Source organism: Hemicordylus capensis, chromosome 2 (assembly GCF_027244095.1).
Source record: "Hemicordylus capensis ecotype Gifberg chromosome 2, rHemCap1.1.pri, whole genome shotgun sequence".
In the NCBI taxonomy this organism is placed as follows: domain Eukaryota; kingdom Metazoa; phylum Chordata; class Lepidosauria; order Squamata; family Cordylidae; genus Hemicordylus; species Hemicordylus capensis.
The window spans coordinates 238668117-238739261 of NC_069658.1; the positions used below are offsets into that span (position 1 = coordinate 238668117).

Here is a 71145-nt window from a genome sequence, read left to right on the forward strand (position 1 = left end):
ACCTCTAGGCTTGACTACTGTAATGCACACTACATGGGGCTGCCTTTGTACATAGTTCGGAAACTACAATTGGTAAAGAATGTGGTAGTCAAACCAGTCTCTGGGTTTATCTGAAGGGACAACATAACATCGATTCTAAAAGAACTGCACTGGCTGCGATATGTTTCCGAATGAAACACAAAGTGCTGGTTATTAGGGATGTGCGAAACATTTCAGGTACAGAACGATCTGTACCCGAATCAGGCCATTTCTGGCGATTTGTACACAAAACAAATCACACAATTGCACGTTCAGAAAGTTTTGTTGACAAAACAAATAGCCCAAATTTCGGCTCCAAAAATTTTGTTGTTTTGGACCTCCATTTTGTGGCGATCTCGTTGTAGTCTCCATTTTGTGTTTGACGTCTATTTGAATTCCGTGTCTTCAGATCAGTGAATGAAAGTATGGGCTGATCTGCTGACAATTGTCTCCTTGTCCCCGATTGGCTGTTTTGGCTCTTGCCACTCCTGACTGACCCCACATTGGCCAGGGGAAGGGTCAAAGAAAGGACAGGGTGGGAGGGAGTTCAAGGAGGGATTTTTTATTCAATCAAATTTAAAGAGGCAGCAGCCACCATTCTGCCTTGTTCTGTCTCATAGGAGAAGGGGGAGAGAGGTTTGCTTTGCCTTGCCACAGAGGCGTAACTAGGGAAAACGGAGCCCGGGGCAAGCACTGAAATTGCGCCCCCCCATACTGTGCATACATAACACGTTTGCCCACCATAAGCAGATTCCTACATCAGATGCCAACATGCAGTATATACTTCTATGTTGTGGGGGAGGAGAGCTGGTCTTGTGGTAGCAAGCATGACTGGTCCCCTTAGCTAAGCAGGGTCCACCCTGGTTTGCATTTGAATGGGAGACTAGAAGTGTGAGCACTGGAAGATATTCCCCTCAGGAGATGGAGCCACTCTGGGAAGAGCATCTAGGTCCCAAGTTCCCTCCATGGCAGCATCTCCAAGATAGGGCTGCAAGAGACTCCTGCCTGCAACCTTGGAGAAGCCGCTGCCAGACTGGGTAGACAATACTGAGCTAGATAGACCAATGGTCTGACTCAGTATATGGCAGCTTCCTATGTTCCTAAATACTACTGCAGCACACACACAAGACACCTGTCCCATCCTGACACTCAGCCAACTTCCATAATCAAGATCCTACACACACACACACACACCCAGAGGCGTAACTAGGGAAAATGGCACCTAGGACAAGCACTGAAATTGCACCCCCCACCCCACCCCACCCCACCCCACCCCACCCAAACATCTGACACGCATCTTTCAGAAAACTTGTCTTTTACCATAATATTACCTCACACTGCCAGAACATTTAAAACTAGCTTTCATTTCTGAACAATAATGCATTTCCCCATAGAAACCTCAAATATACACTTGCATAGGTGAAAAATCAAGAGAAAATCAAGTTGAAAGCCTTACCAGTACAAATGAACTAAAAGGAGTGGAGTGAGTTTTCCACTGCTTCTGAATCCTCATTGAGTTCAGAGGGCAGAACACTTACTTTGGTAGCAAGACAGTAAGGTCTTAGGACAAAACGCTGCACAGGACTCAAAGCTGCCTAAAAGCTATACTGGCTGACTAGGAAGTCCTTCCACTGAGAACAACGACACTTAATTTAAGGTAATTTTAAGTTAAATGTATGAGGTGCTGATTTTGTGTGTTGGGATGGAGTGTCTACCAGTTCTGAATTTTATGAGCCCTTCAGTGTCCTGGTAGGTATGGGGAAGTAAGAATTTTGGAATATAGGAGACCAAGCCACAAACTCACACAGCTACTATTACAGCGAATATTTATATACAATTGTTCAATCAACATTCTCAAAATGGTTTACATAGAAAAACAAATACTAGATAAACAGATGATTCTCTGTCTTCAAAGGGCTCACACTCTAAAAAGAAACGTGGTAGACACCAGCAACAGCCACTAGACAGATACTATGCTGGCGCTGGATAGGGTCAGATGCACTCCCCATGCTAAATATATAGAGAATCACAACTTTTAAGGATGCTCAGTTAGTGGGGTCTCTTAGAATGTATATATTCAGGATTTTGTATACTATTGGATAGCAGTCTCATACAAATTTAGAAGAAAAAAATGGAGTAAGCCTGCAGGAACAAGCAAACATATTTACCTGAATCTAAAAATAGTTTTTTTCCAAGTCTGCTGTTAGAAATTGGGGGGTTGTCTTAACTTTAGAACCATCTTTTATATGAATCAATATGACAATGTGATTTTTTTGTGGGGAAAGTGTTTTCAGATTTCTGCATACATGAAGTAGGAAGGTGATAGAGTAAAGGAGGACTTTATTAGAAAATTATCTCTCCATTGGAAAAAACAAAGTAAACACATATACCAGAAGCAGCACTCACTGTATGGGAAGCCAGAAAAGTTTAACCCTGCCCCACCCCCAATAAAGTTTACTTTTTCCAGGAATCTTTCAGCCATACCCCAAGAGCAATTTAATGCTTCAAATGAAGAACAGGGAGGACATTTGCTTTGCAAATGGGACAATGCATGCTTGCTACTACAGTAACAAGACCAGCAACTTATCAAAAACTAAAGCCATTACAGTCAAGTCAAGACAAGAGGATTTTTAAAAACACACAGACCACCAGATTAGAGCTATAAGTAGCCTATAAGCAGCCTTCAAAGTAAACTCAACACACCAGCAAGTACATCATACACACACAAACGGAGTCTTCAACAAGTATATGTGTGGTGGCAGATCTCTCTCTCTCTCACACACACACAACAGTTAGGTGTTTTGTTCTATTTTTTTACGTTTCTTGAAGATGAAGCAAGGGAGACTTCAGCTAGTTTGCAAGACATTTCCATTCAGCTCCGCTCCTGGCGTTATTCAAATGCAGAGTGACCAGGAACTCAAGAATGCAGCAGGGGACCAATTAGGCTCCTTCTCCTGCTTGGAGGGCATGTCTGGCAGCAAAATCGTAGATGCTTCCCCCACCACCAAGCAGAGACTAGTTAACCCTTTTCTTATTCTGAGAGCTTCTGAGGCAGAGGGAAGCTCCAAGCAACGCAAAGTTAAGCAGCAGCAGGAAAGGAGGCGAGGCTGGCGGCGGCAAATAAAGGGTGGGGGAAAGAAGGAAAAAAGATCAGCAGCAGCAGCAAAAGCCATTGCTCTGGTCTGCGAGTCTTCATTTCCTTTTTCCCGCCCAGCAGCAGAGAGAAAGGCAGAGGCGAGGGTGGTGGAGAGCACGTGCGAGCAGCCCGCTTGAGCTAGGGAGCAAATTCTTCCAGCTCTTCTTTTGTGTCGTCTGTCGTGGTTCAGAAGGGGGGAAAGCCAGGGGGCAAGAGCTAGCCAGGCAGGCAGCAAGCGAGGCAGGCAGGGGGAAGGGGAAGGGAAAGGAACTTGTTGCAGGCTGGGCGCGCGGGACACACACGGCGATGAGATATCAGGGCAGCAGCAGTCAGTTTACTTACAGTTACTTACTTTGACTCACTGGGATTCAATCAAGACGAATGCAACAGCCAGCACAGGGCAGGCAGTGTAGTGGTGGTGGGCAAAAGCAGCACGAAGCACCAAACAGCACACGACGACGCGAAGGCCCAGCTGCAGTTGCTGCTAGTAGTCATGTGGTCATGGTGCAGGCATGCGCAGCTGCCTGCCACCCGTCCGGACGCAGAGATCTTGCAACGAGTGCGCTGGCTTGCCCTGCGTCTGTGTGAGTGAGGTGGTGGTGTGGGCGCCGCCTGCTCCGGTCCTGCGCGGCAGTGGTGAGCAGCGGGCCCGCCTGGTGGTGCCCCACCGCTGATGGAATGGGGAGGGGGGGTAATTTAAAAAAAAATTAAAAAATTTTTATTTTATTTTTTACAAAAAAAAATTTGGGGGGGGGTGGGGCAGGCATTTTGGCGCCCCCTTCAGGTGGCGCCTGGGGCACGTGCCCCCCCTGCCCCCCTATCGTTACGCCCCTGCCTTGCCACCATGCCATTGCCTATCGCCTATCGCCTTCTGCCTTGCCAGCCTGAGCCCAGCCTGCTTTGCCACCCAGCTTACCTGCCCCTGCTAGTGCCTACTGCATGCCAGTGGCTACTGCTAGTGGCTAGTGGCTACTGCATGCCAGCCTGGGAATGGATTGTCTCTGCTGGATTATTTTTTTGTTCCTGAGAAGAAGAACTCTTTTTTCAGCCACTTGAGAGAATCACTGCCTGTCTGTGCCAGCAGCCACCAGCCCCAGCCCCAGCCCCTGTGGCCACTGGCCACCTGGCCAGCAACCCCCTTTCCCCCCAGATTTTCCAGGCTTTAATAATAATAATAATAATAATAATAATAATAATATAATTCAATTTCTTATACTGCCTTTCCAAAAATGGCTCAGGGCAGTTTACAGTTTATATTGTTATATATAATATAATATAATATAATATAATATAATATAATATAATATAATATAATATAATATAATATAATATAATATATTATTATATCATTCATATATTATTATAAATAAATAAGATGGCTCCCTGTCCCCAAAGGGCTTACAATCTAAAAGAAACATGACACCAGCAACAGTCACTGGAGGTACTGTGCTGGGGGTGGATAGGGCCAGTTACTCTCCAAGTCAGCAGGGGTTTTGCCCCTGCCCCCCCCCCCCAGCCCCTCAAAATCTGAAGATTGAAGAAGGAGAAGTCAAGAAGATTGAAGAAGAAAGAGTAGACTCAGAGACCAGTCCACAGAAGTGGACAACTGGACACACAATGTGGGTAAAGCCCTAGACTGAGTGAGTGTACCCCATTTTCACATACACACCCCTTTGGAATAATGTATTCTTGGGGTTTTTTCCCGTTTGGAGGGAGTTTGGGGTTGCAATTGAATTTGTGTGTTGTTTCATTTAGAAAAAGTTTAAACAGGGGTTCTGTGTGGCAGGGATCCACGTTATGGATGTGCAGATTGATCGGGTACAAATCGATTTGTACCCGAATCTAGCTGATTCAGGTGATTCGGAGAAAGAACAAATCACCCCTGTGGTCCATTGGCTAGATTTGGGTACAAATGAAATCGCCCCTGATTCAAGTCGAATCGATTCAAGTTTTGGATCCCTCCTATTAATTCCCCCAGATTCCCAGCTTTCATTAAAAAAGAAGAAGAAAAAGCTAAGCTCTAGACCTTATAGAAGTGGAGTTATGGAGCAAAATGTGTGGTCACTATTTTTCAAGTGTTTAGATTCTTTGGTGTATAATAACTTTCACTCAATGAATCCTTATGAGGATTCCTTACACACCTTCATTTCTTTTATTCATTTTGACTTGTCTTTTTGACAGCACCAACTGTCAACCGCCATGTGCCAACTACACCCCACTCTCACCCGCAAGGCAGTGGGGTACTACTCAGTTTAAGTTAAGTAGCTAATGGGTAGAGGCTACCACCCAAATTGCAAAGGAATTGGGCAAAGGGCTGATTTTTGGTGAAGCTTTAGTGTCTCTGATAGCAAATGAGAGTGGATTCATGGTTTGTATTGAAAATCTCATTTGCTAACATAGAATCTACACTCAGAACACCTCAGAAAGACAACAGAACCCTGTACCCCATGGTTTAGAAACCCATGGGAGTGGCTGGCACCCACTACACTACCACTTGCTCTGTGCCACCCCAGCGCCCCCCAAGTGCACTTATGGGGCTGCTGAAACCTACATGATTGCCTATGGAGAAAAACCTTAAAGATGCGTAAACTTCAACAAATCACAAAAAATCAGCCCTCTTCCCAAATCCTTTGAAAAAATTCTGGTATCTCCCTTGCCCCCCATGGGCACTACCACCAACCCCACACCCCTTTCCCTCTGATGTGAAGTGATACACCTCCATTATACCTTATGGGGGGCAACCTTAAAGATGCGTAAACTTCAACAATTCACCAAAAATCATCCCTTTGCCCAATCCCTCTGCAATTTGGGTGGTAGCCTCCACCCATTAGGCACTACCACCCCACCCCACTCTTCTGCCCCAGATCCCACTTTATGCCCCACATCTGCCCCAAAGACACTAAAGCTTCAACAATTCACCAAAAATCAGCCCTTTGCCCAATTCCTCTGCAATTTGGGTGGTAGCCTCCACCCATTAGGCACTACCACCCCACCACATTCTTTTGGTGCTGGGATCCATTTTTTGATCCAAATCAATTCAGATTCAGATTAATTCGGATCCGAATTGAATCTGGGTTGATTCGGATGGGTCAGATTCGGACCCAAAAACAAATCAGGGGTGTTTTGATTCAGATCCAAATCGAAACACCAAAAATCCAAATTGCACACCCCTAACCCATGTTAGCTAGTACTAGTAGGTGGTTAGAAGGGTAGCATAGCCTCGTGGTTTAAAAAAACAATTTTGTCTTTTTTCCCATTCCAAAGATTTTTTCCCCATTTTTTAAAAAAAAAACAGAAGTCTGCCCTCCAGCCCTCTGTGCCCATGATAATATATCAGTATTAATGTTCTCTGCCCAGCAGCCTACAGGGACTGAGTGGGCAGGAAGTAACAGACTCTAGCCTCGTCCCTGTGCCCATTTATCCCACCCCCACCCCCAACTGCAACATTCCGAGGCCATGGCAAAAATTAGCCCTAAACCCACTAACCCTTTCACAGAGAACACACGCACAGGTGTACTATGCTTCCCCGCCCCCACATAATCTCAAGTTTAGCAGTATATATATTATGCAATTCAAATGCCTTGGGTGGTTTGTTGTTGTGCCTGTATTTTGGGGGCCTCATGGATGGGCACAGGACAGGTTCGTTCTCTCTCTCTCTCTCTCTCTCTCTCTCTCTCTCTCTCCTTTGCAATGAAGATTGGGTCATATTGTGACTTCTAGCATCATCATCATTTTTATTCAAACTAGATTGCTCGCATCTACAAAAGGTTGTGCTGCTGCCACAGGCTCCGATCTGTTGCAGAAATGTCAAAAAATGTGCCAAAAACTGTGTGCCATTGTTGTCATCATCACTCTTTTACTTGTGTAGGTGGGAAGGGGGCCAAACCTCGCTGTTCCACTGGCAGAATGTTGTTTTGCACCCTTCCTTACTTAACCTGATTTTATGGCAGGATGCCACAGATGTAGCTGTGTCTGTTGCTTGTTGATGAAATGCTTGGAGGAGGGAGGGCAGGGTACATTTATGCTGTTGTTGGCCCTAGTCTGCTACCCTAGTCTGCTGCATCTGTGATATCACGCTTGCTTGCTTGCTTGCTGCTGGCTGCTCCTGTTACCTTGCATTGGGAGGGGGTGCATGGGGCAGTGCATTTCATTGTTGTTGTTTCACATTGTTGTGTGTAGATCAATTGCATTTTGGGGGGAGTGGGACACAATGGATGTGGTGAGTGACACAGTGGATGTGCATGACTTTTAGAAACCTTGTTCTTTGCAAAGCTCTGTTGTTGTTGATGATTATGTGTGCTGCATCCACCCTATAAGACAATGGGGACAGACAGTGCCCATTTCTTCCTGTGAGTGCCTCCTAGGAGTGCCACAGTGGGTCGGGCTACCACCCAGATTTGAAAGGAATTGGGCAAAGGGTTGATTTTTAAAGAATTCCTGAAGTTTGCACGTCTTTGAGGCAGATTCAGGACAGAAAAGGGGCTACAGGGACAGAAGATTGGGTTGGGTGGTAGTGCCCCAATAGGTGCCTGCTACCCCCCAGATTCCAAAGGAATTTGGCAAAGGGCTGCTTTTTAAAGAATTTTTGAAGTTTGCGCATCTTTAAGCTTTTCCCCCATAGGGAATAATGAGGGTTTCAGCAGCCCCATAACTCCACTTGGAGGGCACTGGGTGGCCCAGAGCAAGTGGTGGTGTAGTGCACATAGGTGCCAACCACCCCATACCCACAAACCCATGGGGTACGGTGTATTGTTTCTGAGGTATTCTGAGTGTAGATTCTCTGGTAGCAAATGAGAGTGGATTCATTGTTTGTCATTGAAATTGACAATGAAAAAAAAGGCTTTGAAAATGGAGATGACACAAAGATAACAGATGACTGAAAAGTTACAAGGTCATGAGTACGAGCTCTGGTCTTTCAAGATGGAGATGCTCCTCAAGAAACATGTACTTGGCAGTGTTCTGCATACCCAGGGTCCAGCAGATTCAGGAAAGGAGCAAAAGGAATGGGACAAAGCAGATGAAAAGGCATCAGGAATTATTTGCTTGTTGGTGAGTGACCCAATCTTAGTGCATCTAAGAGACAAAGAACATGCAAAAGATATATGGGAAACTCTGAAGGGATTATATAAAAATACGTCTGTGGTTTCCAAAGTGCATCTAGTAAGAAAACTGAGCAATAAAAGACTTAACGGAGAAAGTCTGTCCAAGCACATAAATGTTAGAAATGTCTCAGCAACTGTAAGCTCAAGGAGTAATAATGTCAGGTGCTGTTTTGATAGGATTGCTGTTGAATAGTTTGCCACATTACTTTGATAATGTGACTAGTGCCTTGGAAGTCAAGGAGGATGCAGACTTACAATTTGTAATTAACTGTCTAGAGACTATGATTTGTGCAGAAGGGATAGTAGGCAACCAAAAGAACGTGAAGAAAATGCATTTAGAAACTTGCAAAGAAATAAGAAATGCTTCATTAGTGGAAGCACCAAACATTTGCAGAACAAGTATCCCAAGAATAAAGACTTTGCAGACAAAAGGCAAACAAAACTAAGTTGCAAAGAGAGCAAGTCATCTGGGAACACAGAGTACAAAACTTGCAAGCAATCAGGGACTAAAGCTAATAAGCAAAGGGTATACCTTGCAAGGACAGATAAAGCTTTGAAAACTAAGTTTGAGAAATGCAGCAGTGGCATTTGCATTGATTCATGTGCTACCTGATTTGAGAAAGGGAGAGATTTATAGATCTAGATTCAAGTTGCAGAATCCCTATATACTTGGCAGATGGAAAACCGATGTATGCAGAAGGGAAAGGATCTGCACAGTTGTTCTGCAAGAAGAAACCATTGGATTAACAATTGAAGAAGCTTTGTATGTGCCTGCTTGAGAAACAAGTCTGATGTTATGCTACAGAAAGGGGCTATGAAGTAAAATTTAAAGGAAGCCACTGTTTCATTACTCATAAACAGCAATTGCTTATGAAAGCAGTTTTACAAGAGAATGGACTGTTTGAAGTAGAATGTGTGACTGAAAAGGCCAAAACTGTGAAAGAATGCACACACAAAGGATGTCTGAATTTGTGACACAGGAGGTTAGGCCACAGAGATGCCAAAATGATACAAGCTGAAAAGTTGGATTTGGTAATGGGTCTAAAAATAGCCCCCTGCAGCACTGAATCAGTGTAGATGCTGTGTAAGAGCAAAGGCAACACGGCCTGCTTTTCTTGCGTGCAAAGAAAGAGAAACACAGCATCCTTTGGATCTGATTCATAGTGATGTTTGTAGACCTATGCGAGTTAATACATCAGGAGGGAATAAACATGTTCTTACTTTCATTGATGACTATTCTAGGTACATATATACCTGTTACCGTATTTTACGGATTATAAGACGCATTTTTTCACTCAAAAAATAGCCACCAAAATTCAGGTGCGTCTTTTACTCGCAAGCCTGCCTGGGGGGGGGGTATCCCCCAGCAAACAATGCTAAACGATGCTATTAACTCTGTGCAGCCTGGGAACTGCCGCTCCAGCTCACCCTCCGCCGCTAGGGCTGTGGACTCCCCGATCGTGCAATTACATCACCACCAGCAACACCATTGTTTTCAGCTTTCTGTTTTACTTTCTGCAAGCATATTCAGCTGAAGAAAGTGTAAAGAATTAAGAAAGCCGAAGTGGTAGCTGCTCCCTCCTCTGGTATGTGCATACTGATGAGAAGCAGAGCGCTGGAAAATGAAAGAGGGTGGTTGTTGTTGTTTTTTAATAGAGTCAGAAGCAGGTTGAAGAGAAAACAAGGAGTGGAGTACCAATAATTGAAAGAGGACTTATAATTGAGGCGAGGAGAATAATAATTGAGGCGAGGAGAACAAACTGAAGCAAGGCTGAAAGTCCTTTCCTGGAGCTAGCAGGAGTGAAGAAAGTGAAAAGAATTAAGAAAGCAGAGCTCCCTCATCTGGTATGTGCATACTGGTGAGGAGCGGAGAGCTGGGAAATGAAAGAGGTGTTGTTGTTTTTTAATAGAGTCAGAAGCAGGTTGAAGAGAAAACAAGGAGTGGAGTAGCAGCAATTGAAAGAGGACTTATCTGAGGCAAGAAGAAAGGAGAACAAATTGAAGCAAGGCTGAGAGTCCTTTCCTGGAGCTACCGGTAGCAGGACTTTTCGGTACAGTTTTGATAACAGTTTAATATGTTAAAACCCTGAAAAACTGGATTAAAATTAAGGTGCGTCCTATAGTCTGTAGCGTCTTATAGTCCGTAAAATACGGTAAGTGAAAAGGGACAAGTACTAGAAAGACTAAAAGAACATATTGCAAGAGTGAGCAACAAGTTTGAGAGAAAGCAACAGATTCTCCGTACTGACAGTGGTAGTGAGCATACTGGGAATGATGTCATAAGATTCCTAAAGGAGGAGGTCATTGAACACCAAAAGATGGCACCTTATACTCTGTAGCAAAATGGAGTGGCAGAAAGAAAGAAGCATTATTTTATAGAAATGATGAGATGCATGCTTGTAGATGCTGGTTTGGCTACTAATTTTGGGAGGAGAGGCAATGATGACTGCTACTTACCTTCAAAACAGATTGCCAACAAAGGCCACAGCAACAATGCCACATGAATTATGGCATGACAACAAGCCCATTTTGAGTCATATAAGAGTGTTTGGGTCTAAAGCATACGCCTATATACTAAAAGCCAAAACAACAAAACTGAACTGTAGATCTGTGGAAGGAATATTTGTTGGCTATTCCTAGGATTCAAAGGGTTTTAGATTTTAGATCTAGATTTTAGATCTTGCCACAGAAACAATTAAAATATGCAAAGTAGCATACTTCAATCAATGAAAATGAAAAACCAACCACTAGTGAATTGCCAAACTTCAAGCCCAATATTCAATTTGTGAAAGAATCAAGGCAGCATGACCAAAAGGAAGGATCTACTGTAAGTTTTACACCTGGCAGTAATTCAGCAGAAGAGGATGCTGATGATGAACAAAAGGTGTGGCGTTCAATACAACAAAATAAAGGAGTTCCACCTAAGAAACCTTCCTAAATTACAAAGGGAGAAAGGTCTCAAGAACAAAGTATGTGGAAAGAAATCAATAATGTACCTGCAACTGAAACACAAAACTGGAAGGAAGTTGCAAAAGAAGAAATTTTCCCTCTCACACAACACTAGAACCAGGGGTCACTCCATGAAATTGATTGCCAGGAGGTCTAGGACCAACAAACAGAAGAACTTTTTCACACAACGCATGATCCACTTGTGGAACTCTCTGCCACAGGATGTGGTGACGGCCAACAACCTGGATGGCTTTAAGAGGGGTTTGGATGACTTCATGGAGGAGAGGTCTATCAATGGCTACTAGTCAGAGGGCTGTGGGCCACCTCCAGCCTCAAGGGTGTGCCTCTGAGTACCAGTTGCAGGGGAGCAATGGCAGGAGAGAGGGCACGCCCTCAACTCCTGCCTGTGGCTTCCAGCGGCATCTGGTGGGCCACTGTGCGAAACAGGATGCTGGACTAGATGGGCCTTGAGCCTGATCCAGCAGGGCTGTTCTTGTGTTCTTATGTTCTTAAATTGAATCATTGCACAAAAGTAACATATGGACACTCATAGAGCTACCTGAGGGAAGAAAGACCATGGGATTCAAGTGGATTTTTAAAATGAAACAAAATGCAGAAGGAGATGTCCAGTGTTACAAAGCAAGATTGGTAGTGAAGGAATACTTGCAAATATATGGGGGAGATTATAACGAGACATTTGCTCCCATTGTAAAACACACCTCAGTAAGGACACTCTTAAGCACTGCAACAGCAAAGAAAATGCAAGTGGATCACATAGATGTGAAAACTGCATTTCTTCATGGAGACATCAAAGAAGATATTTACATGGAGCAGCCTTCAGGATTTGTAGAACCTAGTAAAGAAAAACTTGTATGTAGGCTGCAGAAAAGTATTTATGGACTAAAGCAGGCTGCAGGAGCCTGGAATGTCAGATTAAACCAGTTGCTATTCAATGAGGGATTTACCCAAGGAAAGGCTGACCCCTGCCTGTATTCAAGGCTCAAAGACAACAGATGGACCTATATACTTACTTTCAATGATGATCTGATAATCTGTTTTGAAAATAGAGAGGACAGCCTTGGAAATAATAAAGCATCTGAATAATGAGATGCAAGTAAAAGAACGTGGACCTATTTCACACTATCTTGGGATACACATAGAGAGACAAGAGGATGGAAGCTATTTACTTAACCAAAAACAAAAAATAAATGATTTACTAGCGTATTTGGGACTTATAGACAGCAGCACGAGCCGATGAGAAGGAGTGTTGGAACTGGGAGTCTGGGACACTAGCAGCATCTGCTCTCAGCTGCAACATCTCATAGTGACCACTGGGGACTTTGGTGTCCTTGATGGAAAGTGCAGGACTCCTCCCCTCTTTGTTCTCCCAGAGTTTGTCTCCATTTTGTCTTTCCAGACTGTCTGTTGTTAGTCTCTCTCTCTCTCTTCACCCATGAACTCAGCTAGAAAAAGCTGCAGGCTTTCCCATTTTATTTGTAACTTCTGAATAAATCCTTGTTGTTCTTCAAACTGAAAATTGTCTCTTGCTTGGGTGAATTCTCCCCAAACTGTCTTTGTTCTGCTAATAGGAGTTGAACTGCCATTCTTCTCCTACAATAACCAGCACCTTGTATTTTGCTCGGAAACCTATCGGCAGCCTTACAGTGTAACCATGTAGCGCAACTTTGTACATGTTCCAAAAAAGGTCTTCCCCTAGTGGTTGCACCACAATTTCGTACAGCTCCACTGCATTCTTGTGCAAGCACAAGTTTTGTCCATTGTGCAAGCACACCTTTAGGATGTCAGCCAGTGTCCTTTATTAGGGACACCCATATTTAATCAGATGTACAAGGAAACGCAGCTTGGTCTTTAATTCTTTCTCAGGGGAGAATGGTGAGGTCCACCAAGCCTGGTAAGTGCCTAAGCAAAATGAGTATGTGCTCAAATACAGTTCAGAAAAATCTTTTGCAATATTTAATGGTCAAAAGATCTGCCAGTTTAAGACCAGAGTTAAAGCTATCTTATTTTGGCTGAAATTCCACATAGCCGGAATACTGGAACCTAAGGCCATGCCTTAACAAACGTGCCACATGATCTGTAATGATGTTGTGCAATGTCACAAACAGTGCTCGCTTGCAACTTGCCCTTTATGCACCCACACTTTTCCTTAACCTTTAAGGCCCAAATCAAGATGGGAAGGATGGATTACCTGGGACTCGAAAAGATGTTGTGTGTTTCTGTTTGTGTTTCATGTCTTTGTGCCTGTAGACGTTGTATACAACTTTATGCTGCATGTGTTTGTGTTGGGTGTATGTGTGCACATGTTTCTGTGCATAATTACAGCTTCTGGCAAGGAACTGGATGATCCTAAATGTAGCAACTGTGGTGATGAAGGAATTTGAGATTTGGGCTATTGTTGGAAGAGACCTGAGTTCTAATCCACATTTGTCCATGATGCCCCTCAGACATTTCCTTCTGCTCAACCTAAACAGGGGCAAGGGGGTTAACATGATCAGGTCATGTTATTTATGCCATTGAAAGTTGGGAGGCATAGGTGTGTGCACTCCCATGAAAGTCAATAAAGTGCTCATGCTCTGGCTCCAGTATCATCTGGGCCAGGGGTGTAACTACTATTAGGCAAGGGGAGGTGGCTGCCTGGGGCCCCCCACACTTCAAGGGGCCCCCCAGAGGCAAGTCACATGTGAAGAGTGTGTGTGTGTGTGTGTGTGTGTGTGTGTGTGTGTGTGTGTGTGTATCAGCGAGGGGCCCATTTTAAAATTTTGTCTCTGGGCCCACTCCAGCCTTGTTACGCCCCGATCTGGGCACTGCACTCAGATATTCAGCCATGATTCACAATCTAAGAACCAATCTATGGTGTTGAGCATGCAGGGTATTGTACTCAGCTAACACTGGGGCTGGCACATGGTTATTTTACTGGTTTTCACAGGAGCATGCATGCCTCCACCTCCTGATTTCTGATGGTATCATTCACTTCCTCCAATTGTCTGAACCCGCTCAAAGTTACTATGAGCCTGAAGTACAATAACCACATGTACACAACACTGAGGACCTTGGCGGAAGCATGACATTCAAATGTAGTGCATTCGTATTGCTTTGTATTCTTGACTCAAATTCCCCTTTGAAACATCTGGGGTTCAGTTCATCTGCCACTCCATTGCTATTGGAATATCATGTGATGTCACCTTATACTGAATAGGATCCGTGGTCTCTCTAGCCAGAGTTCTGTCTTCTCTGATTGGCAGCAGTACTTCCATATTTCTTTCTGTTCTTAGTATCTCAGATCTTTTGCATGCACTCTGACCAAAAAACCGACTTCCCACCCTTGTCACATATTGACAACGGATAATCTTTCCCACATTTCTAGCCTAATTTCTGAAGGGAAGAAGTCTCAAAAGATCACCGTCTGTGTGTGTTTCTAATAACCTTTGCATTTGTAATCTGATACAAATCAAATTTACAGCACATAGGACAGGGTTCAATGGGGATTCAGGGGGGCATTTCCTGCCAATCAGCTGGAGAGTGTGGGCATGGAGATGGGCATGGAAAATATTGGTCCTAGATGGTGACCACTCCAGGGATACAAAACACCCCAAACTGATGTGCTGACAGATGCAAAGTAAATTCACAGCACATGGGAGCAGGTCATATGTGAAAGTCACTGAGGCTGTTCTCATGCACAGGTAAAACTGGGCTAACAGAGCCAAGCCCGGTCCTGCCCACACATGAGAACTGCCAGGATCGGGCCTGATACTGGCGGCACCTTGGCGGCAAACCCACCAAGCCAGCGACCTACCCTCCTAAATGAGGTTAAGAGAGCAAGGTTAACCCCATTTTTGTAACTGTCTGGCAGCAGCTGGAGCTGATGGACTGCAGGGCTTCCGGCTGGCTTTGGGGAGGGGGGATCCCCATAATACACCGTGCACTCACAGCACCCCTATCTCCCGGCACCCTAATCTCCGTGCTGCCTGAGGAAGCATCTGCATGTCTGGGTTCACGATCTCCATGCCCACATTCTCTATGAGGATCGTCTGCATGGAGGTAAGATAGCTTCTTCCCTGGTGACCCTGTATCTCTTTCTCACAGATCATGAGAAAGGGCTCATTATGTAAAAGAAGCAGAAAGTAGGTTCATTCATTCTACTCGAACTACTAGTTTGTTTTGGCTATAGGCTTTCACCTTGCCATGTCTTTTACTGTATCTAACAAAACATATATCCATGCAGGTATGTAACACAGACTTTACTCCTATTCTTTTCAGATGCAGACCATTGTAATAGGTGTCCAGATGACCAGCATACAAACTGGGATCAAGATCAATGTGTCCCCAAGGTAATAACCTTCCTGGCCTATGAAGAATTGCTGGGGACCAGCTTAGCTTCATTAGCCATGTTCTTGATCCTAACAACTGGTTTTGTCTTGGGAATCTTCATTAAATACATGGAGACTCCAATAGTCAAAGCCAACAACCGGGATCTCTCCTATATTCTCCTTGTCTCCATCCTGCTCTCCTTTTTGTCCTCCTATCTATTCATTGGTCACCCTGGGAAGGTGGCCTGCCTCCTCCGACAAACTGTCTTCAGCATCATCTTCTCAATTGCCATTTCTTCAGTGCTTGCCAAAACTATCACTGTGGTGGTGGCTTTCATGGCCACAAAGCCAGGGAACAAGATGAGCAGATGGCTGGGGAAGAGTGTGGCCAACTGCATAGTCTTTTGCTGCGCCACTATTCAACTAGGACTCTGCACCATCTGGCTGGGAATCTCTCCTCCCTTCCCAGACTCTGACATGCACTCCCAACCTGGACAGATCATCCTGCAGTGTAATGAAGGGTCAGTCACCATGTTTTATAGTGCCCTTGGTTACATGGGTTTCCTGGCTGCCATCTGTTTCGTGGTGGCTTTCCTAGCCAGGAAACTTCCCGGGGCATTCAACGAAGCCAAGCTGATCACCTTCAGTATGTTGGTCTTCTGCAGTGTTTGGGTGTCCTTTGTGCCCACCTACCTGAGCACGAAGGGGAAATACATGGTGGCTGTGCAGGTCTTCTCCATCTTGGCCTCCAGTGCTGGGTTGCTGGGTTGCATCTTTCTTCCCAAATGCTACATTATTCTCTTGAGGCCTGATCTAAATAAAAAAGAACATCTAATCATGAAAAATAAAGATGGCATCTGATTCTGAGCATATGCTGAGTATCTGATGAAGAAAATGAAAGATGCAATCTGATTCGTAGAATATTTCCCCCATTTTTTAAAATGTAAGCCTTGTTATGGAGCGGCTAACAAATAAAGTTGTTTGTTATTGTTATCGTTATCATTATCATTATTATTAGTGCATCCGGCCTCCAGGAATTCCACAGTGCACCGTGCGACATGTGTGATGCAGTGGAGGATTCCCCCAAAACAGAAGTAATATGGGGACAGATATAAAGACAGCCTATATAAAAAGGCACAGATGTAATAATCATAGAGATAATATAGCTGAAGCATTTTCAACAACTCAAAGTCCACTAGCAATTTACTGTGGCTGTATAGCGTGTATTTATTTATTTATTTATTATGACTGACATACTGCTCAACGTTGCACATGCAATGGAGCATAATGTTTGTGCATTTGCATAAGAGCACTGTAGTGCAAGTGCAAACGTGGGGTAAGCTGAGTTGCACAACAGGGCAGCCTTTGTATATCCGTAAGGGCTGCACTGTCATGCAACTTGGCTTGCATAGTTTCTACACTTTGTGCAACTGCGCAAATATTATGTTCCACTGCGTGCATTATGTTGCGCAGTATGTCAGCCCATATTTAGATTACACCCTTCCTCCACGCAGCTGAGAGCAGAATGTATGGCTCTTCTTCCCCCATCTCTCCTCACACCAGCCTTGTGAGGTAGGTTAGGCTGAGAGAATTCCTCACCCACTCCAGGAGAACTCAGGGTTAAAGGGCTTGAGGGTGGGAGGCACAGAAGGCACCAGAAGCTCACTTTCCCTGCAGATGTTCCATGTGGAGTTGCTGGGCACGCAAACCAGCTCATCCCCAACCAGCTCATCCCACACTGCAGCACCTTTCCAACAGTTGGTTGATATGACTGCTGCGGGGCGGGGGGAGGAGGAGGTCTCCTGTTGGTTCTAATCCACAAGGGTTTTTTATAAATTCTTATGCAGAATCCATTATCACATTTAAAAGGGCAATTTAAAAGGAAAAGGATGCAAAAGGCAAAAGGATGGGCCTTCTCCGCTGCTGCCCCGAGGCTTTGGAATGCGCTCCCTAATGAAATAAGAGCCTCCCATCTCTGACAGTTTTTTAAAAGTCTTTAAAGATGCATCTGTTCACCCAGGCTTTTAACTGATACTTTTGATTGTTTTTAATGTTGTTATAGAATATTGTTTTTAAAAAATTAAATTGGTGTGTTTTAAATTTCCTGTTTTTGTTTTTAACTTATGTTTTAATATTTTCTCTTGTTGTACACCGCCCAGAGATGTATGTTTTGGGCGGTATAAAAATATGTTTAAATAAATAAATAAATAATGTCCACTTTAAAGGAGGCATTTTTGGGCGGTATAAAAATATGTTTGAATGAATGAATAGTGTCCACTTTAAAGGAGGCATTTTGGAGCAGGTCTTCCCAACTGTAGAAAAAAAATGAGGGAGGGGATCAATGTTCATTTGTTGAACACAGCCCCGCTAGGACCTTTCTTTGCCATTGCCTTTAAATGCATGATAGCTTCAGTTTCATAGACCACATGTGTCGAATCCAGTGAACAGACAAATCTGAGACTTGGGTCCACCACTCTGCCAGTGACAGCCATCCAGCTCCTAGGCAGAGATGAAAATGTGGCCCCATTCACACGTAACACCAAACCACAGTTAAATGGGGCAGAGGTTGGAAATTCCTGTATGTCCAAATGCATAAAATCATGGTTCCACAACCAAAGCTACCTGCAGTCTCTCTTGCCATACTCCAATTTGACCCTTCAGTTTGTAGTGAGTTTCACCACTCCAACCTGAGGTTTGGGGACAGCAGTGCTACGTCCGAACACAGAAGTCGCCATAACCACAGTTTCTTGCTGTTTCTGGAACTAAAATCATAGAGGGAGCGGCCCCCACCTGCTCAGGAACACAGAGGACCGGGTCTCACGATCAGTGAGACCCGGTTTTTCCTGGTGAGCAGGAAGAGCAGGCTAAGCCTCACTTCTAACGAGGTTTTCCTCTTACCTTGCTTTCACACAACCAAAAATTGGGAGCACACACAGCTCCCAAACCTGGGTAGAACACAGTTTTTGATTGTGTGAATGGTCTCAGTGACTCTTGTATTATTTTGAATTGGATAGATTTTTATTAAAACCTATAATTCTTACATGTTTGTGTAAACTTAGCAATGTCAATATATTTTATTCTTTATCAATCTTTAGTATTTATTACTTCTTAAGGATTTTTTTTTAAATTACTTGTTGTTGGCTGTGTTCCAATATACATGTTATCACCATGTAGTCCATGTAGTTTTGACAAGCAGACACAAGAAAGTTGCTGTAAAAAGCATTTCCCATATTGTCCTGCAGTTGCAGGTTCCCTGTGCAATCTGTGGAATGCTGAATGTAAATGCACATTGACTCTGAAGCTATGTAGGGTTGCCATGTCCCCCCAGAATTTAGGGTAGCCCCTGGATTTTAGCTCCTCCACCCGGCTGCTAAATTCTACCCGGATTTACACGGATTTCAAATGCACTGCCCAGATTGCCCGGATTGTACTCTGGATCCGATCACATAGGAGGGCAGAGAAGGAGGGGAAAGTATACAAATCTATCAAATAAATAAATAAAATGCAAATTAGTTGCCACATCAGGCTTGGACTGGCCCACAGGGAAACAGGGCATATTCCAGGTGCGCCCCACCCATGGGGCGCCCTTGTGCCCTGCCGCAGTCGGCAACAGTGAATACTCCCACCTTTCAGTACCCATTCTGCTCAAAACCCAGTGCCCTCCCCACATACATTCCTCCACCCTCTCAGTGCCCCCAGTCCAGCTCTGTGCCACATAATTTGCATAATATGCAAATTAGGCCACCCAGATTTGGGAAGCTTGAATATGGCAGCCCTAAAGCTGTGCAACTGTTAATCCTTCTAGCATCAAGGCTGGTGGTCTTCTGCTTACAAAATGGAGGACAACAAAATGGGACAAAATGGAGGACAACAAAATGGGGCCACCCAGATAAGTAGTTTAGCCAGTGTGGTGTAGTGGTTAGAGTGCTGGACTAGGACCGGGGAGACCCGAGTTCAAATCCCCATTCAGCCATGAAACTAGCTGGGTGACTCTGGGCCAGTCACTTCTCTCTCAGCCTAACCTACTTCACAGGGTTGTTGTGAGGAGAAACTCAAGTATGTAGTACACCGCTCTGGGCTCCTTGGAGGAAGAGCGGGATATATCTATAACAATTGACAATAAAATTTGGCCATCCCAGGTCCTTGGGAAGGACTCGATGTCTGGATAAAACAAAACAGTCAATAACACCTGTCTGACTGTGTAAACAAGAAATAATAATAATTAATAGTGATGTCTGGGACTCCCCCAGATATGCCTTTGTGGGATGTTTCCTCTTTATTCTAAAATAATATCTTGATCCTGAATCAGATGAAAGTGTTTATTCAGTAAGAACTTACCTGCCCCCTTGCTGACCTATGTCAGAACTTGTAGCCAGATCACTGACTTTCACAACCCTATTTACTCCAGCCGTGTAATAACACCTGGAGTTATGCAGAGAGACTTTTCTCCTTATAATTATCAAAATTATGGTGATTTAGTCTTCTGGCCAATATGCAAGGGACTTTTCCAAAGATGAAACCTGCAATATAAACATCAGAATCAAGAGCAGCATGCAGCAACCTCTTGCCACAATACATGAAAGTAAATAAATAAATAAATACTTCCTGTGCCACAGAGAGTTTGGACTGAGATTTAGGGCAGGCAGGGACTCCGCTGTTATGCAGTTAAACACCATTTCAGATGAGAAGCCATGGCTGGACTCCATCTGTTTTTGTAAAGTCACTGTAGCCGTAGCTGGCAAGAGAATCTTGGCTTATTCCAATTTAGCTGGGGATGGAGTTGACAGCAGTCACAAGGGAGGTGGCTGTGACAGGCATATCCAAAATCATCCTGTTTCTGCTGCTGTTGCTTCTGCTGCTACCCCAGACAGCCTTTGGGAGGAGGCTGAAGGAACAATGTCCATGGACTGTGATAAGGGAACAAACAGAGCCATTTAATTATTACTGGCCAGGAGACCACCTCATTAGCGGGGTCATATCTTCAACTCTTGTTTCATTTCAAGAACACGTCTTTGACAAGCCTCCCTCATCTAGACTGGTATGGTAAGTAACAATGTGGTGATGGATTTGCTGCTACTCCACTTCCTTCTGCTCAAAACCTAAAATTACCCCTCATTTCCCGGGACTTCCTGCATTGTCTGGTAAAATGGCAAAACAGTTGTCCTTGTTTTGCCCCGTTTTGCCTTTAGGGGAATATTTGTGGAGTGTACCAGCACAACAGCACTACTTAATGCTAGGGTTCCCAAATTTAGATGTTGTTGGACAACAACATCTGTTGTTGGACTCCAACTCCTATCCTCCACAACCACAGTGGCCTTGGGGTGATGGCAATTGTAGTCCAAAAACATCTGGAGACCTAAGGTTGAGAACCCCTAATCTAATTCCTAACCCACCCAGCTGATTAACTTCAATTTGAGTTGTGAATTATGATGGCACCACTTAGGGTGTTGTAAAAGAATAAACATAACTTTTCCTTTTAAACCAGACCCAGATTGTGGCTAACATGGTTCTTTCGTGGTTGTCTAAGTACAAAATAGGAGGACACAGCTTCGCTCCCTTTCACACACAGATACAATGCCTATCCAGGCCTTCAACTGAGACTCAATTTTTAAAATTTTAATGTGTTATTAATGTTTTTATCTATTATGATTTTATCTTTTTATGAATTGTAAATGTGTTATCTTTTATGTTTTTAATTCTGTACACCGCCTAGAGATTTGTATACTAGGCGGTATATAAATTCAATAGATAGATAGATAGATAGATAGATAGAATATTCATTTGTAAAAGTGTCTGAAATGGTTTGAGTTCCAGATATTCAAAAGTGAATTTGAAAACTTAACTCTTCTACTGGTAGAATAAAGGTGATCTGATTGACATAGTATACTTGGATTTCCAAAACAAAGCTCCACATCAAAGGTTCTTGAGCAAACTTAGCAACATGGGATAAGGAGTCAGGTTCATGTGTGGATTGGTAACTGCTTGAAGGACAGGAAACAGAGGGTAGGAATAAATGGACAGTTTTCACAATAGAGGGAAGTAAGAAGTTGGGTCCCCCAGGGATCTGTACTGGGACCAGTACTTTTTAACTTATTCAAAATTATCTAGAAGTTGGGGTAAACAGCAAAATGGGGTACCTACTTGGGACTCTCCTACCACTTTTGCACGAGTATATAAGGTCAACTTCTTCAAAACTTCATGTGGATGGAAGGTCCCCCCACAAGTCCTGCAGAGCACACAATTCTATGCCCCACACTAGGAGTATCTACTGTTCTTGGATAGGGGTGTGCACGGAACCGGCTGGCCCAGTTCAGTTAGAGTTCGAACCGGACTCAAACCTGACCAACCACGTTAGCCCCCATTGACCCCCCCGCCGCCGGTCCAGTCCGGTCTGGGTGGGTGGGGTTTCACAAATTTATTTATTTATTTATTTGAAATTTTAAAAATAAATTTTAAATACCTCTAGCCCCTACGGGGGGCTTCCTGTAGGCCGAGGATGTGTGTGTGTCCGTGAAGGGTCCCCCTTGCCCCGCTGGCCTCTTAAATCACCGCAGTGGCCTGGGTTTTGCCCCTTTCAGGCCTCCTGGGTTTTGCCCCTTTCAGGCCTCTGTAAGTGCGCACAGTGGCCATTTTGGCTGCCACCATGCATGCGTAAATGACCTCTGCGAGGCCCTGGGCCATGCCAGGATGGAATGGGGGGGGTTGGTTCGATCCGGACTGAACTCCCAAACCTCCAGACTGGTCCACACATCCCTATTCTTGGATTTGCCTTTGCTGCCTACTCTCCTGCTGCATTGACCACGAGGATGAGCCCCTGACGGGACTCACCACAAGGTTCCATTTCTGGTCAGTGGGCAGGAGACCAGGAAAGCCTTCCTGTTTTCTCGTACTGACCATGATGGCAAGCCCTTTTTGAGACTTCCATTTTTGGTCACTGGGCAGAACAGCAGGAAGACCTATCTATTTCTTTCTCAGTTCCAGGAAGGGGTTTCCCCTCACTTTTACACAGTTTCTACTGCACATGTTTAGTTAGAAGCTCTGTTGGAATCCTCCTATCATTTTTTTATCCTCAGTCCTTCTTCTTTATTCCTGTTGAATGTTTTGTAGCTGAAGTAAAACCCTGAGGTTCTCTTCTTCTCCTGAAAGGTCTCAAAAAATATTTTTGGTCCTGCCTTCTACTGGAAAAGGAGTTAACCCCTTGCTTCCTGCTCTCTTGCTTGCCTAGCAGGAAAGAAATACCAAGGTACTGGCACATCCTGTCCCTGATCTTTGCCATCCATGAGATCAACCGGAATCCCAGGCTCTTACCCAACATCACCCTGGGCTACAACATCTTTGAGAACTATTATGACACAAGAATGACTTATGATGCTGTGGTAGACCTTCTCTCTATTGGGCAGGTGAATGTTCCAAACTACAACTGTGGGAGACAGAAGAACCTGCTGGCTGTTCTAGAAGGGGCTGAATCTGACATCTCCATCCAGATCTCAACCATGTTTGGCATCTATAAAATCCCACAGGTATGAAGGGGCAGGTGCAGGCCAGGCATCCCCAAACTGCGGCCCTCCAGATGTTGCTGAACTACAACTTCCAGCATACCCAGCCACCAAAAATTGTGTCTAGGGATGCTGGGAGTTGTAGTTCAGCAACATCTGGAGGGCCGCAGTTTGGGGATGCCTGGTGCAGGCTAATTCCACTTGCCACAACCACTTTAAAAGAAGCAATCTAGAGTATAGGCAGGGAATTACTCTTCTCTGTTACTGAGAGGATCTTCCCTCACATTTCAGTAGTTCTAATGAACACATTTCAGTGGTTCCAGTGAGATGTGGTTCCCAGGGCTCTCAGACCTGCATCCCCAGATGTCATCTCCCATCATCCATCCACCATGGTCTTTGGGCTGAAGTGGTGTCTTTTATTGGAATGCATGGTTGCCATTTACTCCTCTGAGGAAAAGTGAAATTCTGCACTTAGGAAGCTTTTGTGGGGAGGTGTAGCTCCCATTGGAGATTCCTCTTCCCCTACAGAGTGTCCAGGACCATGCACCAAGCAGTGACTTCCTTAGACCACTACAGACAAGGGAGGTGGTGAGTCCATGACCAGGCAGGGGCGACAGAAGCAGTCAGCAGCTTGCTGATATGGCCTGGTATGTCAGCCATCTTTCTAGGTATAAGTAACATATAATGTTTTGGCAACTTTTCTCAAGTTCCTTTGGCAACTTTTAAAAAGGCACTGAAGACACATTTATTCACCCAGGCTTTTTAATTAGATGTATAGTTTTAAATAATTTTAATACTGGGTTTTAAATGTTTTTAATGTTTTAAATGATTTTAATTGTAAACCACCCAGAGACATACATTTTGGGTGGTATAGAAATATTTAAAATAAAATAAAATAAACATGTTTTCCTAAAAATAAAATAAATCACACATTTCTTCCTTTCCTTACTAGGTCAGTTATGCTTTTGTTTCTCATTTCCTGAACGATAAAACTCAGTCCCCTTTTTTCTACCGGATGGTCCCCAAAGAAGAACCTCAGTATCTGGGGATTGTTAAACTGCTCCTCCATTTCAAATGGATGTGGATTGCTCTCTTTGCTGTTTACAATGACAGTGGAGAAAGGTTCATAAGGACCTTGACACCTCTGCTCACCAAGAGTGGCATTTGCATTGGCTTCTTTCAAAGCCTCCCAGAAGTGAATTCAGCTACATTTTCATTTCAAGTTCCTCGATTTCGCATTGAGAGGAAAATCAATGTATTTGTTTACTATGCTGAGAATCATTCCTTTGCAGATGGAATATTAGTTATACAAGCATTGGACAATTATTTTAAGGACATTGAGGGGAAAGTCTGGATCACAACAGCTTTGTGGGACATCACTGTGGAGTTGACATACAATAGGGCATCTTACCATCACATCCATGGCTTTTTCTCCTTCTTGGTCCAAACAAAGAAAAGGACAAACTACAATGATGTTCAGCTATTTCTTTTTGCTATGAAGCCATTTGTGGAGAAGGCATTTCATTGTTTTGATTCAAAGCATGTGTCATCTGTAAAAGGCTGGACAAGATGCAGAGAGAAAGAGAACCTGGAGACCCTGCCTCAAGAGGTACTTGAAAAAGCTTTTTCTCTAGACAGCTACAGGATTTACAATGCTGTCCAGGCTGTGGCCCATGCCTTAAATGCTGCATATTCATCCAGATCCAAGCACATGGTGATGGTGGCTGGAGACAAGTTGAAACACCAGAGGCTGCAGCCATGGCAGGTATGCTTTTTTTTCCTTTCCAGAGAGGCCTGCTGAAAAATTGCAGTCACTTATCCAATTCCAGAAGTCTGTTTTATTTTACTTTCACATTTCTATGCTGCCTTTCACTAAAATGGACTCAAATATGCTTGCTCATCCATCCATCCATTTAAGAGTGTTTCTGTTGAAATGCAGTATAGAAACACTCTAAAAGTGGTTTTACATAGGAGAAGAAATGAGAAGAAGTTTCCTTTTCCCAAAAGGTTAATCACGTTCAGAGGCTCAGTTAGGGGCATCTTGTTAGGGGATCCTTCTCCATGGTGTGAAACCTCTTGCCTTGAGTGATCTGCTTGGCAACTAGTCTTACAGCTTTTCAGAATTTGCTAAAGACCTGGCTTTTCCAACAGTCCTTGTTGTTAGTATGAAGAATAACAAGCAGTCCTTGTAATTAGTATGAAGAATATTTTAATACCAGTGTCCAACAAAGCTGTGCACATAGTAAAAGAAGTGAGAAGATTATCTCTGTCCCCAAAGGACTTGCAATATTAAAACAGGCAAAGATAAGCACCAGAAATCAGGACTTGTTCAAGTCTAATGGAAGCAGGAAAAAAGAAGGGTAGGTACCAAAATACAGTCCCAAAAACCCAATAACAATTAATTACCTAGCTGATAATAAGATATATTGTAATATCAGTAGAATGAGAAAATATACTGCAGTAAAAGATAGAAATGCAGTTTAAGTGACCCTATGGATAATGATACTATTGACAAAAAACGGAGACTTGTAGCACTCAAACAAAGTTTTAAAAACCTCCTCAGTCAAATGAAATATCTAATATTCCATTCACTATATTGTTAGTTGTAAACATATCTCAAAGTCCTTCTAAAATCCAAAAAGGAAATAATCATCTTGAAGTCCACTCAATATATTAACAATGTCTCAATCTTCAGATGAGGTAGTTTGTCCACATCAGACGTTGGAAAGTCTAATGGGTGCCCAAGGCAATAGACAATGAACCATCCCCAATTCCATGGTGCACGGAGTGCAGTCTTTCCACCTTCCTGTGCTCTGTACACTGGCAAACAGGGTATCCACCACCCATTCAAATCTCAAAGCTTTCCTTCTCCATGGCACAATGCTTTGCCACCACCTCCAATCTGCCGCCTGAGGTGATGGCCTCACTGAGTCTCATGGTAGGGCCAGCCCTCCCAGCAACAGCCACTGGAGAGATGCTGTGCTGCACTGAACAGGGACAATTGCTCTCCTCTTGCAAAATACAAAGGAGTTGCCACTACAAAAGGTGTTTCATTGCCCAGTTAGCAGGAATAGATTTGTTATGTTACATTTCTGGCTCTCATTAATATAACAAAACAACAACAACAACAACAACTTGAACACCATCTTGACACCTTGCGCATCAATAAAATTACAACACATCAACTACAGAAGGCCACACTACTCGGGACATCACAAATACTACGACTATATCTTTAATTTTTCTTTAGTTATCCTAGACCCTTGGAAAGGGCCCAATAATTAAAGTACCAAATCCAGTCAATAACGTCTGATAAACTGTGTGTAAATATAATAATAATAATAATAATAATAATAATAGTAAGAAAACAGACAAACATCTGCCACACAATACACCAGATATAACTGTAGTTGAGAAGAAAGAAAAACAAGTTAAAATAATCGACATAGCAATACCAGGGGATAGCAGAATAGAAGAAAAAGAAATAGAAAAAATCACCAAATACAAAGATCTACAAATTGAAATTGAAAGGCTGTGGCAGAAAAAGACCAAAATAATCCCAGTGGTCATTGGCGCCCTGGGTGCAATTCCAAAAGACCTTGAGGAGCACCTCAACACCAAAGGGGCCACAGAAATCACCATCAGCCAATTACAAAAAACAGCTTTACTGGGAACAGCCTATATTCTGTGACGATATTTATAACAACAGCAACAACATTGACAATAAAATTCTGGCATCCCAGGTCCTTAGGAAGGACTAGATGTCTGGATAAAACAAACCAGTCAATAACACCTGTCTGACTGTAAAATAATAATAGTAATAATAATAATAGTAATAAAAACAACAAAAACAATAATACATATAGCACATTTACTCTCTTATTATCATGACTTGATATTTATTGCTGCAATTTGTGCTGTTTTAGATTATTATTTTCTTTTGTAATGTTTGTTAATCAAATTTAAAAATCAGCCAGTCATGCTGTGCTAAGAGTTTCCTGATCTGCATTCAAACTATCACAAGGATCCTGGTTAAAAAGTTAATCAGGATTAGTGAGCCCAGCAGAGCTGATTGTGTGAAAACAAAATTTCAGGGCAATTCTGGTCAAACTGCTCCAGATAACCAGCATTTAACCAGGAAATATAACCAGGGCTTTAAACTTTAAAAAGTTTAACTTTTAAACTTTTTAAAAAAAATTTAAGAGCTGCCCTGAGCTGCCTCTGACTGGATAGGTGGCATATACTGTAAAGTCTCTAAAACAAAATAAAATAACAATAGCCAGCATGTTTCCTTGTTATCTAAATAACGCTTCTCTTTTCTAGATGCATTATTTCTTAAGAAACTGGCCATTTTACAATGTTTCCATGGATGGAATATATTTGGATCAGAACGGGGACCTGGCCGCTGACTTTGATATTGTGAACTGGGTGGTGTTTCCTAACACATCTGTTGTAAGAGTGAAATTTGGGAGTTTAGAGAGACAAGGATCCCCAGAACTAAAGGTCAGCATTGACCAGGATGCAATTGTGTGGCCCAAATGGCTTAACCAGGTAGGGGAAACTATTTATTCCATCTTATCCTGACATCCTTTAAGCTCTAATAATACATATGATGATACTATCTATGACACAAAAAGTGAGGACTCCTTCCCTATTATGTGAGAAGATAGTAACAGAGGGAATAAGAATGGAACAAATGCAGAAAAGAGCACAATGACAAACATGAATAGAGATGGGCCAGCAACCAAGGAGAAGATTGGGCTCCACCAAGCCGGAGAGGGCGTTTAGGAGCAACCGTGTCAACAGCCTGGGCTGTCTCTCCATTCTAGAGATCGACCAGGGCCTCAACAGGGTCACCAGCTCTGGACAGTGGAAACTCCCCGAGGGCCGTCTGGAATCCAAGCGGATCCATAAGCCTCCGGGGGCGGACCATCCTAATCGGCCCACCACCCCTGCAGAGGGCAGACGGAGCAGTCAAACTAAACCCCACCAGATGATGATCTGTCCATGACAAAGGAGTGATCTTAAATTCCCCCACCTCCAGATCATTTATTTCCTGGTCTGCAAAAACCAGATCCAGAGTGTGTCCCGCCATGTGGGTAGGGCCCGATACCAACTGAGACAGGCCCATGGTTGCCAGGGAGGCCATGAAGTCCTGAGCCGCACCCACTAGGGGGGTCTCAGCGTGGACATTGAAATCCCCCAAAACAATAAGCCTGGGGGAACCCAAAGCCACCTCCGAGACCACCCCCGCCAGCTCAGGTAGGGAGACTGAAATGCAGCGGGGTGGTTGGTACACCAGCAGAATCCCCAGCCTATCTCGGAGGCCCACCCTCAAGGACAAACACTCGAAATTCTGAGATTGCCTGACCGGGCACCTGGAAACGGGGAGAGTCTCTCGAAAGATTACTGCAACGCCTCCTCCCCGACCCTCAAGGCGGGGCTGTTGCACGATCTGGAAACCTGGAGGGCAGAGCTGAGAGCAAAGGCGTAACGATCGGGGGGGCAGGGGGGGCACGTGCCCCCGGCGCCATCTTTGCTGGTCACGTGGGGGGCGCTGCCATGACCCCTGCCAATCCCAAATTTAAAAAAAAAAAATTATGCAAAAAACGTGCCGCGGTGCCCAGGCAACCCTCACTTCCGGCTTCCATGCGACTTCCGCCTGCATACAGAGTGGCAGAATGCAGCCACTCTGTATGTGGGGGAAAGTCACATGGAAGCCGGAAGTGAGGGTTGCATCACTTCCGGCTTCCATGCGACTTTCCCCCCTGCATACAGAGTGGCAGAATGCAGCCACTCTGTATGTGGGGGAAAGTCGCATGGAAGCCGGAAGTGAGGGTTGCCTGGGCACGTCGGGAGACAAGACAAGGTGGCGGGAACGCTGAGAGCCCTCCAGCTGGAGGCTGGAGAGAGAAGCTGCTCGCTCGGAGGCAAAGCCCAGTCCAGGAGCAGTAAGTAAGGGAGCCCTGGCGGCGCCCCTATGTATTCCGCACAGGGGCTGGCGGAGGGAGCAACCTACCCACTCCCCGCTGTCTAGATTCCCAAATCTTCTGCGAAAAGGCGGGAAAGGGGGCAGAAGCAGGGAGCCTGCCTGCTGCAGAACCGTGTTTGCATTTGTTGGAGCAGCCATAAACAAACAAAAAAACCCAACACAACCCACCCACCCCCACACTAAAAATAAAAAGCCTGGCAAAATAGATACGTTTTCAGAAGCTTCGTAAAGGACAGAAGGAAGGGAGCATTAGACATTTTTGAGTTCCAGATCAAATGCACTCTGTGTATGCTCCAAGGCATTCTGTTTAATTTCATTTGTTCTTGGCTGAGCTTTGCCATGAAAAACAGGCACCGGGGCTAAGACCTCATGAGCAATGGTCAAAATAAGCTCAGCCAGTGATTTGTAAAAGCACTTAGGAACTCGAATAAATCTAGAGGGAGCACTCCAAACTTTACTGGCTTGGAAAGCATTAAAAAAATAACACTTGTCTTGCTTTCTGTGGGCAGAAGATAGATGTTTAGTCCACTGGCTTAGCTGAGTGTGGTAAGACTGTGGGGTAAGGGGGGCGGCAGCAATGTTTATGAGGGCTTCAGTTCATAGCCCACCATTAACTATAGTTAATAAGAGCTAAATATATCATTTTACTATAAGGCTTCATATTATTTTACTATATCAGTGTCCTTGTCATTGATATATTCAAGCAACTACATATGGAAACAAAGTGGTATGTGACCTGTATTAACAAATGTCTCTTTGTGGTTTAGTTATTGTGGGGCTTTAAGATTGTTCTTTAGCCATAACTGGCACAAGTTAATGCGCATACAAACCTGCAATCTATCCACTATAACCCAAAATGTGTCACTAAAAATTATGAAGGTGCTGCTCAGTATATCTTGGTTTTAATACGATGTGTACTGATTGCTGCTAGATGCATTTTCCCAGAAAGTGATTTTGTTGCTTTAAACACAGGCTGAAGTATTCATAAAGAGTACAGGGTTACACATTGCAGTGATTGTATGGCAGTGAGTGGGGATTTAGTGCTACCAACACTGTGTTTATTAAAGACAGTAATCGCCATGAAATTTAATGGAATACTGCTGTCATCCAGATATCTGGCTACTTAAAAAGAACATAGGAACATAGGAAGCTGCCATATACTGAGTCAGACCATTGGTCTGTCTAGCTCACTATTGTCTTCACAGACTGGCAGCGCCTTCTCCAAGAAGAATTTACAATGACTCCCAATACTACTCCTACACCTGCCTCCTACTTTCACTTACTGTAGCTTTTCTCATTACACTGTCACTTAGTGAAAGGCATACAAATGGAGGAAGCACTAAGTGACTACTATGAAGAAATACCTACACGTAAAGTGCTATCTAATGAATAATATAAAAAGTTAAAATAAAAACACATTCAAATCTCTTTTAGCAACAGTGGATTCTAATTGTTGCTCAAACAGATTAACAGATTAACAAGCATAACTTTCAGATAAATTAATATTTGAATTTATGGTGTACCTTCAAAATTGCATGGCCTCCTGAATACACAGATATTTTGTAATAGCCCTAATCACAGGGGTGTGGCTTGAGGCCAGATAGCTGAGTTTGTGTTTATAGAGGATCACTTTCTGTACCAGGCAGAATGTGAGCATAGGCAGGCACTGGTGGAAGAGTAGATTACGTGACAGTCAGATGTATGTTGGGGGGGCCGTGGGGGGGGCGGCGGCGGGGGGGCGCAATTTCAGTGCTTGCCCTGGGCGCCGTTTTCCCTAGTTACGCCTCTGGCTGAGAGAGACCAACCCCACCCAGCGCATCCAACCAGGTCTCTGTCACACATACCAGGTCAGCACGCTCATCCACAATCAAATCGTGAATGAGAGATGTTTTTGCATTAACTGACCTGGCATTCAGCAGCAGCACCCTAATCCTCGAGGGAGTGTTCTCAGAGCTCCCTGGGGTCAGAGGGTTGGGAGAAGGGCCGGAAAAAGGAACAGGCCTCAATTGCCTGGACCGATTTCCCCTGTAACGGCCTGGCCAACTCCCACCGCCATACCTCCCTCTGCCCGCTACCTGTGATATTGCTGCCCCAACTCCATACCCAATTTTTCGCTCTCCCAGACACATCTCCCCAGACTAACCCACCACGGCTTCTTGGCTTAATAAAAACCAGAACCAGACTTGCATAATCTCCTGCTAGCTTCTTAATTGCGGGAAGACGGATCTTCAGGGCAGAAGGAAAGAGATCTTCTGGGCCCCAGGCAGCTCGCCTCACGGCAGAGAGCCACAAGGACGAGAGCCCTTGTGCTCTCGCCCTTTGGCTCGTGCCAAGAGGCTCGCGCCCTTGGGCCAGCCTGCCCTATATAGCAGCAGAAAAAAGCCCCAGCTGCAGCCCAAGGAGATGTTACAGACCTGAGGAAAGGTGGGGCAGAGACAAAGACAGCACAGTCAGTCAGTGCCCCACCCATGCTGTTCCTTCTGTCTTCTTCCCCCCCAGATGTGGGTGGGTGGGTGGTGCCCTCCAAAAGCCTTTAGGTCCAGGCTCCAAAATTACCTAGGTGCACCTCTGAGAGCCAGGACAAAGCCAGAGGTCATGTAATCTTCTCTGTAGGTGTGCTGCATTAGTCTGGATATCAGCCACTGTCCTTTAGGATGGCGGTGATCATTCATTCCTTGAGCATGGACTTAGGACATTTCTCTCATTCAGAACATTGGTGGCCCTCTCCAATAAACAAAGGGGAATATTCCCAAAAGGGAATAGGAAGGTCCCTCCTCTTCCTTTTTGTACAGCCCTGGTAACAGCCAGCATGGTCTAGTGGTTAAAGTGTTGAACTAGGATTGAGAAGACTCAGATTCAAATCCCCACTCAGCCATGTGACACACTCCTGGTGACTCTGGGCCAGTCACCTATCTCTCAGCCTAACCTATCCTACGGAATTGTGGTGAGGATAAACATATCCATGCACACTGCTCTAGGCTCTTCAGAGGAAAAGCAGGATAAAAATGTAAAAGTAAAGTAAGTAAGTAAATGCTGTAGCATGGCCACCAAAAAGGCCCCGTTCCTCATGGCCTTTTCAGAAGTGGGCCAGAAATCAAGGCCTGATGCTCTGATGCTGAGCTTAGAGCTCTGGCAGGTTCATATGGAGATAGGCCATCCTTGAAGTAGGGATGTGCACGAACCGATCCACAGGCCATGTTAGAGGCCTGCGAACCGGTTCGCATGTTGCCCGGTCCAGCGGTCCGACGCCGGGTTAGGGGGTGTTGCTTTAAGGGCGAGGGGGTTGTACTTACCCCTCGCGCGCTCCATTTTTAAGTAAAATCTTCGGGGCGGCAGCGTTCCTCCCTGCCGCCCCTGCCCCCTTGTTGACTGCAAAACGCGGAAGTAACATCTGTGCATGCGCACGCGCTGCGCAGTGTGTATGATGTGTGCAGCGCACGCATGCGTGCATCAGCGGTGCGCGCATGCGCGGACGTTACTTCCGTGTTTTGCAGTCAACAAGGGGGCAGGGGTGGCAGGGAGGAACACTGCCGCCCCGAAGATTTTACTTAAAAATGGAGCGCCGGAGGGGGGAAAGTGGCAGGAGTAAGTATAACCCCCCCGCCCTTAAAGCAGCAACCCCACCCTGGTGTCGGACCGCACCTCCGCAGTCCGTGCACATCCATACCTTGAAGTAGACTAGCCCCCAAATACTGGGATTTTCTCATAGACATTGTCTCAGTTCTTTGTATGAGGCATGCTTCTCTATGTGAATATATCTATGGACTGGCTTGGGGGTGGAGTCACAGTTTGTTTGTCAGCGGGGAGGAAGCCTTAAAAAGCTTACCTCCCCACAGACGATCCTTGTTGCTAGTCTGGGCACAGAGACTGCGCACCCTGACGTGCAGCTTCCTCCTCAGGCAGTGCAGAGATCGAGGTGCCAGGAGGCATCGCCCCCCAGAACCCCCATAATGCACTGCGTGAGCACATCCAAAGCCTCCCCGAAGCCAGCTGGGAGCCCCGCAATCTGCCAGCCCTGGCTGCAAGCAGAAGATTACAAAAATGAGGTTAGGATAGTGGCTGGCTTAACAGGTTTGCCACCGAGGCACCACCAGGATCTAGACCAGGCTTGGCTTTAGCCCGGTTATGCCTGCACGTGAAAACAGCCTCGGTGACTCACTTCCCTTTAAAAAATGTCCCCTAACACATGTTCCTTGATCGTCTTTGTCTTTGTGATTAGAACTTGCCTCATTCCAGGTGCACTGAAAGCTGTCGCCCTGGATATGCCAAGGTGATTCTGGAAGGAATGCCAGTTTGCTGCTATGATTGTACTGCATGTACAGAAGGGACAATCTCCACACTGGAAGGTAGGTGACTTCAGGAGATTCCAAGGGAAAGACGCCAAAGAATAAGAGCTTTTTGACAGTGGGACAGTAGTTGGCATACGGCACAACTGTTTGTCAGCCTAATAGCACTGCGTGCACTTAAGCTGTGCCAGTTATGCAAGCTGCAGAAATGAAAAATGTGTACAAATGACATCGCATGAGATTACGCCCATTATTTCCAAGGGCTCTTCTCCTCATTTAATGTCATTTGTGCAATGTTTGCATTTGCACAACTAGCATGCAGGCATTGTTACTGGGCTGTTGTACCAGCTCTCTTGACCCGCTCTCCCAGCAGACGAGCAGTAGCTCATTGCTGGGCAGCCAATCCAGCCACCCAGACAAGCAACGGCTTCGGTTGGGTGCTCCCGCACCCAGCTGTGGCTTGCTTGGGAGCTCCGGGGGTCGGAGAAAGGGGAGCCCCAACTCCCAGAGCCCCGGGGATGCACTGTTGAAGTGCACGGTGCAATCCAGGGGGGTGGGCTCTCCTCTCACGTCAACCCGAGTGTGTCTGCTGCGGCTGCAAGAAACCGCGGCTGACACACTATTCGAAAAACAAGGTTAACTAATCACTTGCTCCATTAACCTCATTTTAGGGGGTGGGGTATTTAAGTAGGCTAGCTGCCGTTGAACCACCGGGCTTGCCCACAAGCCTGGTAGTTCTCACGATCAATGGAAATCAGACTGGGCTCCCTTGGCCACCCTTCCATCGATCATGAGAATAGTCCTATAGACTGGGCCAATTCATATCATGCTTGTTCTACCAGCCCCAGTATATACTATCAGGACATGCATGCATTGTAAGTGTGCACATCATTTGCCCCTTCTGGTGTACCGGGGTGCCTCTCCCTAGCCATATGGGAGGGAAGTTCAAAAAAACTGCTTTGATCCTGTTGTGTCCTTCATTTAATCTAACAGAACATATACTTGTATAGGTATGTTACACATACAGTAGTGAGAATGAAGTTACTCTTGTTCTTTTCAGATGCAAACCAATGCAATAGGTGTCCAAATGACCAGCATGCAAACAGAGAACGAGATCAATGTGTTCCCAAGGTTTTAACATTCCTGGTTCTTGAAGAATTGTTGGGGATCAGCCTAGCTTCTGTGGCTCTGTTCTTATCCATAACCACAGGTTTGGTATTAGGAATCCTCATTAAATACATGGAAACTCCAGTAGTCAGAGCCAACAACCGAGACCTCTCCTACATTCTCCTCGTCTCCCTCCTGCTTTCTTTCTTGTCCTCCTTCCTATTCATTGGTCGGCCCCAAAAGGTGACCTGCCTTCTCCGACAAACTGCCTTCAGCATCATCTTCACAGTTGCTGTCTCTTCTGTGTTGGCCAAGACCATCACTGTGGTGGTTGCATTCATGGCCACCAAGCCAGGGAACAGGATGAGGAGATGGCTGGGGAAGAGTTTGGCCAACTCCATTGTCATTTCCTGTTCCAGTATTCAAATTATCATTTGCATTATCTGGCTGGGGAGCTTTTCTCCCTTCCCAGATTCTGACATGCATTCCCAGCCTGAACACATCATCCTTCAATGCAATGAAGGGTCTGTCACCATGTTTTATAGTGCCCTTGGCTACATGGGTTTCCTGGCTGTCATCTGTTTCATGGTAGCTTTCCTAGCCAGGAAGCTACCTGGGGCATTCAATGAAGCCAAGTTGATCACCTTCAGCATGTTGGTCTTCTGCAGTGTTTGGGTGTCCTTTGTGCCCACCTACCTGAGCACAAAAGGGAAATACATGGTGGCTGTGCAGATCTTCTCCATCCTGGCCTCCAGTGCTGGTTTGCTGGGTTGCATCTTTATTCCAAAATGCTACATCATTGTACTGAGGCCTCACCTGAACACAAAGGAGCATCTAATGATTAAAGATGGCATCTGAGTCTCAGTATATTCTTTCAACTTTGGCTTTTGATGGCCAGCTCAATAGAAATGAGATCAACATACTTGTATTAGGAATTCATGCCCTTGGATGTTTTCATCTCCTTTCCCCTCCATCTTGAAATAAAGTAGCAATTAACAATAAAAGTAAGTTCACCATGGCACAGGAATGGCCACCACCCATTTCATTCATATTTGGAAAGTGTCTAGTAATTGTATGTCTTGGTTCTTTATCACTTCCTTGGATATATCCAAGGTATCACTTAATACAAGTATTTACACATTTTCTTTTTATTTTATTTTTTAATGTAGTTTAACAGATGAGGATGGGAAGATTTTCTGCTGGGGTCCATGGGTTACTTTCAGAGCTGTAGCTATAATTGTGCAGATGGGTTCAAAGAACCTGGGCCTCCCAGCTCCTAAGGGCCACCCCAGCTCCACCCCTCCCTATTTCCATCATTATTGCAAACACAGGCCCCCTCTCCCCTAGCTACACCTTTGGTTACCTGTATTAAAAATCCTGTATATGCTAGGACTTATATATAAATAGCAATAGCAATAGCACTTACATTTATATACCGCTCTATAGCCGGAGCTCTCTAAGCGGTTTACAATGATTTTAGCATATTGCCCCCAACATTCTGGGTAAACTACTATTGAAGAATGATCCAGAATCAGAACAGGTGAAAGACTGCATGATAAAATGGATGCAGAACTTTAATAGGACAATAGAGATGCAACAGTGGGCATTTCAATGCAAAGTGAATATAAAATTTATAGTGAACAGTACTCTAAGGGAAAATTGGTATAAAATGTACCTGTGTTGGTATATTACTCCAGTAATGATCTCAAAGATGGACAATTAATACCCTGGAGACTGTTGGAAATGCATGGAGAAGAAAGGTACCTATAATCATATGTGGTGGACATGTAAAAAAAGTCCAAAATTTTGGAAAACAATACATTTGAAGATGCAGCAAATCTTGCATATAGATTTTCCTTTTCTTCCAGAAATTTTACTAAACCGCATATTCCTGCAAAACACACGGAACTTTCTTTATATATGATAATGGCGGCAAAAATCCTTTATGCTTCCTGTTGGAAAACAAATCTGATTCTGACATTAGATGATTGGCAACTCAAACTTTGAGAATATGCATCAGTGGCTAAAATTACTGCATATACTAAGAATAAATCTGAAGACATTTTTCTTTCAGACATGGGAATCATTTATTCAATATAATATATTGCAGGGTTTGGTATCTCATCCGAGATTTGGTTTTTCTTTGTAGAGAAATTTAAGGCAGACTGTTATGTATAGATAGTAGGAGCATCAATTAATTATTAGTTTTTTAACTTTTGCAGTTATATTTTTTTTCAGTGTAGTGGAAGGAGGGGAGAAAGATTTCAGTTGAAAGAATTCTGGTTGGTGTATACAGATTGTAATGAGAATCATTGTATTTCCTTTGCTTGATTATTTTATTTTATTTTATTTTTTCTATTTTTCTGTCTTCTTATGTCTCTTGTTTGTACTTCTGATAAAACAATTAAAAAAATTTTTTTAATCGTATGTGTAGATTTCAAGGTGTTGCAAAGCACCTAAGTGTAGCCTGTGGTGATTGGCTTGTAAGCACTGTCAATCAAGAACTTAAACTTAGGAACCTCCTCTGGAGAGGGGCTTTGGAATGGAGTGAACAGGTGGCTATCAAATTCAGTTGGAGTTAACTGACAGATGCAGAGAGAGACAGTTAGGGCTAGAGAGAGGATCTCTGGTTAGGGTCTCTAGGACAGGACTGAGGGTGGAATTGGGAGGTTGGTGGGCAGGTTTTACACACCAGGCATGACCTCTGTAAAGCAAGTTTGACTATCAAATGTAAATTTTGGTAGTGTATGAGCCACCTAATGGTGCAGCAGGAAAGCAACCTGCCTAGAGAGCAGGAGGCTGTTGGTTCGAATCCCCACTGGTGTGTTTCCCATATTTTTTCTAGCGTCTCTTTTTCTGCTAGTACATTTTAGAAGTTGCTCACAGAGGACATAGCCTCTGAACACAGAGACAGTACATTTCAACGATCCCATGTTGGAAATTCTCTGTGGTGAGAGAATCCCTTTCTCATTATAGCAGAGTGCACAGAGGCACAACACAACGGATTTAGTTAGGCATGCGTGTATGCTGAGTAAAGTAACTTGGAGCCAGTTCATAGTTTCAAATCAATATAAAAGGCATTTATTAAGGAACTCCATTCTAGATAGGAAAGTGAGGAGTTAAGATCTCTAATCTATCTATCTAGCTGGATGCAGATGGATTCTGCATCTTCTCTACACATATGGTGCAGGGAGAGAGGCTTGCCATGTTGCAAGGTAAGAGGCCAGGTAGGGAAGAGAGAGAGGAAGAAAAAGTTGATCCCTAAAAGTAGCAATCTACATATCAAAGGGATAGCATCAGAGCAGTGGAGAAGTGATGACCAATGTCTTGACCTTCTAGCCCTCTGACTTACTAGTCTGTCCTCCACTGTCTGAGACAAAGAAACAGCGCAAAGTCCTTTAACTTCCAACACCCAGCACCAGTACATGATCCCATCCCAGCACCAGGGTTAAGGGCACATTCACGCCATTAACCTCGTCTAAAGGCTGGGGTAAAAAGCTGGGTCAGGCAGGCGGGCAGCGACGGCATCTGCACAGATCCTGGTGCTTCACACGTGCAGGCTAACCCAGACTGGGCTGCCCTAGCCTGGGTTAGGCAGCACATGTGAACACCCTTAAGATCTTTTCACTGGTTGGAGCTGAAATATATCTTCTTTCCAGTGTTATCTTATCTAAACTTATCTAAAATAAATGAGCCTCACTTCACCATACTGCTGACTTAGCTGAAAAGCAAATAATGGTTCAGAGTTGTCCCTTTTTGACCCAGGATACCTAAGATGGATTCTTACACGTCAAGCTACCTTCTTGACACACCTAGAGCAAAATTGGGGTCTGGGCTTAACGGTGGCTCAAGATCTCTATGAGCCTGAGGAAGGGCACCAAATGCTGCCCCCTTCCTTTCCCACTTTCTCCCTTTTTAAAGTGGGGAGGCTTTGTTGTTGTTGTTGTTGTTGCCTCACTTGTGCCCCAATAATCTGCTGCCGAAGACAACTGCCTCACTTTGCTTCATAGAAAGGAATGTTGGAGTCCAAAGAATGTTGGCCCACAGCAGTCACACGCCATTTCTCCTGGCAATAAACTGGGACAGCTCACACCTATAAATGAGCAGTGTGTGAAAAGGCCCAACTGAGATCCGAAGCTTCAGTGGCTATAAAATTTTCTGATTAAATAAAGGGTGCAGGAAGTAGTGAAAGTTCAGCCATGATCCTTGTTTTAACTTCTCCTGATCTGGGGGGTGGGAAACTTTCACATCATATCAGTAGGTTAGCGTTGGAGGGAAATGGGCACATAGTTCTCACAAAGCGACGAGAAAGAGATATTCAAGTGCGAGTTGGAATATATCCACAAGGCCAATGGTGATCATCAGTATATCCGGAAAGCTGATGCAACAAAGTAAAGAAAAGTGTGCCGTCGAGTCGGTGTCGACTCCTGGTGCCCACAGAGCCCTGTGGTTGTCTTTGGTAGAATACAGGAGGGGTTTGCCATTGTCGTCTCTTGCACAGTATGAGATGATGCCTTTCAGCATCTTCCTATATCACTGTTGCCCAATATAGGTGTTTCCCATAGTCTGGGAAACATACCAGCGGGGATTCGAACCAGCAACCTTCTGCCTGTTAGTCAAGTATTTCCCCGCTGCACTACTCAAGGTGGTGATGTAACAAAAGGTAAAGTTAAAAAGTATTTTGATGCAATATTGATTTTTTACTGAAGCAGTTCTGCCCAATCACAAAATTATTATTTATTATTTATTCGATTTCTATACCGCCCTTCCAAAAATAGCTCACAGCGGTTTACACAGAGAAATAAATAAATAAGATGGATCCCTGTCCCCAAAGGGCTCACAATCTAAAAGAAGCAGAAAACAGACACCAGCAACAGTCACTGGAGGTACTGTGCTGTGGGTGGATAGGGCCAGTTACTCTCCCCCTGCTAAAATGTTGCTCATGTTCTGAAGTTTCCTCTGAATCTTATTCCAGGGCAGGCTCAGTGTCCAGAGTGGCATCCTCAGGCAGGCCTGTCTGAAGGGGGAGGCTGGCCAGGGGTCACCAGGTCTGTCCATACACTAAGGGGGACCATGCACTGCAGCACAGCAACAGAGACACTTCTGCTTCTGGCAGGGCCAGGACAATAATCATGTATCAAGGGCGGCCCTGCAAATTGTTTTCACCTGGGTCCCACAAAAGCGAGATATATCCCTGCACTCAAGCAGCTCCCAGGGCCTCCGTGCCTACTGGATGGGTTTTCCCCACCTGCTCCTTAACTTGGCAACTGGTGTTGACACAGCATGGTCTTACAGACTCTCTCCTCTGCTGCTAGCTGTTTCAAAGAAACCACAAGAGAAAAAGTTAATTTATATTCCAGACAGCAAGTGGCAGTAGAAGACGGTTAAATGCTCCACAGATACTCTGAGAATCTTGGATTTCCTCTCCTTTAAAATGAAGGGTTTTTTTCTAGCTTTTAAAAAAATGTATAGGGGTTCTCTTACCCCATTAGGGTGGGGAGAAAGAGAATAACTATTTGAGCTTTCCTCATGCAGGAATGGGAGCTGTCCAGAGACAAAACAAGTGAAGGCAAGAAATGCTTTGAGCTCATAGAAATATTTCAATCAGTTGGATCTGGAGTAGGGAAGGGAAGGGGAAAATGAATTCTACTGGAATTTAATGTGAACACAATTTGTGGGCTAGAATGTATGAGTGTGTCTTCAGAGAAAATAGCTTCTTTGTTCCCAGTGAAATTTATCCATCTGCCCATTGGAAGGTGGTCTGGCTGCCTGGCTGTAATTGTATGTCATATCGTATGTCTGGATATCATACAGAGAGCCAGTGTGGTGTAGTGGTTAGAATGTTGGACTAGGACCAGGGAATTTGGACTAGGTGTTGGACTAGGACCAGGGAATTCAAATCTCAGTTCAACCACAAATCTCACTTTTCTCTCAGCCTAACCTACCTCACAGGTTTGTTGTGAGGGCAAACATAACTATGCACACTATTCTGGGCTCCTTGGAAGAAAAGCGGGATGTAAATGTAAAAATAAATAAAATAAGTATAAATCAAAACATAACTGCGAACTCAACACTATCCCCCAAACCCGATGCAAAAAGTGGGGTTTTTTACCCTGGATATAAATTGGGTTGCACTCTAACAAGCCGTGAAAAACCCAAATCATGTCTGAACTGCTCCCCGATAGCTCACAGGGACTTTGGGGTAATAGCCCTGTCTGTAAGGCCTCCTGGTGATGGTGAAGTCACACACATGCCATCCTCCGCTATTTCTGGGAAATCACATGAGAAAAAGTTAATGTTGACTTTTATTTTTACTGGACAGCAGATGGCAGTAATAGACCATTACATACTCCTCTGATAATCAGAACATTTACTTTTCTTTAGACTTTTTTTATGTACGGGAATTCTCTAACAATTAGAATGGCAAAAAAAATATGCACATGATCAGAACTCCTATTTGGACTGGAAGGTAGGATATAAATGGCTAGAAACATTAAAAAAAAAAAACTATATTAAGTCATTCGTGGTTTAGATTAGAGAGCTGCGCTGCGCTGCTGAAAGACTCTGAGCCTCCCTGTGCCCTGATAATCACAAACAGGTTTGGTGACTGAAGCTGATCCCCAGCTCAGAAAAATACTTTTCTTCGGTCTTTGCCTCTCACCAATGTAGTTTTATTGACACCGTTTAGACAAAAAGCCTCTCTGCCTTTAATAGCTACATGATAGGCAAGAACACAACTGCTGAAGATTTCCCAGCACGCCCCCTTCCCCCTCCTATGAGATTCTGCCTAGTAACCGATGATGCTAGTCCAGGGCTGCTTTTTGCTATTGGTTATCTCCTGTCCTTTCCACTAACAACCGCCTGCCGAGTCTTCCGGGACTTTCCAAGTTCCCACGCCATCAGTTTGTTTGCGTTCAAACAGAAGAAGCCGGGAAGGGGATGGCTGATAAGGGGCCGAGCCGGGTTCTTTCTCTGCCCTCTCTCTGGTGCATCTTCTTTCTAGGGGCAGCTGCCATCCGAGGGGTTTGCTCTGGTGAGTGAAAGGAAGGGGATGAAAAAGCATCTCTATTGTTCCCTCCTAGAAATGCCAAAAACGGGGGTTGGTAGCGGGGAGCGTTTGCCATATTTTCTCCGCCACTATCAAAGTTTGTGGCAAACTTTTGCAAATGGTGTTGCAATTGCAAACCTTTCCTTGCTTCTCTGATAGAGCCTCAGTTACAGGAAGATCCGGGAAAACAAGGAAGTAACCGTTTGTTTATTAAGACGGAAGTATTTTCTAACAAAGCAAATGGGGCGGGGAGTGGGGGGGGGGGTTCAAAGGGGAAACTGTGCAGGGTAGAAGGATTAATTAAACCTCTCTTTATATAGAGGTCCTAATCCAACTCTGCACTTCACTGCTGCTTTTTACATGCATGCATGCACGCACACTGTAATGATTGGCTAAGCAAGCATCACTGTCCATCTGGAGGAATTTGAATTTAAGAACCTCCACCAGAGAGGATTCTGGAGGGAGGGGCTTCGGAATGGAGCGAACAGGTGCCCTGTGAAATCAGTTGGAGTTAACTGGCTTTGTCAGAAGGGGCTGGGATTCTGGGATGAGCCTCCGATAGAGTCAGGTCGGGCTCCGGATGAGTCAGATAGGGCTTGGATGAGTCAGTGACAGGGATGGTTAGGGATAGGGATAGGGTCTCTAGGTGGGATGCTGGGAGTTGGGTGTTAAGTTGTACACACCAGTCAACATCTCTGGTTAGCAAGCGTGACCAGGCGCGGAGCCAGCCGAGCGGCGGCCTGGGTCCAGCCCTGCCCAGCAGCCCCTCTTATGTCCCATGCGCGTGATGTCATGTGCACGGAGCGTGCCTGAGCCCCGAGAGAAATCCCCTCCCCGGCCACAAGTGAGTGCTTTGCTGCCTCAAAGCACCTCTTCCCCTTTCTCAAAGAGAGAATAGATGCTTTCAGGCAGCAAGCGCTGCCTGAAATGACAGGGAAGGGCTCACTCGGACTCTTTGGAGCTTGAGGCCATGCCCCCTTTGCGTGTGAGTTGCAAAGGGGGCGTGGCCTCAAGCTCCAAAGAGCCCGAGCAACCTCCTCGGGCTCTACCTCCTGCCTGAAAGCGGAGGTAGAGAAAGGGGAATAGATGCTTTCAGGCAGCAAACGCTGCCTGAAAAGGATGGGAAAGCACTTGCTCCAGGCTCTTAGTAGCCCAGCCGGGGGTGGGGTTCGTTCAGGGCTCTTCCGGAGCCCAAGCCACACACCCCTGGGGGCTTCAGCCGCCCCTACCATTGATGGCCCAGGTTCTTTGAACCCATTCGCACAATGGTGGCTACACCCCTGAGAGTGAGTCTTGTATGTGAATGTGGGAAGTGTATGGTGTATACATGGAACTTCAACCTGGGTGGCGATTTCCAGTAAAGGTATAGGAGTTGGGGAATGGTGGTTGTATCCAACACAGGCCCCTCAGTAACTTATAAGTCTAGCCTCTGTTTAGGTGCAAACCAACTTAATAAGCTTGAGTCTTGCTTATAAAAATATGTGTTTGTGCTGACTTGACAATACTGATACAATGGTTTCTGAAGCCATAACATGTATGAACCTACTTGGTAGAGCTAAAGTAACCATGGAAGCATTTGTATGAAAATAAAGTTATTTGTTGTTGTTTTTTACTTGTTAAAAGGGTTCAACTGAGTCTGCTTACTTCTACTCACATGACTACTCGGACACAATACTAGTGGGAGTGTTTGGAATCCAAAATTAGTCAGAATTTGGTGGTGGCAACGAAACAAGTGAGGGGTTGAACAAGTTTCTCATACAAATACAAATAATATTTATTCCAACTGATACAAAATATACAGTGATCTCCCTACTCAAACCCAGGGCAGTGACCACACACACATACAGATGGAAGATCTGATCATGTATCTCTGTCTCCTTTTGTTTGGCCCAGAGGTATATGCTTGAAAAGATGAATAACTTATTTATTTGTTTGTTTGTTTGTCTGTCTGTCTGTCACATTTATATACCGTCCTATATAAAATCTCAGGGCAGTTTCAAATCAAAATTTGTAATAATTTATACTCACAGGATAGACCCTAATTTAATCCAGGCCCATGTATCCCAGTATTGTGTCTCCAGAAGTGATTATTGTGATTATTCTAGGAAGTCCACATGCAGGATGTGAACACAACAAACCACCTTTGTTCTGTTTATACCACAGGATCTGGTTTTAAGAAGGATACTGATGATGATGATGGAGAATCCATTTAGCTATTGTTAGTATAGTGTGTCCAAAATCAGGAGTTATTAATTTGTCTAATCCTTTGGGAAGGCTTAGATACTATTTTTGACAGGCTCAAGAATGGTCCTGTCAGAAAGAATAAGAGGGGCGGGGATTCCTCACAAGGGCCAACTGGATGCCTCTTCAGGGCATGAAGCCAATGTTTCCAATGCTTATTATTGTTTACATTCTGTTCAACTTTCTTCCAAGAAGCTCAGGGTGACACATATAATCCCCTGCTAAATGAGCAAAGAGGCACCTTTTAAAATTGTGGTCTTATATTTAGCAGGCAAGGAGGGAGCAGCTGGGCCTATCTATCCCCAGCACAGCATCCCTCCAGTGCTTGCTGCTGATGTCGACCTTGTGTTTCTTATTCGATTGTGAGCCTTTTGCGGACAGGGAAGGGAACCTATCTGTTTCTATGAAAACTCCCTTGGCAACTTTTTGTTGTTGAAAAGCGGCATATATACTTGTAGTAATAACTGCTTTGAAACTTTTTGTTAAAACACACATTTCTGATGATAATCTCCCCTCCACTTCATCTTCACAACAACCCTGTGAGGTGGGTTAGCCTAAGAGAGAGTGATTGGCCCAAGATCACCCAGTGCAGGGTTTCTTAACCTTGGGCCCCCAGATGTCGTTGGCCTACAACTCCCATCATCCCCAGTCATGGCCTTTGTGGCTGAGGATGATGGGAATTGTAGGCCAATAACATCTGGGGGCCCAAGGTTAAGAAACATTGACCCAGTGAGTTTCATGGGTTTAGTGGGGATTTGAACCTGGCTCTCCCAGGTCCTAGAGTAACAAACTCACCCCGTCACCATGCTGGCCAGCTGTTCATGGTCCTCAGAGTCACAGAACGGGGCGCTCTAGGACTTGCTTACTAATTGACTCTCATGTTCTACTCTCAGGTTCCCACTCCTTGCGCTACTTTTACACAGGGGTGTCGTCTCCAGGACATGGCATCCCTGAATTCATGGCAGCTGGTTATGTGGATGACCAGCTTTTCACCTTCTACAACAGCAGTGTGGGGAGCGTGGAGTCACGGGCAACATGGGCAGAAGAGGCGATTGGGGAGCATTACTGGGATGCAATCATCGTAGGCACCCAGCAGAGGTTCCACATGGACTTGCGAGTCCTGGAGGATCGCTACAACCACACAGGTGGTAAGTGTGAGATGTATCCCTCTCTAGGCTGTGAACCCTAAAGTTGCCAACTCTTTTCCTGGCCTTGTCCCTGTCCCTTTAAGAATAGCCTGACATTTGGAAATTAAATGAATCAAGTCCCCCACCATCACTGTCTCCATATCAGGAGAAGCGTCACTGGTTTGACTTGTGTGTGTCCTGCTGCAGGCATAGTAAAGGTAAAGTGTGCCGTCAAGTAGATTTCAACTCCTGGCGCCCACAGAGCCCTGTGGTTTTCCTTGGTAGAATACAGGAGGGGTTTACCATTGCCTCCTCCCATGCAGTATGAGATTATGCCTTTCAGCATCTTCCTATATTGCTGCTGCCCGATATAGGTGTTTTCCTATAGTCTGGGAAACATACCAGTGGAGATTCAAACCAGCAACCTTCTGTTTGTTAGTCAAGCATTTCCCCGCTGCACCATGAGGTGGTTAATTGAAAATTTGACAGCCTTGATTCCAGTGCTCTGAATAGGTGCCTCTCACAGCTCCACTAAGCCTTGCAGAATAGATACTCTCCCTATCTTAAGAGCTCCCAGTCTTCCCAGAGATTACTCCCACAGTGTCCCTCTGTAGTATGCCAACTACTGGCTACGAAGCCAGTAGGTCCAAGTTTTTAGGCTGGTCCAAGTCCAAACCATGAGAGTTAATTTTGTGCCAGTAATTATTTAAGCGTAACCATGCCTGGGCCACTATCCTGGTAGTGCCCGCCTCTAGCAATAGCAATAGCACTTACATTTATATACCGCTCTATAGCTGGAAGCTCTCTAAGCGGTTTACAATGATTTAGCATATTGCCCCCCAACATTCTGGGTACTCATTTTACCGACCTCGGAAGGATGGAAGGCTGAGTCAACCTTGAGCCCCTGGTCAGGATCGAACTTGTAACCTTCTGGTTACAGGGCGGCAGTTTTACCACTGCGCCACCAGGGGCTCATTAATGAAGCGACACATTCAAGACACAACGAGGGAGTTGGAAAATACCTCGCAGAAATCTCATTTGAACCCATTCAAGTGACTGTAGAGTTCCTGTCAAAAAAAATCTGTATTCCTTAGAGCATCTGGGCTAAAATTTTAGCTTGGTAAACCTTCAGCGCAGCAGGAATGGAATAGGCCCCTTTGGTGTAAAAAAAATATTAATACAGATGTTACACTATGTTGAACCTTAGTGGCTAAATAGTCACAGTGGGGTCTCCATGAGAGACGCTCATGGAGCACAAGGCCAAGATATTTATACATTTTAACTTGCTGAACAATGCTTTTTTGATCTCCTACTAAACACCATCACCTTGGTTTTATGAGTATTAATGGCCAGAAATTCATCAGCACAAAATTGTGTAAGAGTTCTCAAAGCCCTCCACATGCCAACAAGCGTAGTAGATAGTAGTGTTGCATTGTCAGCATACAGCAAGATAGATATCATTTTTAACAATGTTAAAAACTTTCAAAACAGTATCTGATTAAAAGCCTGGGTGAACAAATGTGTCTTGAAAGACTTAAAAGTTTTCAGAGATGGGGAGGCTCTTATTTCGACAGGGAGCATGTTCCAGAGCCTCAGGGTGGCAATGGAGAAGGCCTGTCCCTGTGTAGCCACCAGACGAGCTGGTGGCAACTGCAGACAAACCTCCTATGATGATCTCAGTGGGTGGTGGGGCTCATAGTGAAGAAGAAGTTCTCTTAAATACCCAGGGCCCAAGCTGTTAAGGGCTTTATAGGTTATAACCAGCACTTTACATTTTGCCCAGAAACTTGCCCAGAAAGAGCAGATGTAGCTCTATCAACACTATAGTGTATTAAGTGCCGTCTACTACACAGTGTACAGAATCTACTATAATGTAGCTCACTTAGTGTACACACACGTACACACACACACACAACTGGGTGACCTCATAAGCTTACTTTCCCTAAGGAAAGTAGGCTAAAAATCATATTTTATTTTTCTATGGAAAATTTTCAGTTCCTAAAAATTCATTATTAACAATGAATGGATTCCACTCCAATACTAGGCAAATTTGGCAATTTCAAAATTTCAATTAATGTTTTTCAGGTAACTATTCCTAGGAAGTGTGAGAGAGACTACATGTATTGTGTATGCTAATAAAAATAATTTATTTCCACATAAAGCTTTGTATTTATTTCAAAAGAACACGTAAACTTCATTCAGTGACTTTATTGATTTCTTTCCTCCCTAATCAAATATTTTAGTTCAGTTACTTGGTTATCTGGAACAATTTGAGATACAGCCTGGGAAATTAATATGGTGGCTTAAAAAACAAAACCTAAATATATACCGCTAGGTCAAATAATATACCAAAGCAGATCACAATCTATATAGGGAGTTAGGGAAATGTGTATAGTAAAACATTTTGAGAAAAATATATGTATGCAAGCAAGAAAAAAATTGCATAGGATATTCTTTTCCTAGAAAACTCAATGTTTTCCTGAAAATCCACATTTCCGAGTATATGGCATTTTGTCAAGTATATATTCATCACTTTATTTACGTTATCTCAAGAATTCTAACAATTCAGTACAACTGGCCAGAGTTATTACCCCTATATTTCCTGTGGAGGCAAACCTCTATAGACCCAAAAATGCTGTGTATTTTTCCATTCCTCTCTACTAGGGATGCGTATGAATCATGATTTGTGCACCAATTTGAAGGGCACCTTTAAGAGTGAGGAGAGCAGATCTGTACCTGCTCCTTGGCTGCTCACTGCAGCTTCCTGCTGCAGTGTTGCACTCTGTAGAGACCCCTGTGCACTCCCCAGTACCCCTGGTGTGGTAGCACACACATGGCCTCTGCACATGCACAGTGGCCATTTGCATGATCAGCCATGCAAATGGCCACCACGCATGTGCAGAGGCCATTTCCTTGCCACTGCCATATGGGGGTGCTGGGGAGCAGGTACGGACCTGCTCTCCTCGCTGTTAAAGGTGCCCAAATGACCCTTTGAATCAGTGCACGAATCATGGGTCGGCAAGTCTCCACTGTGCCCTTGTGGTTTCAGGGTCCCACACACTTCAGCTCCTGTGTGGCTGCGAGCTTCACGCAGACGGCAGCATCGGGGCCTTTTGGCAACACAGTTACGATGGGGAGGACTTCCTGGGCTTCGACATGAACACCTTCACGTACGTGGCCCCTGTCCGCCAGGCTGCGATCACCCAGCGCAAGTGGAACAGCAAGGAGAAGGTCCTGCTGCAGAGGGACCGGGCCTACCTGCGGGACATCTGCATCGAGTGGCTGCGGAAATACGTGGAACACGGGGCAGAGACATTGCGCAAGAGAGGTGGGAAGGCTGGATGAGGCACGGTGGGGGCCATGTTCCCTAGATGGCATAGGGAGAGAAAAGCGAGCTGTGCTTTTCATGGGGAAAGAAGTGGGGGGGGGGAATAGGAAGCTCCCTTATTCCAAGTGAGCCCTTGACGCATCTCGCTCAGGATTGTCTGCTCTGACTTGGCTCTCCAAGGTTTTAGGCAAGAGCCCTTCCCAGCCCTCCTTGGAAATGCCAGAGATTGAACCCGAGACGTTCTGCACGCAAATTGAGCCCAATTTAGCAAATTTATGTTTGAGTCCCACCCCATGTAAGTCAAGCTCAAATGAAGGGGTTTTGTTCCAGCAAAAACAGTGGCTGACATCCAGACTAACATTGCGCATGTGCAAGTGTTGCGCTAGCACAAGGATATTGCATTAGTTGGATGTGCTAAGTCAGGAGCTTGCATTCCAGACTAGTGTTGCGCTAGTACAGCAGGGTGCACTTACACAGTAAAGTGCACAATCTATGGCAGAAATAGACACCTACATCCTGTTTCTCTATCTTTGTTGCACAAGTGTAACTTTGAGCATCTACTCAGCTGCACGACCTTCCTACATGTGGGCATCTTTCTTTTTTGCACAAGCTCTGCATTCATCTGATTGACAGCCTTTGTTGAGGGGTGTGAGGAAAAACATTAAAGTCCTCACATGGGTGAAACTCCGGTGGTAAAGGAGTTTCGCCCAAGAATTTATCTGGAGATAGTAGGTTGAGTTCAAAAACAAATAAAGATTTGTTAAGAAACTAAAACATTACTGACTGGGAGAGAGACATAGAACAACAGACACAAACAGGCACTTACCTCCAACAACAATTAACTGACTATCTATCTATCTATCTATCTATCTATCTATCTATCTATCTATCTATTTTATAAATTCTGACTCTTAACTGACCAAGAGAGACTTATTAGCATAGCTCTTTGTGCCTCTAGTGGCCAGAAGAGGTTACTGCAGTGCTAAGGGCAATGCTTTAGAATTCTCACTTCTAACAGCCTTTTTATCAAGCCAGACTGTTGGTCTGGCTATTGTCTATACCAGGGATTCCCAACCAGATGTTGCTGAACTACAACTCCCATCATGCCCTGCTACAATTTAATTTATTAAATTGAGCCTAGAGAGTTTTTGCTTAGCAACATCTGGAGTACCACCAATCTGTACTGACTGGCAGCAACTCTCCAGGGTTTCAGGCACGAGTCTTTCCCAGCAGGAGTGTGCATGAACTGGTTCGGTGGTCTATTCACAGACCGCCTAACTGGTTTGAAAGACTGACATTTGAGCCAGTTCGAAGGTGTGGGGGCGGGGGTTTGCTTTAAGCAGCACGCACACCCACCACTTCCAGAGGATTGCTGGTCTTGTGGTAGCAAGCATGACTTGTCCCCTTAGCTAAGCAGGGTCTGCCCTGGTTGCATATGAATGGGAGACTAGAAGTGTGAGCACTAGAAGATATTCCTCTCAGGATGGAGCCGCTCTAGGGAGAGCAGAAGGTTTCAAGTTCCCTCCCTGGCAGCATCTCCAAGATAGGGCTGAGGGAGATTCCTGCCTGCAACCTTGGAGAAGCCACTGCCAATCTGTGAAGACAATACTGAGCTAGATAGACCAATGGTCTGACTCAGTATATGGCAGCTTCCTATGTTCCTATGACGCTGACCAGAGGGGCAAGAGGGTATACAGCCACCCCGCATCAGCGGTTTTGAAAGCAGCATTGGAGGGGAAAACTTGGCGGAGGAGGTAAGGGCACCCTCCCCGCTACTTAAAACAACTCCTCCCCGGTTCCGTGCACATCTCTATTTCCCAGCCTTACCTGGAGATGCTGCCAGGGTTTGAACCTGGGGCCTTCTGCATGCAAAACAAATGTTCTGCCACTGAGCTGGAGCCAGCCGGGCACTGATATTACCGTTCACGATACAGCCCTGCAGCACAAACAAGTGACTCCACCTGATCTCCATCTCCTCACACATCTTACTCTTATCGCTCTTCTCCCCCTCTCTCCTCACAGAGCCCTGGGTACATCTGAGTGAGAGGCCAACCCCGGATGGCGGCATTCACTTGTCGTGCCAAGTCTATGGCTTCTACCCACAAGAGATCTCCGTGGGGTGGCTGAGGAATGGTGCCATTCTGCCCAAGGAAATGTTGGCCTGGGGAGTGGTCCCCAGCGGGAATGGGACTTACCAGACACGGGTGGTCATCGAGGTGGACCCCAGTGCCAGTGATCAGTACGAGTGTGCCGTGAAGCACGAGAGCCTGGCTGGGGAGCTTCGTGTACGCTGGGGTACGGACTGGGGAGACAGCATGAGATGGGGTGGCTGCTTGTGGGTAGAGGAGCAGATGGGGGGGTGGAAATTTGTTCCTGATGGGAGCAGGGAGTTCAGTGATGGAGGAGAACTTTAAAATAGTAATGTTGAAATAGATACAGTGGATCACAGCATGCAACTGCCTTGCCTAATGGGATTCTCACCACTGTAACCATCTCCAACCAATGTTTTTCAAACCCTTCCTTAAAAATTTTCAGTGATCCCATGAGATCCTTTATGATTCTGATAATTCTATCTTGTACCTCCCACATCCAACGTCTTTTAGACACCTCCAGAAATCTCACCACACTGTAGCCTAAACCTTCTGTAGTCACGGATAGCTGGTAGGCCTGTTTCCTTGGAGGGTAACATTGGGCAGGCACCTGTCCTGCTTAAACTATAGGCTTCCATCCCATTGTTTCTCTCCAAACATTTATTCCAAACCTTCTCTTGTAGATTAACATACATTTGAAAACATTACAGATCCCATGATGCACTACAGATCTGAACAAATGCACACAGACGATAACAACTCAGTTCACACCAACTCAATACTGATGCCAACTTGGTGCTCACAGGTATCGCCTGTGTGTATTTGTTCATCCCATTGTTCCCCTCCAAATATTCATCTCTTATAAACAGACATATGTTGAAAACACTACATCTCCCATGATGCAATGCAAGCTGATCAAATACACACAGGCACTACCAATTCGGTGCATGAATTGGTACTGCCTGTGTGTATTTGGTCAAGTTTGCAGTGCATCATGGGATCTGAACTATTTTCAGTGTGTGAGAACCTTCAGCTTCCTCAGCACCACAAATCCCATCTTGTGGGCAACCTCTGATGGTATGCATGAGTCGCAAAATGTCCATGTGGAATAATGGGATCTTTATGAACATTTGGAAATGAATGAAAATGGCAGAGAGGCTTTTAGAGAAGTAGGGAGAAAGGATGCTAATAACGGTGGGGCAGGACCAGTCTCCATGATGGCAAAACGCTGGCACTTCCTTGACGTCTGGGTCCTTTTCTTCTTCTTTTCATTTCAGAGCCAAAGGCCTTTTTGGTTCCCATGGTGGTGGCTGCAGTCGGAGCTGTTTTACTGGCAGTTGCAATTGCTGGGATTTTCCTCTTCCTGAGTAAGTGTCCCACAAAGGCTCTTGAGGGCTGCACTAGTCCTCCCCACTCTCTCATGCATGCACATGCACACACAAGGCACTATATAGGGTACTTCACATGACCGTAAACTAGGGATGTGCCCGAACCAGTTCAACGTCTCCTTAGGGAAGCCCTCTCTTCTGATGGTTGGGTTGTGAAAATGTCTGAGCTGTCCTTTGATCTTGAGACTGTCCGGGTGGCATCCAAATTAAGAGTGAAACACAGAGTGAAATTAACTAGTTTAAAAAACAACCACAAAACCAACCAAAGCAGCACTAAACATCTGTCAGCTAAAAGTTTGTTAGAATAAATAAAACCACCGATTATAACCAGCCATACTACATGCTGGAATACCAGAATAAATAAAAACATATATTTTATATATATCCAAGTTGATGCCAGGTGAGTTTCTCTGGGAAAGGTTTTCCATATTCAGGGTGCCACAGCCACGGAGGCCTTTCCCCCAGTAGCCTAACCTGAAATGGTAGAGGGAGGGACCCGGAGAAGAGCCTCCTATGGAGAAACAGTTCAGAGCATAGAAGTCCAGTCCCCACCCTCCCCAGGTCTTGCAAAAGAAGCTTCCCTTAATGCTGAAGCCCCAAATGCAGGGGCGTAACTACCATTAGGCAAGGGGAGGCGGCTGCCTGGGGGCCCCCACACCTCGAGGGGCCCCCTAGAGGCAAGTCACATGTGAAGTGAGTGTGTGTGTGTATCAGCAAGAGGCCCATTTTAAAATTTTGTCTCTGGGCCCACTCCAGCCTCATTACGCCCCTGCCCAAATGAGTTTCGAACCCCTGTATCACATAATGATCTTGTGTTTCATTTATCAGCTGTCACCCAAAGAACCCACCAGCCTTACCCTCTTTTCTCTCTCCCTGCAGGAAGAAGGCGAATCGGCTACAAAACAGCATCTAGTAAGTTATTCTGCTCACCTTTGCCAATGCCCCCTTTTCCGGGGGAAATGATGTTTCTGGGTCTGTGATGTGATGGGGATGCTCAGGACTCATTTTGGGCTCAAGGTGCCATTTCACCCCAGAACCTACAAGTGTTGCCACCACTGCTGCTGTTATAAGCTAAACAGACTTGACTTCAAAGCCTGCACAACGTTGGCCATCCGGCAGGTGTTGAACTACACCTCCTAGAATCCCTGACTATTGGCCATTGTGGCTGGGGATGATGGGAACTGTAAATCGGCTGGAGGGCCAAAGCTCTGAAGCTCTGCTTCAAAGTAACAGTGTGGCGCTGTTAATTTGGGGCAAAGCAGGGTTGGGGGTGGGGGTGGTCTTGATTTAAAACTTCCCCCATCCAAAGCTGCTCTTAGGCCCTCCAGTGGGGGAAACACAGGCAAGATCTAAGTCATCTCAGATAATAAGACCAGGAATCAGCGAAGGGAAGGAAGCAAAGAGGCTCTGACTTCCATTGCCTTGTGCCCCACTCCCTCCAAGAAGACTCCTAGAACTGGGACTGCATAGCCTGCCTGCCATGCCTTTCTTCTCTCCTTCCCCTTTTGCAGCACGTGAGACAGGATCTGAGGACACTGGTGGAGGTAAGTGAAACGCTTATTATAGACATGTACAGGAGAACCTCGTTATTCATGGAACCGTTATTTGCAGTTCTGCATATCCATGGGGTGTCTAAAAGATACGCATTTCCAGCATCCGCAGATACAAAAGAGTTAAAACTCACATATCCGTGGTTCCTAGAGGGCCAGAAGTGACCGCAGAGGTCACTTCCGCCCTCCATTTTGTCTGCAGAAGTCCAGGAGGAGCCATTTTGTGTCTCATTTCCTTTTTAAAAATTGACATTTTCCCATGATTTTGAGGGGTATTGTGTCTTTTGGGTGCATTCCTGGACACATGGGGGGATTCCTGGACATATGGAGACCCTGCACAGCATGCCAAAGTAAGGGTTGGGGTTTGTTTTTTTGCCATTTTTCACCTTTTTTGCCATTTTCCCTCCAGCCTGGAACCTTAACCCCCCTTTCCCCATAGGAATAATGCCTTGTTACTTGTGGTTCCATTACGGTAGTACTTGAGGAACAGAACCCCCACGAGTAACACGGTTCTGTATTTTCAGAGTGTTGCTGATCATAGCTAACACTGCAGATATGTCATAGGCTGACGTTCTGATTACATTACTTGATGATAGAACTACTTTTGAAATCAAGTGGTCCTTTAGAGCAGCGTTTTCCAAGTGGTGTGACATGGCTGAGTTACTCTGTCAGCTCCAAAAGCAGGGAGTTGAAACTCCCTGTTTTTGAAGCTGCCTTGCCCCATAATGCACCAGGAATAACATGACGTCCCCAGTGCATAAGAGAGTGAGTTTAAGCTCCCCACCTCTGATTGTCTCCCTCCCTTATGCACAGGGAGTGACGTGTCCTCCTCTTGGTGCTTATGGGGCAAATCAGCTCCAGGAGGAATACAAGAGATAGTTACGAATAATAAAAATTATGTAAGAATTAAAAGGAAGAAGGAAAACAAAACAAATAAATAATCATATAGCAGCTTTTCTGGCACACCCAAAAATACCCTCCCAAAAATGTGTGTTGAGAGAAGTGTTTCTCAGGATGAAAAACGTTGAAACCCCCTACTTTAGAATAACTTTTGAGCAGTGAAACTCAAATGTTGTTTATTACAATTCCCATCATCCCCAGTTGCAATGACCTTTGGCTGGGGATCATGGGAATTGTAATCAACAACATATGGGAATCCTTTACAGGGAACACTCCTCCTGAGTAGTACTATTGAGTAATTTCGTCTGGATGTCAGACAATGTTATTTATTTATTTATCGAGGGAGGGAATGAATTGATGGGATTATATTTTTCATTACTGATGTGTGAGATGTCAGCTTGTTTATAATTCGTGTACCTGTAATTGCACTACAATGAATAAAAATTTAATAGCAGCAACAACAACAAAAAGATGCACATGAGTAGTTGCTCGTTGCTGGGCAGCCACTCCCAGCCGCGGCTCCGTTTGGAGCTCCGGGGGAAGGGGAGCACCATGGCGCCCTGGCCCCCCAAATCTCAGGAAGAAACCATGCGAGTGTGCAGTGCCTTACTGGGGTCACCCTCCACCCCCACCCCAAGCGTGTCAGCCGTGGCTGCAGGCCACTTGGTTAACCTCGTTTAGGGGGAGGGTTTCTTAGGCGGCCTAGCCTCCAGAGAACTACTGGTGGTTCTCACAATTGCTCAAAGCTGGGCTGGGCTCCCGTAGCCCAGTTTGGGGCAATCGTGTGAATAGCTTTGATCTCTTTTCCATAAACAGGGAAGTCGGGTGGGTAGTAGAGATGGATAAGTCAAGTCATGTTAGGCAAGTGGTTCTGGCCTCTCTCTGTCAAATGAGGGAACTTGGTGACTGTGCCAGAATAGTGGTAGGAAGAGATGGGCATAGGGGTGTGAGGAAAATATCCAGAATGTTACTAAAAATGTCATAGGTAGGGACCAGAGTGCCAGGTGGAGACACGAGGTGTCCTTTATTTTTATTTTTTAAAATTGTTTTGGATTTTCCTATGTGAATAAAAGGCTATTTGTACATGCTTAGGTCCACTTTTTTAAGAACCAGAAAAAACATTTGTTCCTTTCAGGAAAAAGAAACTCTCTTGATTCTTAGAAACATTCTGCCATCAGAATTTGAAGGAATTTTTTAAAAATAGCACGCACACACTGCATGCCTCAAAAACTCATCTTAAAAATTCTTTTAAAGTATGCTGAAAAGTGTCACTTCTCATCATGGATTGCCAGCAGATGGCACTGTGAAACTGCAGAACAGGCAAATATGTCATCTGGTTGCTACATATACAGGCGAAAATATCTTCCATTTTCAAATGGAGTTTTTCTCCGCCTGGAAGTAGTCTAAGACATGGAAGCCATTCATAGAGGTCATTCAACACAATCAAAATTATGTTCTACCCGGGTTTGGGAGCTGTGTGTGCTCCCAATTTTCAGTTGGTGGAAGCAAGATAGGAGGAAAACTTGGGAAGAAGTAGTTGTGTGGAATCAAGGGGGGGAATAGCTTTTCCTCCTACCTTGCTTCCACACAATCACTTCCACCCAGGTTTTCCTCTTATCCTGCTTCCACACAACTGAAAATTGGGAGTACACACAGCTCCCAAACCTGGGTAGAACACAGTCTTTGACTGTGTGAATGACCTCTTAGTATCCCCTCCCCGCCGCCCCCCCCAATAAAAAATGCCCTTCTGTGCTTACCTCCTTCTTTCTTTCCCTGCAGGTGAACCTGGAGCGGGTGGCTATCCCAATGGTGCTGCCCTGTCCTCGGTCCTTCATGATGCTGAACAAACCTGATCTTGCTTTGTTGACTCACTAGTTGAGGAAGAGAGAGAGAGCTGGCCACTGAGAGTCTTCTGCAAGAATTGTTCTTTGAGAACATGTTTGAGCTTGCCCTGTAGGATGCAGACTCGAGAAAGGGCTTGGGATTTGGGGGTGGGGGGTGGGTCACTGAGGCCAAAGGGCTAGAAATCTTCAACGTTTCAGAGTATTAACAAGGAGAACCATGTCTGTGGAACATAAGCAAGAGATGGAGAGCAAAACCTCCAGGCTTCCAGTTATAATGTTTGAATTCCAGAAAAGATGTTAATGCTGGATAGAGAGAAAAGAGAAACAGACAAATATTTGACAACTGGAGGCTTTATAGACTGGGCTGTTACCCTGAATATCCTCCAGAAGAGAGAGTGTGCATTCACCAGCCAAACTTACCCCGGAGTCCATTCGAGATCCTTGGAAGCACTCCACACACAAATTGGGCTTTGTTTTTTGAATTCTAGCTTATCTTGATCTATTTCCAGGTTTTTTAAATGCTGGTTTTAAGCAAGTTTTTCTGAAATTGCTGGAGCAAATAGGGAGAGGCAATGATGTAGAATCATTAACATGATAAAGGAAACACTCTTTAGGAATTATTATTATTATTATTATTATTATTATTATTATTACTACTACTACTATTATTATTAATTCGATTTCTATACCACCCTTCCAAAAATGGCTCAGGGTGGTTTACAAAGAGAAATAACAAACAAATAAGATGGCTCCCTGTCCCCAGAGGGCTCACATTCTAAAAAGAAACATAAGACACACACCAGCAACAGTCACTGGAAGTACTGTGCTGGGGGTGGATAGGGCCAGTTGCTCTTCCCCTGCTAAATAAAGAGAATCACCACGGTAAAAGGTGCCTCTTTGCCCAGTTATCAAGGGTTAGGGTTAGATATATAATGCAGATATAGGTTTTTAGAAATCTCCCCCACACACACACCCCAACTGGCTAGAAGGAGAACACAGGCATGCGATGTGAACCTGCACCAACCCCAACCCCCCCTGAGAGCAGAGGGGAGGGGCTGCTTCCCTCAATGCCGCGAGTGTAATTCGAAGTGGCTTCGCTCACCATTTACCCCACAGCATGAAGCCATCTGCAAATAACTCTCTGGGAAAGATCTCTGAACACAAGCAATTCTGATGTTTGGGCTTGTTAGAACAATGTAGGTAAGGGAAGTTGGCAAGCCAACAATATAACTTTGGAATAAGGATTGTTTCCAAGTCAAAGCTTTCCCAGAAGTATGTGGAAAGCTGCAGGGATGGGAAAGGAGTTCTGGATAGCTTAATTATAACACTGAAATGCTGCAATAGCAAAGGTGCCACTTTTTTTATATATAAAAGCGTTTCTGTGGTTGACATCCAGACTAAGTTACTCAATTGGTACTACTACTAATAATAGTAGTTATTATAAAGGCTGAGACATTTAGTCAGGATGAGGTGAGACTTTGGCTGAGACATTTATTCAGGATGTCAGTCAATGTCTCTTTAACATCTGCAAATACAGCCATACATTCAATAGGTGCAGCTTTTAAAGCATAGAGGTGCGTTGCTGCAGAAAGCCACATCGGTGGCATTTTTGCCTGTTGTACAGCTGTTACCAGGAGCACTGCCAGAGAATAAAAGGTGGCAACCTAAAACGACTGCAAGGAATGCAAACAGGAATTGTGTAGTTTTTCAATAGGGAAGAGAAGATGAAATAAAAGGTACTGATCATTCTTCCTGTGGATCAATTGTTTTGGAAATAAATGTGTTCATTTTTAAAGTGCCACGAGATTCTTGGTTGTCCTTGCTCTGACAAACACAACTATCCCTCTGGAAACTGCAACTCCTTTCTGTTTTTCTCTCAGGTCATCCTGGGATAGGACTCCCAAGATAAGAGCTAATTGTATCCATTATGATTATGGGCTTTCCCCCCCACAGGCTAATGAAAGTGTGTGGATTTGTATTTAATTATCTTGTATCTACTTCCAGATGAGGCATTTTTGTCAGGGATTCAGACTAAACTTAATTGCATACACACAAGAAGGTTGCATGTCTGTACGCCATGATCATCACAATTATAACAAATTAAGGCTTGACTTATCTCGCTTTGCATGTAATACATCTATCTCATATATCAGTTTCACCTTTTAATTTGCATTACTGAAATTAATGGACTTTTGCACGATATTCTAATTTTTCGAGTTTCACCTGTATATATGGATTGAGGAAGAGGATTCCCAGGAGGAGACACACCAGAGGTTGCATACCTCCTTGCAGAACTGCAAGGATATTTGCACTAGCGCAGCACTAGTCTGAATCATAAGCTCTCAACTTAGCGCAGGTAGCTAGTGCAACATCCGTGCACTTGCACAATATGTTTGCACAAGCTCAGTGTTTGTGTGAGGCTAGCCATTTTGTGCAGGATTGCAGTGTCTGTCAGAAACCATTGAGCATGTACTTGGGAGTTACATGCCTTGGCAAGAGCTGAGAACATCCAGCTGGTTTTGCTGGGATTACTTAGCAGTTGTACTTAGCAGTGAGGCAGCAGTGTGGGTGATCCTGTGGAGGGAGCTGGTTGGAATGTAAAGGGCTGAATTGCTAGCATAGCCCTTGTGTTTATTGATTAATTGATTGAATAAGTGGGTCAAGTCGGTTTCAACTCTTAGCAACCACATAGATAAGATTCTCTCCAGGATGATCTGTCTTCAACTTGGCCTTTAAGGTCTCTTAGTGATGCATTCATTGCTGTAGTAATTGAGTCCATTCACCTTGCTGTTGGTTGTCCTTTTTCCTTCAACTTTCCTCAGCACTGTGGACTTCTCAAGGGAGCTGAGTCTTTGCATAATGTGTCCAAAGTATCATTGTTTGAACCTGGTCATTTGTGCCTTGAGTGAAAATTCTGGATTGATTTGTTCCATGATCCATTTGTTGGTTTTCCTGGCTGTTCATGGTATCCTCAAAAGTCTTCTCCAGCACCAAAAGTTCAAAATGATTTTTCTATCTTGCTTCTTCAAAGTCCAGTTTTCGCATCCATAGAATGTCACGGGGAAAACCATGGTCCGGACGATTCTAATCTTTGTACATATAGACACATCACAGCATCTAAATATCTTTTCCAAGGCCTTCATTGCAACCCTACCAAGTGCTAGGCTGTGGTGTATTTCTTGACTGCTGGATCCTTTACTGTTGTGCTTGTTACTGCACCTTATAATATTTGATCAACCTGTATGTTTGAAAAGAGCCTTTTTAAGAAGTTCTTTCTCTGTCAGTGGAACCTGGTCTTCCCTGAACCCCCCACCCATTCCAGAAAAGAGATGATTCATGTAGATACACTAGGAAGTCTTGTGCACACATAGTCAGGTTTCATGGGGAATTAGTTATGCATGGGGCTTACCACTTCTGTTCTGATGCATTAGCTTAGTGGGTTTCTCACTTTGGCCCTGGGCTTACCACTTCTGCTGGTTTAGGCTAACCAGGAATATTTTGTCAGAGAGAAAGCACAAGGTCAGACCACACTTGAAGTGTTGCATATCAGCATATCTATTGTGTCATGGGAAATCAAAGTTGTGCAACTTGTGAAAGTCCCTGTCTCTTATTCAGTAGCACAAAATAGAAAGCATTTCAGTTCAGCAGTTCACTGTTCCAGCTTGCAATCATTCCACTCTTTTCTGCCATGGTCAGACCTCACTTGGGGCCATGCAATTTTAAGTAGAGTGTTGATAAACTGCAAGAGGTTTAGAGGAGGGCAACCAAGATGGTAAAGTGTGTGGGGAAACCAAGTCCTGTGAGGAATGATTGAAGGAACTAGAGAAGAGGAGAGTTATCTATTTATTTATCATATTTAAATACTGCCTGATATGTGTATCTTTAGGCAGTGTACACAATTTAAAACACAACAAATATAAAACCGTTAAAAATTTCACAAAATAAAAAGTTAAGAATTTCATGGATTAAAAACAAACAATTTAAAATTAATTTCAGTTAAAAGCCTGAGAAAACAGATGCGTCTTGAGGGTCTTCCTAAAAGTAATCAGAGATGGAGATGCTCTTGTTTTGCCAGGGAGCATATTCCAAAGCCCTGGGGCAGCCACAGAGACAGCTATGAAGCCTTCTCCGTATATCTGAAGAAGGGCTGTCGCATAGGAGCAGACTTGTTCGCTGCTGCTCTTGCAAACAGGACTAGAACCAATAGGTTGGAATTGCAAGGAAGCAGATTTAGACTAGATATTAGGAAGAATTTCTTAACCGTAACAGCTGTTTGACAGTGGAACAGTCTGTCTCATGCAGTAGTGAACGTTTCCTCACTGGAGGTTTTCAAACAGGGATATCTGTCAGGGATCCTGTAGCAGTTTCCTGCACTGAGCAGGGGATTGGATTAGAAGACGACCACAGTTCTTTCCAAAACCAAAATTCTATGAGTGGTGCATACGCCCACATATGCACACCTTAAAATAGTTGCCGAATTAATTTGTTGAGTTATTGGTAACTAAGAGAGGAGAGCTAGCCTTGTGGTAGAAAGCATGACTTGTCCCCTTAGCTAAGCAGGGTCCACCCTGGTTGCATTTGAATGGGAGACTTGATATGTGAGCACTGTAAGATATTCCACTCAGGGGATGGGGGGCCGCTCCGGGAAGAGCAGAAGGTTTCAAGTTCCCTCCCTGGCATCTCCAAGATAAGGCTGAGAGAGACTCCTGCCTGCAACCTTGGAGAAGCCATTGCCAGTCTTTGTAGACAATACTGAGCTAGATGGACCTATGGCCTGACTCAGTATATGGCAGCTTCTTATGTTCCTAACTAATACCATTATGTGCTGGCCTTACCCTCTAAATTTCACCATCCTCTACCTCAGTACTGGCCAGCCACTTTATTTATTTATACTGGGTATAAATAAAGCTCTTGCCGCCGGCCACCCCCTGTATCTGTTACCATTCCCACCGTGCAGCAGTAGCTGAAAAAAGTTTTTTTTTAAGATTTAACTTGTGCAGCAGGGACAGGGCAGTGGCGGGGTAGCGGTGGGGCTCTGGGGAGGCCCCCAGAACATGTGGCACCCACCCACCCCGAGACAGGAGGTCACGGACCAGATATCCAAGGTCCATGGCAAAGTGCACCTCTGTCTACATAGAGTCCCCCAACCCACCTTTTATAGCCTAAACTGCCTTAGGCCCTCAATGGAGTGATCATGAGGTAATAATCATGACAAGTCACTCTGGTTTGTCTGATGTTGGCCCTATCCTGCTCCATATGTCTCTCGTACACCATGAGCCATCTTTGTAATCGCTGCATGCTTCTTCCTATCCACGCTCCCCTGGTCCTTATCTTTCTCTTACATGCTTAGCTTCAACTTAGCTCACAATTAAATTCTTCTAATCAAAACTGTGCCATGTTTATATAACCACATAATTTCAGTTTTACTGCAAACATCACTCAAGCACAGATTGTACAGAGAAGTTAACATTTCAAGCTAACATCACACAAGCACACAATATTCCAAGTCCTCTTGCTGGTGTCAGCAGGTGCTTTTCTTTTCCTTATTTTATTATTTATTTATTATTTTTCACATTTTATATCCCACTTTTCCTCCAAGGAGGCCAGAGTGGTGTACTACATACTTAAGTTTCTCCTCACAACAACCCTGTGAAGTAGGTGAGGCTGAGAGAGAAGTGACTGGCCCAGAGTCACCCAGCAAGTTTCATGGCTGAATCGGGATTTGAACTCAGGTTGTCCCAGTCCTAGTCCAGTACGCTAACCAATACACCACACTGGCTAGGAATTCCTCTGCCATATTTATACTTTGCCTATTCCCCAATTTAGAGCATGTAATTTTTTTCCCCTGTCTGGGCTTTTCAGTCCTTTTATTCTTCTAAGCAAAACTTTCCTTTCTGGTCATTCCCAAAACTTTCCCTCACACACTCCATGGCACGTAAAGGAGGCACCCAGGCCAGGGAGCTCTTGTCCTCAGCTCCCGAAAAGACCAACAGCCTGAGACAATGTTTTATTAACATTCTGTAATTTACTTCTTTTAATATGGTAAACCGCTTTGGGTGCCTTTGTCAAGGCAGAAAGGCGGTATAAAAATGTAGTAAACAAACAAACATACATACAGATAAATACACTTTTAAAAAATCAGCCTGTTTACATAAGGAAGTCTTCTCATTATAAATACCCATGGGGGTTTCCCTGCTAACCGTCACGACATCTGGGGAAAGAAGCAGTTCCCTGAACGTGACATTCCGATTATTACTGTCTTAATTTTTATACTCCAGAGGCTTTCATATGATCCCATCTAGGTTGAGATTCCTGCACAGATGCTGGCTGATAACCTCTCCTTAAGAGATCATAGTCTAGCTAGGGTCTAAAAACTTCATCAGGAACTCTTGAAGAGCTAGACTGGAAGCCTCTGCCTGGTACTGGTAGCGGTCACTGGCTGCTTCTACTAAAGAATTCTGTGAAACTCAGAAGCTTGCATACCCCAAGAATAAACTGGTGAAATGAGAGATCACGTTACCCGTGGGGTTTTTTTATATAGCTGTTTCATCTTAATGAATATGAGAATGAGTCAGCAGTTTACAGTAATGGTATGTTTGTTTATTCCTGCTGCCTAGCACCTCATGACTTTCTTCAAACTCTCCCTGGTATGATTTCTCGGAAAGCACCTGATTTGTTACTTACAGGAACTGGAAAGGTCCAGGAGGGGGCAGTAGAGTATCAAAGTTAGAGTAATGAGTTCTACAACTGAGTTCGCCTAGGAGCAATCTGCAGTCAGTGGGGGCAGGGCAGAGAGAAGAGGGAGATTTTCTCTCTTTGCGTTCCCATCTCTCCCCGCACTTGTCATTTTCTTGCCCCCATCTCTTCCCAGAGGATGGTGGCAGAAGCAGCAGCAGCAGCAGCAAATATGGTGACAACTTGCCTAGGGCCTTCCCACCCTAGGCTAGCCACACATCCAGGAATCTGATGTCCTCAAGATGCAGGAAAAGAGTGTCACCCCAGATATAAAATGTCCAGGAATTTCAGCAGGAAGATTGCTTTAATGAATTTTACCCATTTTCCTGGTGCTTCCCTCCAGGCATCATAGCTACTTGATGTCGATGTTCGAAAGCTCCATGTTCCTACTCTTTCTCGGGCACCAGTGCTACAGACTAGCTAGCTCAGTTCTCTGTATATGGCTCGCTAATTTCCTTTCTCCTTTCTAGTGTTAGCAAGGGTAGTAATGTGGTCCTCTGGGTTTGGCTGTGAAACATGGGCAAAGAAAGCCACCTTTTCTCTAGCTGACCTGTATTTAAACAATAGTCTTTTTAGAAACTGTTACTAAAAAAAAGTGAACCGTTAATACAGATTTTTTCATTGTATTTATTTTGCATGTTTGATTGTGTTTATTGAGGTGAAAAGCTCCTAACGCTCTCCAGTGCAAAGAACACAGCCACCAAGCTTCATTGTTGAGTGATCCGTGTTTTTAAAAGTAGAGTTTTAACATTTGTACCCTTGCCACACCCTTTTTGATGATTCTGTCAAGGAATTCTCTGACAAATATGGCAACCCTTCCCACCCCACTTGAGTGGGGGACAGGAGTGTAGCAAGGTTGAAGTGAGCTCTGGGACAAGAAGTGAAGATGAACCCCGGGGCCTGCCTGCCTCCTCCTCATTTATTTATTTACAAATATTTATACCCCATCCATCCAGTATACTACTGCTTGGGGCAGCTCACAACATTAGTAAAAAGATGCAATGTAAAGTAAAAGATGAATAAACAAATTTAAAAACTGGGCTAAAACCACATTTAAAATTACATTTTTTTAAAAAGTTTCAAATTAAAAGTTAAGAAGCTACAAACTATAAAAACTAAAGAACTTACCAGATATAAGCAGAAGATAAAATGTTTAAAAGCCTCTTTTAAAAGATGTGTTCTTAATTGTGTGTGTGTGTGGTTTGTTTTTTTTTAAACTGAAGAAGGGAGCATGGCAAGGCTCTTCAGAGAGGGTGTTCCAAAGCTGAGGGGCCACAACCAAAAAAGGCCCTGTCTCTAGTCCCTGCCAACCAGATCTCTATTAGTGGCGGGGCCACGAGCACTAACAGAGGTCCAGTTGGTGGGGTCTAGAGACAGCCTCTCCTCCTCTCCATGTCTCTGCTGAAGGGCATGATAAAAAGAAAAACATTTTCAGCATACCTTTTCTCTCACTCCTATGTAAATAATATCATGCACTCCACATGTATACAGACATTAAACCAGACACCCACTTGCTGGTGCAGATTCCCCAGCTCAGAAACATATTTTAAACATATATATCTGCTACAATCAACTCATATATTCATATAACATCAACAGTAAAAGGCAAAGAGCAAGCTGTCACTCAGCTGTCTCCCACCTACCCACGTCCCTTCTTCAGGGGCCAGGAGACATTGATTCTCCCTTGTTCAATGACAGCTATGCCCCTGGAGGAGGGAGTTCCATCCCTCCATATGCTTCTCTTCAGCCAACACAATTCTCCTCACCTCATCGGGCTAGGATTAACATCTTTGCATTGCCTTCTCCTGTCTGGGATTATTTACAAGATTGCAAGTGTGCAGACTACAGCAGTGGTGTTTTGTTTTGTTTTTAAATGTGGGTCTGTGCTTTGTTACTGAAGACTCTTTCCTGTCATCCTGTTACACGGCAGGCAACCATTTGGAAACAGATATTTCTGTTATAGAAGGAAAACAAAAAAATATGTATTTCTCAGCAAAAGGGTCTCTGTGTATTACTTTCTGTAGAAACAGACTTCATACCAAGGAGACAGAAATTCAATTAAACGTTTGAGATTCAGACTACATTTAGTAAACTTTTGTAAACATTGTAGCCAACTAAAGACTGTTCATTTCACCCACGGCAATGATAACAATAACATTTCTTGAACAAGATTCAGGGCGGTAGCAGTTCTGGTGTGTGGGCTGTCGAGGGACTTCCCAGCCTGACTCAGACATTGTTTACAGGGGCTAAATGGGGCAAGGCTGGGCATGGGGCAAAGGCCGGTCTGGGAATGAAACAGCCAGAGAGAGAGAGAGAAAATGCCTGATGTATCCAGGTCTCTAGAAATCTCGGAGGCACAGGAAGACAAATTAGAGCAGTTCAGGGAATTAGGTGTGGGTCCTGGATCTGGGTTCAGTTTCTCATGCAGGGTTATGAGTGAGCCAAATTAGCCCTCAAACGAAGGTTGTTAGATATTGCATGCCAACGTGAGTTAAGTTGGGTTTCAAATACATTTTTTAAAAACTGGGAATCAATCATTCCCAAGAAAAATTCAAATGCACTAAATAAATAATAATAAATAATAGAATTCGACATTGAGCCCTCGAGGTATCTTAGGATGCTTACAGCTCCTAAGTATAGAAGGTTTTTTTTTGCTGGCACATTTCAATGCTCTTCCGTCAGCGGTACTGCAGGACAGATTTAAGAAGATCCCTTACATAAAGCGATTATGCCTTTGCCAGGGCGTAGCAACTATTGAGCAAGAGGGGACAATTCTCCCCTGGCCTGGAGGGACTGGTGGACCCCCAGGGCTCACCCTTGGCCAGGGTGCCTCCTTGCCCCTTCCCACACCCAGCCAGTGAGCAAAGTGGTTGCCAGCTGGGAGCGTGAAACACATCCTTCTCTTCTCTAGCAGGCTGGAAGAGGACTGGATCCTTGCCTGGACAATGGATGAACTGGGGTGGGGTGAGGTAAGGTGAGATGGGCAGGGCAGGGCAGAGCAGAGCAGGAAGAACTACCAGCAGTTCTTCCTGCTTGCCTCTGTGACCCTACTGGGCTTGACCCACGGCCTACTCTTGGCAGACTGGTGCAGAGCTGCTGCTGCTGCTACTACTACTACTGCAGCAGAAGCAGTTGGGCACTGGGAAGGCTGCTTCAGAGTGGTGCTTGGGCAGGGCAGGCCTCTCACCATGGGTGAGCAGCACCTGAGGAGCCAGCTGAGCATGACAGCAGTGGGGAGGAGGCAGCAGTAAAGTGTGGCAGGTCCCCCAATGTAAGTAGCTGGTCAGGGCCTGGGAGGGCATTGGTCCCACCCCTTGTGTCTGATGTCAGACACAGGGGGCGTTGCTTGGGGCACGCACGCATGTGTGATTGGGCGGGGAGTAGCCACACTTTGTCCCCTGGTTGCCTCACCATGGTTGCCTCATGGACAGAGCAGTTGAATCAATAGCCCATGTTTTACTATATTGTATTTTTTTATAGGGAGCCACCTAATTGCACAGCAGGGAAATGACTTGATTAGCAAGCCAGAGGTTGCCGGTTTGAATCACTGCTGGTATGTTTCCCAGGGGAGAAAGACCTATATCGGGCAGCAGCGATACAGGAAAGATTCTGAAAGGCATCATCTCATACTGCGTGGGAGGAGGCAATGGTAAACCCCTCCTGTATTCTACCAAAGACAACCACAGGGCTCTGTGGTCGCCAGGAGTCGACATCGACTTGATGGCACTCTTTACCTTTACTTTTTATAGAGATTCTCACATTTCTTTTATAGCTCCCTTATTAAGAAATCTCCCAGGCTGTTCAGAAGAGTTTTATGTTTGTTTTCTCCTCTCAGACCAGAATTCTGACATTTCGTATATCAGTGCCAAATTTAGTGTGATACCAATAGAATCAGACCGAGGTTAGCACTTAATTCAAATGGTACAGTATAGGATGGGTTATTAATGTAGTTCATTAATGTTTGCTCTCTGTTAAATGATCTATCTGTCTACTATTGTTTTGCTGGTCAAAAACCAAAATAAACTTTGACTTGACTTGACCTGCCCTGGATTCAAATGCAGATGCCTTTGCTTTGCCAAAGTTTGGATGTGATGGGGGTGAGCAGCGAGACTGCACAGGCCAAGCCAACAACTTCTTCTTATAATGCAGGATTAAATGGGAACATGTCCTTCAGCCGTAATGCAGCAATTCCCTCTATTCAGCACCAGACTAATGGGTTGGAAGGACTTGGAGCAGTGCTAGTGAATGGAGAAGAAATGTCGTCCCACAGAGATAAAATTCTGTTTTTCTAGTTTCCCAGTCAAGCAGCATTTAGCACACACGCTTCTGTGGCTTTCGGTTTCTGCCTTCTTTGACGGGCCTCACCCATAACAAACCTCTGATCAGAACTGAGGGAAAGTATTATGGGGGCAGGGCAGATATATCTTGCCTTCCGGAAACGGAGGCCATTTTGTGAACGCCAGGGCAGGCTGCAGAGACAAAAAACACAAAATGGCGACATCCTGCTGTAAGCAGCTGGCCCAAGCAACGCTTTGACTGGTGCAATTACAAAACTTCCTGTTACACAGTTTGAAGGTTATTCACTGTGTTCTGGTGTTTTAAAAACCGTTGACAGTAATAAGAAAATACCTGGTACTGTTTCTAATATATTTGACACTGGGAAATAGATAAGCTTCCTTTTTTTGTCAAGTGAGCATCAGCAGCAGCAAGCAAACCAACCAACTATATTCTGCATATGCCCAGAGACTTCACATGCATTTGTTTTTTTGTTTTTTTTAAGTGGACTCTCCTCAGGGGCAAAAAGATGTACTGAATATATCCATACATTGTTCTTAGAGCCATTTTAAAAAGGAAAAGAACTCAGCTCCTCTTACAAAGAAAAATCATTCTCAACTTTGCTCTTTAAGTCCTTCTTTCAAAACAAGTTCCTCTCAGGGGAAAAAAAAACTTCTATTCTGAACTTAAGCATACTCTGCATAGGTTCAGAGGTACTCTTTCTACTCTTCACACTGATTTCTTTTCAAAAACCTGCTTCTCAACAGCAGGGGAAAGATGCACTGAACATGCTCAGTGATATTGGCTGACATCCAATTACTAAATTACAGACTAATTAGGCAGACTAAATTACTCCTGAGTAGTCTTATTGACATTTTTACAGTTTTACAGCTTTGGTTTTTAGAGGTTTTTATTGTATTTTAAATTGTTTATAGTTATGTTAATGTTTTAATGGTTTTTATATTGTGAACTGCCCAGGAATTTTTTTGTATGGGGTGGTATATAAATGTACTAAAAAAATAATAAAAATAAAAATTGAGTAGTTACTCTAAAATCCTGAGTAGTACTATTGAGTAACTCAGCCACTGCGTTCTTAGACCAATGCGGGGTGGAGTGGGATTAAAATGAACAATAAATAAAGGCACTTTGTACACATTTTGTTGCTTACAAGCGTCTATCAGAATGGACTTTGCTTTCCTCGGGCAGAAAACCTTCTGCACTTGCTCAGAGGCAATCAGTTCAAGTGCAAAAGGTTTTGAAAACTAAAGTTGGTCTTGAGAACTTGTTTTTTATGGATGATATAGTATGAATGCCCTCATCAGCTCAGCTTCTATTATCCATCCCAGTCAGGGAGCAAATAAAATACATGAGGCTGAATCTTGCCTGCCTGCAGCCAGCCTGCTACCCTGGAACAGCAACACCCTCAAGTTCCTATTGGCCAGCTGGAGATTGGCTACAGGATTAGAGGCCTAACTGATAGCCTGGAAGGCTAGAAGGGGAGGCGAGAAATACAAAACTGGAACAGTAACTGAGGCCAGTAATTGCTTCTCTAGGATTTCATTCTGGTGACTCAGAACTATCCTGTCGTGTTCATAGTTAGTCACCTTGACAACCCCTTTTGCATAAATTAAAAAGTGCCTCTGAGACCTATTCTTGCACGAATTGTGTGAATGTATTTAATGCAGGAGATAAATTTGGTGGTGGGGAGATTTAAACTAAGCTATCCTGTGATTATGATAAAATATTATATAAGCCTGCATATTTAAGGTGAGATGTCAAAACTGTACACCATCATTACAATCCTAAATATTCTATTGTTGTAGAATCCCAACCATCTGTGCCTTAAGTTACGCTGTTTTGAACCCTGTACCAAAGTGCTACTTTTTACGGACACATATAATGAGCAGTAACTGCAAAGCGTTAGGGGGAAAGCTGAATAATGTCATTGACTGTATAAACGGCATCTTCTGTCGCCATCCTGACACCACTGTAAATGGTTCCTTCACATTAATTCCACATCCCCAGCCTAAGTGTAGTGAAGGTGTGTTAAACTGCTGTTTGAAAAAGCACCTCGAAAGCCCCAAAGTCAAAGCCTGAGCACATGTTGGATAAGAACATAAGAACAGCCCTGCTGGATCGGGCCCAAGGGCCATCTAGTCCAGCATCCTGTTTCGCACAGTGGCCCACCAGATGCCGCTGGAAGCCACAGACAGGAGTTGAGGGCATGCCCAATCTCCTGCTGTTACTGTAAAACAGAAGACTTTGTTTTTAGTCTGGGTCAGGGGAGTAGAGAGCCCGCCAGCAGCCGGAGAACAAAGTTGTGCTAGCAGCTCCCCTCCCCGGTGATTCCAAATCATGAGTGCTGCACATGTGTGCCCCCAAGCCACGCCCCCCGTATCTGACATCAGACACAGGAGCCATGGCCAGTATCGGGGGGCGGTATCGGGGGACGGGGTCAGTCAGCCCTGACACAGTTCCCCCAGTCAGCAGTTTGTTGCATTTCTCCTTTCTCTTTCTCCTCATGAGGAGGTAGAGAAAGGAGCTCCCAACTTCCCAGTCAGCGGTTCAACGAACCACTGACTGGGGATACTCTGCAAGGGCCAACTGGCACCGCCCTCAGTTACTGGCCACACACCCTATGAATGGTGTCAGATGCAGGGGACATGGCCACTATCCTACTAGGAAAGGGTCAGTTCAGACTTTCTCCCCATCCTCCCAAGTCAGGATTTCATTGAATCTCTGGCTGGCTGGGCTTTCCCCCCAGCCCAAACACTGTTTCAATTAACACCTCATGCTCCCAGCCAGCAAGTGCTTTGTTTGCCGGCTGGGTGCAGGAGGGAGCAAGGGGGTACTCTGACTGAGGGCAACGGGGGGACTTGGTGGCCCCCCCAGACCCTGGCGACTGAGGGACGATCATCCCCCTTTGCTCCATTGTCCCCACGCCCCTGGTCTGGGTAGAGGTTGGGGAGGATGTTTCTTTGGCGGCAGCAGGAGTGGTACTTTCATGAGGCAAGTGAGGTGGTCATCTCAGGTGGCAGATTATTGGGATGCCAGGAGGATGACGAGAATGGCCACCTAATGGTGCAGCGGAGAAATGACTTGATTATCAAGCCAAAGGTTGCTGGTTTGAATCCCTGCTGGTATGTTTCCCAGACTATGGGAAACATCTATATCAGGCAGCAGCGAAATAGGAAGATGCTGAAAGGCATCATCTCACACTGTGAGGAAGGAAGCAATGGTAAATCCCTCCTGTATTCTACCAAAGACAACCACAGGAATCTGTGGTCGCCAGGAGTCAACATCGACTTGACGGCACAGGGTGACGAGATATCCCCTGGCCCCATTGGAGCAGTTAAGAACATAGGAAGCTGCCATATACTGAGTCAGACCATTGGTCCATCTAGCTCAGTATTGTCTACACAGACTGGCAGCGACTTCTCCAGGGTTGCAGGCAAGAATTTATCTCAGCCCTATCTTGGAGATGCCAGGGAGGGAACTTGGAACCTTCTGCTCTTCCCAGAGTGGCTCCATCCCCTGAGGGGAATCTCTCACAGTGCTCACACATCAAGTATCCCATTCAAATGCAACCAGGGTGGACCTTGCTTAGCTAAGGGGACAAGTCATGCTCGCTACCACAAGACCAGCTCTCCTCTCTTTGTGACCCATTTGATCACTGCAGGCTTTGCAAAGAATGCAGCTCCTTGCAGTCCCTGCAAATTTTTGCAAGAAACCTGAAGAGAGAAGAGGTGGCTGCTGGCAAGTTTCCTTTCTTCTTACCCTGCCCCCATGCCGCTTTCAAAGCTTACAAGGGTCAATTACATTTATAAATGTAATAAATAAATTGTGAAAGTGGGCTGGCTGCCATCAGGGGTGTGAGGCAAGGCAGCTTTTGGTGCCTCACGCATTGCAATACCTTAAGCCACCCAAGCAAACAGGCACAGGGAAAGAGAACCCATATGCTCAACCCAGTCCACAGCTAGCCTTGGAATTTTCATTAATAAATTAAAGGGCGGTGGCTGACATCCAGACTAATGCAACACTTGCATGAATGTGCAGTGCAAGCACAAGGATGATAGACTAGCTGGTTGCACTATGTAGGAAACTTGTGTTCCAGATTAGTGTTGCACTAGTTCCATCATGCTTGCACATTTGTTAAAAAGTGCACACTCTGGTACACCTCATGCTGGAAAACCTCATCTCCCATC

At 44.7% G+C, this 71145-nt stretch overlaps 3 protein-coding genes and 1 long non-coding RNA gene across 4 annotated transcripts; 3 read left to right on the forward strand and 1 right to left on the reverse strand.

Annotated features, from left to right (window-relative positions):
- The first annotated feature begins 3666 nt into the window (after window positions 1-3666).
- On the forward strand, window positions 3667-16508 carry LOC128343890 (vomeronasal type-2 receptor 26-like). The gene is made up of 2 exons (XM_053293326.1): window positions 3667-3790; window positions 15484-16508. Exons 1-2 carry the CDS (start codon window positions 3667-3669, stop codon window positions 16392-16394), a joined length of 1035 nt encoding a protein of 344 aa, XP_053149301.1. The 3' UTR covers window positions 16395-16508.
- A 550-nt stretch (window positions 16509-17058) lies between these two features.
- Window positions 17059-36841, forward strand: LOC128343891 (vomeronasal type-2 receptor 26-like). Its single transcript, XM_053293327.1, has 6 exons — window positions 17059-17105; window positions 22759-23053; window positions 23982-24794; window positions 27353-27580; window positions 33241-33367; window positions 34368-36841. The coding sequence occupies exons 1-6, from the start codon at window positions 17059-17061 to the stop codon at window positions 35270-35272; spliced, it is 2415 nt and encodes an 804-aa protein (XP_053149302.1). The 3' UTR covers window positions 35273-36841.
- A 4273-nt stretch (window positions 36842-41114) lies between these two features.
- LOC128347895 (major histocompatibility complex class I-related gene protein-like) lies at window positions 41115-56064 on the forward strand. Its single transcript, XM_053303173.1, has 8 exons — window positions 41115-41447; window positions 44597-44851; window positions 47880-48158; window positions 50181-50453; window positions 51526-51615; window positions 52516-52548; window positions 53148-53180; window positions 55866-56064. The coding sequence occupies exons 1-8, from the start codon at window positions 41354-41356 to the stop codon at window positions 55937-55939; spliced, it is 1131 nt and encodes a 376-aa protein (XP_053159148.1). The 5' UTR covers window positions 41115-41353; the 3' UTR covers window positions 55940-56064.
- Window positions 50886-56546, reverse strand: LOC128347896 (uncharacterized). The gene is made up of 3 exons (XR_008317829.1): window positions 56351-56546; window positions 55844-56233; window positions 50886-51822 (listed from the first exon to the last, which is right to left on the reverse strand). It is a non-coding gene; the product is annotated as an uncharacterized LOC128347896 (long non-coding RNA).
- Between the last annotated feature and the right edge of the window lie 14599 nt (window positions 56547-71145).

Bases quoted from the DNA above. Each gene is read 5' to 3' on its own strand.
- LOC128343891 (XM_053293327.1), top strand. From the start codon at position 17,059: ATGTATGGCTCTTCTTCCCCCATCTCTCCTCACACCAGCCTTGTGAG. The intron at 24,795-27,352 runs GTATGCTTTTTT...TCTCTTTTCTAG, and splicing joins AGAGGCTGCAGCCATGGCAG to ATGCATTATTTCTTAAGAAA. The intron at 27,581-33,240 runs GTAGGGGAAACT...CTTTGTGATTAG, and splicing joins GGCCCAAATGGCTTAACCAG to AACTTGCCTCATTCCAGGTG.
- LOC128343890 (XM_053293326.1), top strand. From the start codon at position 3,667: ATGCGCAGCTGCCTGCCACCCGTCCGGACGCAGAGATCTTGCAACGAG. The intron at 3,791-15,483 runs GTGAGCAGCGGG...TATTCTTTTCAG, and splicing joins TCCGGTCCTGCGCGGCAGTG to ATGCAGACCATTGTAATAGG.
- LOC128347895 (XM_053303173.1), top strand. From the start codon at position 41,354: ATGGCTGATAAGGGGCCGAGCCGGGTTCTTTCTCTGCCCTCTCTCTGG. The intron at 48,159-50,180 runs GTGGGAAGGCTG...CTCTCCTCACAG, and splicing joins AGAGACATTGCGCAAGAGAG to AGCCCTGGGTACATCTGAGT. The intron at 51,616-52,515 runs GTAAGTGTCCCA...CTCTCCCTGCAG, and splicing joins TGGGATTTTCCTCTTCCTGA to GAAGAAGGCGAATCGGCTAC.